This window comes from Mus musculus, chromosome 14, assembly GCF_000001635.26.
Source record: "Mus musculus strain C57BL/6J chromosome 14, GRCm38.p6 C57BL/6J".
Classification (NCBI taxonomy): domain Eukaryota; kingdom Metazoa; phylum Chordata; class Mammalia; order Rodentia; family Muridae; genus Mus; species Mus musculus.
The window spans coordinates 72,763,207-72,822,905 of NC_000080.6; the positions used below are offsets into that span (position 1 = coordinate 72,763,207).

At 41.2% G+C, this 59,699-nt stretch overlaps 1 long non-coding RNA gene across 1 annotated transcript; it reads right to left on the minus strand.

Moving 5' to 3' along the window:
• Window positions 1-521: 521 nt before the first annotated feature.
• Gm35218 lies at window positions 522-44,381 on the minus strand. Its single transcript, XR_383581.2, has 7 exons — window positions 43,916-44,381; window positions 40,372-40,478; window positions 39,565-39,922; window positions 28,904-28,980; window positions 26,332-26,504; window positions 10,581-10,690; window positions 522-1,166 (listed from the first exon to the last, which is right to left on the minus strand). It is a non-coding gene; the product is annotated as a predicted gene, 35218 (long non-coding RNA).
• Between the last annotated feature and the right edge of the window lie 15,318 nt (window positions 44,382-59,699).

Genomic DNA, 59,699 nt, shown 5'->3' on the forward strand with positions numbered 1-59,699 from the left:
GCTACAATGGAACTCATAATTACTGTGTTAAGTGAAAAGGAATGGAAAAAATTCCCTGGAAAGAGCAGCCAGATGCTCAAAACACAACGTTAAGCAAAACCACCCATCTCTGAAGACTCGTGTCAAGTATGCTCAAGAACTGGACTTTGCATTCTTGTGATATGAAGTCTGGGGGTAAGTGGGATGGGATGATTTCACTTGCAAGGAAATGCAATTGGAATCTAGATGTCATATAGTAAAATGTATTTGTCAGACTGTATTTAACCTATGGACCCTGTCTTAGTCAGGGTTTCTATTCCTACACAAACATCAGGACCAAGAAGCAAGTTGGGGAGGAAAGGGTTTATTCAGCGTATACTTCCACACTGCTGTGTGGAAATAAATAAATAAATTAATCTCAGATGAGTTTATCACAGGGTCTGATTGTAAAGATTCTCTTTACTTAAGTTGTTCTTAGTGTTGGCTTAAGTTTTAATAAACGGATGTCACTCTTTCCCATAATCATCCTTATTCAAAATATATCAGATTAAAGAAAAAACTTTATTCCGGAAACCACAATGCATTTCCAGGGTCAATACACTCAAAATACATTCAAATAATAAAGTGTAACAAATGCCACATTTAGTTTTTTGTATACTTAGTATTTTGAAAACAGTCTAACAGTCTCTGTTTTTATCATTGTCATGAATCATAACACAGATGGTGATTGAATTTCAGTCCAGTATCACAGACTGTCGGATACAGTGTTTGGTAAATGGCTTCATTTTGTCACTGATGGATTCAAAGAAGCTATGTCATTTATTTTGCTACCAAATAAGTCACGTGTAAGCATTTACCTTGACTAGCCTGATAACCTGGCAAGTGTTTTTAATCTGCATGGGGAATATCTGACATCTAAACTCAAGCCAGAAAAATAAAGACAAAAGCCTAACTTTATTCTCTTTCTTCTGAAGAAGGGCACTGTGCAAGCAAATTACAGTTGAATTATATGGTGGAGGGCGTCCCAATTTCTTCTCAGGTTGCTATGGCAGAAGCAACTTGGGAAGATAGGATTTCTTCCAGGTTCCTCTTCCACTTCTGCTTCAGTTTATCACCATGGCAGGAGTGAAGGCAGCAGGAGCTGGAGGCTGCTGGTCACATGGCAGTCACAGGTAGGAAGCAGAGCCCTGTGAACACAAGCTTGTTGTTCCTTTCTCCAGTTTTACAGTTCAGGGAAGTGGTGACAGGCATGGCAGGTGGGTCTTCCCACCTCATTAACATAATCAAGACAGGCCCCTTACAAGGGGACTAAAGCTACAACTTTTCCAAGGGTGAAAAGAATAAAAGTAACAAGCGTTAATGAGAACAGAAACCGGAATCCTCATACACTGTTGGTGGTCAAATGTTGCACTGGGCAAGCAGTTTAAAATCCCTCAAGCAGTTAAACATGATCTGATTGTATGATGCTGTACTTTAAAAAACTAAGAAGCAACCATAGGAACTTTTACAGATATGTCTATAAGAGCATTAATAATAACAGCCAAACAGTAAAAGCAACACAAGTGTTCTTAACTGAAGACTGGATAAAAAGCAGGTATAACAACACAAGGAAATAACAAACAATGAAGTACTCATATAAGACGTAACATGGATAAGACTTAGGACATTATTCTAAGTGAAAAAAAAACCTGCATGTATATTTGTATATATTTGAATCAATTTCTATAAAATATATAGGTAGCCATATTGGCATATGGTAAAGAGTGGGAGTAGATTTGTGGATATACAAGACTTTGAGGGTGTGTGGAAAGGGAACTACTGCTATGGGTGACATATATGGAGTTTCTTTGGGGACTAAAAGAAATTGGAGGAGCGGATGCATGCCTGTGATATACAGAAAGTAAAGTTCAAACTTATAAAAGGCAAACTTTCTGGCTTGTGAATTAGATGTCATTAAAGATATTTCTTAAAAATATTACTGTGTCTTCATTCTCAGGCATGAATGTACTTGGCTCTTGAACACTTTGCTTGTCCCACCCTAAGCCTTCTTTGCCTGCACTGCTTCTCTTTACAACTACAGTTCTCCAGGTTGTATCCACCAAGGGCCCCTTCCTAGAGCATGCTTATGTGCCATGTCCCCTCCTTGCTCACTCTGACTGAAGCAGGAAGGTGAGTCTCTGGGTGTCTTAATCTGCTGTAGTCATGTGGATGCCTCATCTGCAGTAGGTGCTCTAATCCTATTGAATCCAGTCTCATTTCTTAGGGAAAAAAAAAAAAGCCTCATTGATTTCCTGTTGCTTTTAAGTTGAAATCTAGCATCTTTCCTGGATGACTCGCACGGCCTTTTGTGACTGCTCTTTATCCATCGGCTCGATCTCTTCCTGTTCAGAGATCCCCATCTTTCCCTCTGGGCTTACTGAACCCTTTGCAGACCATGGGCTCCTCCTTTTACTGGAACATTCTCTCCAAATACTAGCCTGGTTCCTACTTTACCCATTCTCTCTCTCTCTCTCTCTCTCTCTCTCTCTCACACACACACACACACACACACACACACACACACACACACAGAGAGAGAGAGAGAGAGAGAGAGAGAGAGAGAGAGAGAGAGATGTCATACGACATCATCGTCTCTGGCTCTCTACTCTGTCTTCTTCACTGACATTATCCCTGACAAATCTGTTTCTAATCCCGTCTTGGTGTTTCCTGTTCGCTGGATGTATACAAACTGTCGTTCCTGTTCTCTTGGTGATTTTTGACTTCCGGAGCTGTGCAATTTTTATATAAAATTAATGCCTTTGCTTTCTTTCTAAACACCTTGAAGGCTTAATATCCAACCTGTTTTATTGGCTCTGGTCTGTATGTGACTGATTTATTGTTTTGCTATAGTTCTATGTGACGTTCACTGGAGTCCAGTCATGGGTGAATTTATACTTTCATTGTTCCTCATCCCTCCCGTTTACAGCTACTGCTCTTCAGTCTGAATCAACTCTTTTAAAATTTCCCTTAATGAGAATTCTAGTAGCAAACCTTTTGTTTTTATGAACTCGTCTTTATTTTAGCCTTACTCTTGATAGGTATTTTTTGCTGGGTATAGAATTGTTAAGATGATAGTTCTCTTCAACATGACATGAAAAGCTAGAAAATTGTCTCTGTGTAAATACTTTTCAAGTTCAGTTATTTTCCTTGTTTATTCAAGAGACATAAGCAAGCTCCAGACAAATTAAAAATGTAAAAGATAAATCTTTTTTCTTAATAAAAGAACATCTAGAAGTTTATGTTTTAATTCAAAAATGCCTAACCATGAGGCAAAGCCTGATAGATTTGACTATGTATACAAAAATAAAAATATATTTCTACTGAACATAGGGTTTAGCATCAACAAACAGATGATAAACCAAGAGAAGGCAAAATCACACATGTATTGCTCTTTAATGTAGAAGAAAATTTTAAATAAGTGATATCAGTAAGAATAGATGTGCAACCCAGAAATGAACCCACACACCTATGGTCACTTGATCTTCGACAAGGGAGCTAAAACCATCCAGTGGAAGAAAGACAGCATTTTCAACAATTGGTGCTGGCACAACTGGTTGTTATCGTGTAGAAGAATGCGAATCGATCCATACTTATCTCCTTGTACTAAGGTCAAATCTAAGTGGATCAAGGAACTTCACATAAAACCAGAGACACTGAAACTTATAGAGGAGAAAGTGGGGAAAAGCCTTGAAGATATGGGCACAGGGGAAAAATTCCTGAACAGAACAGCAATGGCTTGTGCTGTAAGATCGAGAATTGACAAATGGGACCTAATGAAACTCCAAAGTTTCTGCAAGGCAAAAGACACCGTCAATAAGACAAAAAGACCACCAACAGATTGGGAAAGGATCTTTACCTATCCTAAATCAGATAGGGGACTAATATCCAACATATATAAAGAACTCAAGAAGGTGGACTTCAGAAAATCAAATAACCCCATTAAAAATGGGGCTCAGAACTGAACAAAGAATTCTCACCTGAGGAATACCGAATGGCAGAGAAGCACTTGAAAAAATATTCAACATCCTTAATCATCAGGGAAATGCAAATCAAAACAACCCTGAGATTCCACCTCACACCAGTCAGAATGGCTAAGATAAAAAATTCAGGTGACAGCAGATGCTGGCGTGGATGTGGAGAAAGAGGAACACTCCTCCATTGTTGGTGGGAGTGCAGGCTTGTACAACCACTCTGGAAATCAGTCTGGCGGTTCCTCAGAAAACTGGACATAGTACTACCGGAGGATCCAGCAATACCTCTCCTGGGCATATATCCAGAAGATGCCCCAACAGGTAAGAAGGACACATGCTCCACTATGTTCATAGCAGCCTTATTTATAATAGCCAGAAGCTGGAAAGAACCTAGATGCCCCTCAACAGAGGAATGGATACAGAAAATGTGGTACATCTACACAATGGAGTACTACTCAGCTATTAAAAAGAATGAATTTATGAAATTCCTAGTCAAATGGATGGACCTGGAGGGCATCATCCTGAGTGAGGTAACACATTCACAAAGAAACTCACACAATATGTATTCACTGATAAGTGGATATTAGCCCCAAACCTAGGATACCCAAGATATAAGATATAATTTGCTAAACACATGAAACTCAAGAAGAATGAAGACTGAAGTGTGGACACTATGCCCCTCCTGAGATTTGGGAACAAAACACCCATGGAAGGAGTTACAGAGACAAAGTTTGGAGCTGAGATGAAAGGATGGACCATGTAGAGACTGCCATATCCAGGGATCCACCCCATAATCAGCATCCAAACGCTGACACCATTGCATACACTAGCAAGATTTTATTGAAAGGACCCAGATGTAGCTGTCTCTTGTGAGACTATGCCGGGGCCTAGCAAACACAGAAGTGGATGCTCACAGTCAGCTAATGGATGGATCATAGGGCTCCCAATGGAGGAGCTAGAGAAAGTAGCCAAGGAGCTAAAGGGATCTGCAACCCTATAGGTGGAACAACATTATGAACTAACCAGTACCCCGGAGCTCTTGACTCTAGCTGCATATATATCAAAAGATGGCCTAGTCAGCCATCACTGGAAAGAGAGGCCCATTGGACTTGCAAACTTTATATGCCCCAGTACAGGGGAACACCAGGGCCAAAAAGGGGGAGTGGGCGGGCAGGGGAGTGGGGGTCGGTGGATATGGGGGACTTTTGGTATAGCATTGGAAATGTAAATGAGTTAAATACCTAATAAAAAATGGAAAAAAAAAAAAATAGATGTGCAAAGGTCTGATAAATATACAAAGAAGGGTTCAATCTCATTAGTTATCACAGAATGCATATTAAGCAGCAATAAGGTACTTTTTGTTTAATGCTTCGGTAATAATTTAAAACATTGGTGGGTACGTGGGTTTTAGAATGAGATTCTTGTCTACTCTGAGAGTGAGGAGATGAGCTTTGATGGAGCTTCCATCTAAGACCAAACTACCGCCAGCATACACATCCCATGACCTTAGTCCTAGACAGAGAAAAAAGACAGCAATCTGTCATTTCTCTGTTATCATGCATTTACTCCTGTCCCCTGTGTCATTCTCATGACGTGGACATGAATAGTTACACATGCAAGGAACTCAAACTGTCCATTTGAAACAATCTCCTGTAACTTCCACATCCTCTCCAACTTCCATTTTAAGCTGACTCAGTTGTACCTACTTACATCTCCATTTCTCTTTTTCAAACCTCTCTCAACTCCATTCTGTCAATTTTACCCGTCACCCTACTTGAAAAGTACTTATAAAAGTCAACAGTTATTTGTAAATCCAGCTTCTTACATCATGGGTCATGACCATATTAGAGTGTTGGAACTGAATGGATTGGGGAGGGGGGGGGGGTTGCTGTGAAACATTAGCGTTAGTTAATGGTCAAAAATTCATGTAAAATTCTATGTAATGAGTTTGCGATGTTTCCGGGATCTCTTACCTGTGTTGTTTGGTTGACTTTAGTATAGCCTTGGCTCCGAACACACAATATGAGGGCTTTGCACCTCACATGCCAGCCAGTACTAACAAGGCTGCCCCGAAACACCTCTGCACAGAATCAGGACGATTGTCGTTTGTTAGGAACTGCAGTGTTGCTGCTCTTACAGAAACACAATGGTTCAGTTACAGAAAACAAAGACCTTGGACCTCTCTCTTCCTGCTGTTATTCCTCAGCATGCAAGTATCAAATTAGTTTATCTTTGGATTGTATTGTGTTAAGGGTTTGATTTGAAAAACCTCTGCTTCAGCTCCTGACTTGAGTTTCATTTAAAAAAAAAAAAAAAAAACTCGTTAAACAAAATTTGACTCCAGTTAGGACAGAATTTCCAACTGCTGAAAATGTCTATAAATATACTTCTACCTGTGTGTGTGTGTGTGTGTGTGTGTGTGTGTTTATGTGTTTGCGTGTGTGTGTGTGAGTGTGTGTGTGTGTGTGTGTGTGTGTGTGTGTGTGTGTGTGTGTGTGTATGTGTGTTTATGTGTTTGTGTGTGTGTTAGGGTGCACTCACATGTAGAAGTCGGAGGTTAACTGCTTTCCACCTTAACTTTTTTGAGCTCCATTTAACCTGGAACTCACCATGTTGGCTAGATTGACTAGCAAGCCCACAGAATCTTCCTGGCTCAGGGCCCTCTCCCTTTCACTGTTAGGCCTAAGATCTAAGAGCCCCTGATATAAATCCTGGAATCTGTAGGTGAGAGAACCAGGAGCTGGGTGTCTGGTGGCAGGAGCAGATGGATGTCTCAACAAAAGAGAATTTATCTTGCCCCAGTTCCTCTGTCTTTCTTCTGTTTAGGTTTTCAGCCAATTCAGTGCTTGTCCACGTTGGCATATATGTCTCTTCCTTATTTAGTCTATTTACTCAATAACTAATCTCTTTTGCAAATGCTTGCATAGACACTCCTAGAAATCATGCTGTACCAGACATTGGATATTTCTTAATTCAGTTTGACTCAAAGGGTAACGACGATACATTGCTCTTGGGGGTTGGGCAGGATAGGCAGTGTAATTGTACCCTTAGCTTGTTTGTTCTTCTGCATTGCAGAAGGCTGCCACCCAGGGTCTTTCCAACACTTCCTTACTAGCAAGCTTTACCAATACAAGATAAAAGGATGATACAAAGATACTCCTTTCTTTCCTCTCTTCTTCTCTTGTGACAGTGTTTCCAGAAGGAGCCACAGCCATCTGTCCAGCTTCCCTGAATTCCATGTCAGCAGCCGAGAAGGACCACAGATTCTTTGGCCTCAGGCTCTGAGAACACTGCCTGCTTTTGTCCCTCCAGCCTTAGGGTAGTGACAGCTTCCTGTTGTTGCTCATCTTTGGTTGCTTCCTTGCTCTGGGTTAGATTCCTAGCATTCTTTATCTCCTGCCAATCAACTTGATGCATTAAAGTCCCTTGAATCTACAAGTCACAGTACTATGTTGTTTTTCTGGATGTGTATTTTGTGCATGTGTGTCCGCTGGTGTGTTTGTGTGTGTGTGTGTGTGTGTGTGTGTGTGTGTGTGTGTGTGTGTGTGTGTGTGTGTGTAGACCAGACGTGGCTTCCTAATGTTTTGAGACAAGGTCTCTCATTGAACCTGGGTGGCCAATGAGCCCTTAGAGCCTTCCTGCTGCCTCCTGCAACCTCGGTGCTCAGTTCCAGGTAAACACTTCCATACTTGGGTTTACCATGGCAGACCTCCAAACTGAGGTATTCACAATTGTGCCACAGGCACACTCCCTATTCATCAATCTTGCCAGCCCCTCTTTTATTATTTTTTTCTCCTTTTACAGATAATGACTAAGTACAGAGGTAGTATCCTTTGGCTTCTTTCCTGTGTCCTGGCCTGCCCTCTGGGGAATTGTTTTGGTGATATTTTGCTCACTGCTTCCTCTGAAGTCTTTCCGGTAAGCATCTTGAAAGAGAGGTTTACCTATAGGAGTCAACCTGACAAGCAACTGCTGAGTAACTCCCGTTACCAGGCAACCTGTGTGGTGAGTACAGTGAGGTTAGAAAAGGAGGCTGCCTATCTTTAAGCACATGTTGATGGGGAGAGAGCACACCTCCTGATTTCCTGAAAAATATATTTCTGGCATATCTCCTCAGTGTACCATTTTGTAACTGCACTCTTGGAGGTTGATATCTTATCAAAAGCAGAGGAACTGTTTTTAGTGGAATGCTTTGGTTTTCTGCTCAAAGTATTGTGAACATGTATTGTTTAACAGGCCAGCTTTGATAAGTATTTATGTGACTATCCCCTTAGTTTATGGCAACATTTTCAGTTTCTTTCTGGTTTCTTCTCCCTAACTATCTTTATCACCATAAAAGCATAAAAGAAGATTTAGAGATAAGCCATTTGGTAGGATGTCAGCCCCTTTTCAAAAGCTCTTACAAAAAGTTCTAATTCCACACTGTGTAAAGGAAGATGTGTATACTTAAAATAGAGGTTGAAAGTTTTGGGAATGCAGAATTTCAGAGTACAATTTTAAATGTAATTTACTTCAATTCAATTCCAGCTTTCTAGAAGGAAAAACAAGGTTTGGGAAAGATCAAATCTTTGAGCAAAAACAAAACAAAAGCCCAAGTATTTAAAGGAAAGCAGCTGAAGTGTTACTGCGCAGAATCACATCACAGTTGATGTATCTAAGGTTGAGGATTAGGCAATTCTAATTGTCATATCCACAAAGATTGTGATGAGTTCTGTCAGTTGTGGAGGAGTGTTCTTCAGACCTCACTTTGTAAAGAGAAGCTACTTTGAGTCACACCTTTGGTACCTGCCACTGGATCCACATCATAGCCTTATTCTCTTGGGCGTCATCTGGCCAGTGACTGATTATGTCTTAGAAGTACAACCTGGCCTTACTCCTAAAAAGCTATCCTTTCTGGAGTCTCTCTTGGCCTGGCTAAAATTTCCTGAAGTTTTACTGAAGCCTGCAACTCTCTCTATCCAGCACAACACCCCCATCCCCACCCCCGTCCAGAACAGACATGCACACATCTTGGTCTAAAGGCTCTTCCTGCCTCCATCTGTTCCTTTGCCCCTAAATCTTTCATAGGTATTTCTCCCCACCTAACACTTTGGAAACATTTTTTGTTTAATCTGAAACTGATGTCCCTGCCTAATTTTTTTTCCACCACTGTGAAAAGATCTGTGGGAAAGTATCCAACCCTGTTCTAGAAATTTTAGGTCAAAAGCCCTAGTTAACTACTTAACTGCAAGTTTTTGGCTTCTGTTAAACTGCTTGCTTGCTTTATTACCCCCCACAATTGCCAACCAGGATGTAGGTATTTTATTTGTTTTGTGAGTGTGTGTGTGTGTGTGTGTGTGTGTGTGTGTGTTCTTTGCCTTTAAAATATCCCTGTAAAATGCATTTGAGGATGCTCTATGAAAAGTGTTTCTCTCAAGGCACTTGCTGGCTGGCTTCATACAGACTTACAATTCAGACGTTTGGTGTGCTAAGTGGCCTTTGGGTCTCTACACTACACTTACCTTGCAATAAAAATGATGGAACTGAACTTTTTCAGAACCTATAAACAGAGGCTCAATATCAGAATGGGCCAAGAAAACAAATTACAATCCTGAATAGGGCGTTATACTTCATTTTCTATTGTTTCTAGAATGTATTATTGATACAAACTTAGTAACATTGTTTTGTTAAGAGAAAGCCTTAAACATTCATTTCTTTTGGTGACTGAAAATGAATAAAGAGCCCACCCTCATGTTTCTGTTTTGTTTTTTTAATTTCAGTTGTTTGCTATTTTTCCTGTGAATCTATCCCCTGTTGTGTGAAATATACTTACAGCCATATGAATATACTGATTAAATTATGAAGAGACATTAAACAAGAAAATCTGCTAGGTCAGAAGCTAAAGGCCTTTGTCCTTTGCTCTGAAAGTCTTTATAGCAAGCATAAAACAGTTCTTCACGGAATCCCCCATGCCCAAACTCACGAATAGTACTTCAGAGGATTAAAAGAATCTTGCAGAGTGACTAGTATGGATCTTGAGAAAGAATTATCCTGGATCATAGACAAATCAAAAGTAATCTCAGGGCCTTCATACAATAGAGATAGAAGGGTCATTCAGAAGAGAGCAGCAGGTGTGACGTTGATGGTTTTGAAAATGGAGAGTGTGACCACAGCCAAAGTACTCAGTGTATGTAACTTTTGCAAATGGAAGATCAAACATCTCCTACTGGCTGTGGTTTCATCATCTACCACATAAGAAGAGGATCAACACACTACAATCTTTGTGTCAGCCCAACCCTTTCAGAAGAATATCAGTGTTCAGAAGAATGCCCCTACCCTAAAAATTGAGTATGGAGCAGGGTAAGGAGTCTAGTCCTCTAGATAAACTGATCTAGTGGTAGAATATACTACAAGTTGAGAATGGATATAATGAATATGGAATATTTCAGAATGCTTAACAAGAAGATAGGTTGAGGAGATATAAGTACCACTTAGTCTAGAAAACTAAACTTAATTACAACCAAAATAATTATGATTTTCAAAGTTAGTGCCCATGAAGGTTTTGGGGATAGTTCCTTTAGAAATGTAGATTGTAGAAACTATTATACCCACCTCAAGTAACACTCAGACACCCACATTGTTCACACAAATTTCTCCTCTGTGGGACAGGATGATGTGCCGGGACTCTAACTTGTCTTAATGATCATGTGATGAACCTATAACTGTGGGAAAATGAGAGAACAGCAGTCCAGAAATAAGTGTTATTTTCTGAGATGTTGAAATTTGGAGGCCCATTTTCCCCATTCCTCACTTTTCTTCCCTAGGAGTATGCACTCCTCAGGCAATTGCCCTAAGTACTGCTTACTCCTAGTAGGGTGAACCCAAACACACCACAAAACAGAGTTTTTCATCAAAAGTCTGTATTTCCCAACGTGAGCTGTGCTAGGGTTTGCTTCATCCTTGATACAAAACAGGACAGCAGAGCATGAGCTCCCTGCATCAGAAAAGAAAAGATCTGTTAGAGAGCTTGGCTAGGCTGCCCCAGAGCTCAACCTTGCAGATCAGTTTATACCACAGGACAGAAGGAGGCAAGGCACTTTGGATGTGAATAGATAATCTGAATGACCGGAAGGGAAGGGGGCATTCAAGCTTCCAGCAGAAAGTCAGTTTTAAGAATAACCATGAAGAGTAGAAGTAGAAAAGTCACTCTTTGACATGAACTACCATAATGAGTTGTTTCAGACAAGTATCTTTGTAGCTGTTAGAATTTGTCAAGAAAGGTATCTTGGAAAACAAGTGTTTGTATCGTTTAAAATACACATTCCTTCAATATATTCAAAATTAAAAGGGCAAAGCTATCCTTAAAACAGAGAAACCTGGCAGACTTCCCTTAATTAAGGGACCAAAGTAAATATCACTATAAGACAGTGAGCATTCTGAGCTTCCTGAAGTGATGTACAAATGCGGTGCTTCTATAGTGTTCCTGCTCAGAATAGCTGATCACCAGAAAGCATCATAAATGGCCTAAGCTGATGGACAGTCTACAAAACACCTGAATACAACAAAATATAACCATATCTGCTCTGCATATCAATACAACAAAATATAACCATATCTACTCTGCATATCAATACAACAAAATATAACCGTATCTGCTTTGCATCTCTCTCCTTCATCTTCCCCATATTCCTCTAATATCTCCCCTCACCAACTTCGTTTTTTTTTTTTTTGGATAACTCATCAAATCCAATTACTACTGCTCATAGGTCTATGGATGTGGGGCTATCCTCTGGAGATGGTTCCACTAAGAATCCTCCCCCTAACAAAGGCTTAGGGATTATCTCCAAAGAGGAGACTGTAAGAGCAGAAAGTAGGGAGGAAAGCAGTGAATGCTGTTGTCTGGACATCACTGTAGCTTTAAGAATACAGCTTTATGGTTTTCTTCCTTCCTTTCTCTTTCTCTCTCTCTCTTTCTTTCTTTCTTTCTTTCTTTCTTTCTTTCTTTCTTTCTTTCTTTCTTTCTTTCTCTTGGCTACTTTGTGGGTTCTTCTTGGGTTCTTTATCTGTCTCCCACCAATATCTTCTCTGGCTCCTCTCCTCTCCTCTCTTTTCCTCTTCTCTTCTTCTCTTCTCCTCTCCTCTCTTTTCCTCTTCTCTCCTTCTCCTCTCTCCTCTCCTCTCCTCTCCTCTCCTCTCCTTTCCCCACTTCTTTTTCTCTTCTCTAGTCCTATCAATCTTTCTTCTTGAATCAACTGTCTTCTCCAACCCTGCTCCTCTGTCTCTTGAAACGTACTCTTGTCTACTTCCCAGTCTCTCCCTTGCTACTCTCTCCTCTACTTCTCTCACCCTCTGCTGGCTTTTTATATCCTCTCCTTTTCCTGGAAGTCTAAGAGCTATCTGACCTTGGAAGCATAGGATTTTTTTTTAATATTTTTTATTACATATTTTCCTCAATTACATTTCCAATGCTATCCCAAAAGTCCCCCATACCCTCCCCCCCCCCACTTCCCTACCCACCCATTCCCATTTTTTTGGCCCTGGCGTTCCCCTGTACTGGGGCATATACAGTTTGCGTGTCCAATGGGCCTCTCTTTCCAGTGATGGCCAACTAGGCCATCTTTTGATACATATGCAGCTAGAGTCAAGAGCTCCGGGGTACTGGTTAGTTCATAATGTTGCTCCACCTATAGGGTTGCAGATCCCTTTAGCTCCTTGGGTACTTTCTCTAGCTCCTCCATTGGGAGCCCTGTGATCCATCCAATAGCTGACTGTGAGCATCCACGTCTGTGTTTGCTAGGCCCCGGCATAGTCTCACAAGAGACAGCTACATCTGGGTCCTTTCGATAAAATCTTGCTAGTGTATTCAATGGTGTCAGCGTTTGGAAGCTGATTATGGGGTGGATCCCTGGATATGGCAGTCTCTAGATGGTCCATCCTACTACATATGACATGGTTATCAAGCTCAGAAACTCACAGTGTGTGCAGCTATCTGCATAAAATCAAGACAGCCCAAATTCCAGATAAGCAATGAAAGTGTTCTCCAAGCCCTGCTCCTCACTGAGTAGCTACTGGACTTGATACCTGCAGAAGGAGGGAGAATTATCTTTCCTCCCAATAGCTCCATGCAATATTTTTGCAACATGTTTTTTGGTTTGCAACTTGTCATATGGTTCCAGAACAAAAAAGTAAAGAATGAGCACTTTCTTGGAAGTATCTCTTCGTCTTTAGAATAATGCAATGAAACAGGGCAGAAATCACATAGAAGATTAAATCTGATGCTAAATCAAACATGCAATAGGTATTATTAATTCATAATCTACTAAATTACTACTATGGTACTGGGGCCTAATTTAATAAAAATATGAATGAATGGATTGGGGATTTAATGACGCAGTATGACTTTAAATATATAGAAAAATAATTTTCAACTCATACAATTTTGGTTTTATGGCAATTTCTCAAAAACAACAACCCTCTGAAGTAAGAATAGCCATAATCTAAGTATATTTATCAGAGAAACTGAACAAATTCATGGAACCTGGTTTTTAGGGAGGTTCTTAACATCTTATTCTTTTCCTAATTATGAATAATCATCAATTATTGAATAAACTTAATTGTAGCTAATATATAGAAAGACTGTTGAGGGGTTTGGCATATATTATCATTCCAGAATGCCTTAATTAAAAATAATAGAAAAGAAAGACATGACCTAATTCAATTCTGGATTCTAAGAACAGCTTTCAATCCTGAAGTCTCAGAAGCAGCAGGGACATACTCTGGGAAAACTCATTACCTGAAAGGAGACTTTTGTTCACCGAAAAGCCTGCATTACAGAACCACGGAAGACATGAAAATACGCACAACTCTCCAAAAGGAAATGAAATCAGGTGCAGACTCAATGCCTATCCAATTTAGATGATGGATGTAGCCCTGCCTCCTATAATGCAGAATATTGACATACTGATTTTGGAAGTACAGGGTGCTGGGGGAATAGGAATAGAAATGGTAAGATTTTTGTATGATGGTCTGTATAGCTCCACTGCAAAGATGGGGGTGCATAGATGATTTTTCTAAAAGAAAAAAAAATACTGGTTAATTCTTTGAGACCAGACTTTTGAGATGAGTGGGGGCCAAAGCATGGGGCTTTGTGCTAAAGTCTAGGCTACATGTGTTCTACATGAACTCATAGAACCTTCAGAAGCCATCAGAGAGGTAGTTGTTAATCTTAATCTCTACTTTCTAAATGTGGAAACTGAGGTGCAGAGGTGACCTAACTTGCTCAAATGGCGAGTAAGTGCTGGGTCAGGGTCCAGACTTCAGCACCCTGGCGCCGGGGCCTGGCATTCAGCTTCTACACTTCATTCAATGCCATTTAGAGTTGATTCTTTATTGTATTAGGTTCACTTTTACCTTCTGCCCACAGAGCATCAATTTTGTATTGGCTTTGGATTTGTTGTAGCTGCAATCAATGTCTTAGAAGCGCGTTCTGTTCATCAAACACAACTCTCCTATAAGAATGTGAGTCTTAAGGGCTCTGTTTTGCAAACTGAGGTTAAGTATCAGTCTCTCAGAAGATAGCTAGTAACTCGTCACGCAGAGTCAGAGTATCAAATAATTAACAAGTAACCAGCCAGGGTAAGTTAGTGTCTAGAAGCCAATCAAGTCTCAGACACTGAGCTGTAAACTAACTCTGAAGGGCTGTTATTTTCCCCTCAGCTCCGTTTTCCTTTTCTTCCATTCCACAGAGTTTTAGTGAATATAAGACCACCCTGTTTGCATGTCATTTCCCAGATGCCCTTGAAGCCAGCTCTAGTTGGGCAATTAAGCGCCAACTGAAGGAATGTGAACAGGAGGAAATGTAGCAATTTCTACCAAGAAAATTGCTCACTGCAGACGTCTCCTCTTCCTGTTAGGTGAACAGCAGAGCTGTCACATTGACCAAGACCTGCCAGACTGCAAAGCCGCATTTCTTTGGTTCTAGAGATGAGTCATAGCTCTTAAAGAACTACTACTTTCACCCATCACATTGGACGTGTCTTGATGACAAGGCTATGTCCTGACAACAAGGGGTTTGTCCTGTTGTTTGTTTTCCTGGTAATAGCAGCTTAAGTTCCACCATGATATCAAATGACTGGATTTTCCAAGTAATACAGAGTCCGGGATCTAAGCATTCTGAGAACTGCCACCTGGCAATGTTCAAGATTTGCTAGTTAATGAACAGATCTACTGCCACTCAACAACCTGTGATTTCCCCGTGATATTAAAATGATGTGACTGCATAGTATTTAAAGAAGCAGAAGGAAATATGGTCATGATTTTTCTTTTTTTTTTTAGTACTGGGAATTGAACCCAGGGCCTGTGCCTTGTAGCTAAACACTCTATCATTATAATATACCAAGGCTCTCATGATATTTTTAAGTGGGAAAAAAACTGTACAAAATGGTCAAGAGTGATTTCTGTAGATCTAATGGTAGATCTATTTGTAGTGAGCTGGCGAAGTGGAAGGGTGTTTCTCTCCATTTTATGTTTTGTTTCTTTTCCTCTATCTGCCTTTACACTATTTTTTCCCTACGATTCATTTTTCTTAAACATTATTAAGATGAACTGAAAGTAAAACCTATGTGCAGACAAAAAGGCCACTCTTATAAATAAGGCTTCAAGCTGTAGTTCTCAGACAGCTGTAGGCTTTGTTCTCACTTGAGTAACAACAGACAAACGTAGGTTCAGGCTGGTTGGTCATGACTGTCCCCCACCAATCTTCCTGGGTGCTGGATTGTCTGAGCCTCTGCCATACGGAATGAGTAAATCCCAAGTTATCATAGTCACCTTCAGTCCCTTCACAAAGAGTGAAGAAAGAGCAGGGAGAAGTGCATGCCAGGTGGTTTAGATCCGGCAGTACACCCTGTACTCACACTGCAGTCATGAGCAGGCCTGTTGTGATGAACAGCACCACGGGATTTGCTCGTGCCGTAATGTCCCTGTTCCCAGCTCTTCATTCAGGTTAAATAAATGATTGGGGTGATTTGGTTTTATTTTTAATTCTTATAATTTTTTTTTTGTTTAATCTTAGTGCTGTTGAAAGATAATATTTCTATTCTTTTTTTTTTAATTCTTTCCTAAAGAGAAAGGAAGAAAAATTTCTTCTCTTTCCAAAAATTCTGGACAGAGCTTGTTATTTTTCAGCTTTGTAACAATCCCATCGATTCGAGTTGTGATTATGCTCATTTCTGAGCTAGTGGCACCTATTACTTATAGGTCAGGAACAGAGCTGACATTCAGTCCTGTCTCTAGGGTGAAGCTAATGAATTGTAAGATTGGTTCATGGTGAGCAAATTAGTTCTGAAACCAGGGGATTCACAAGTTTGGTATTTTCTTTCTTTGACTCACAGATTGCTGTCTGTGGATCCCTGCTGTTTGTCCTTTGGTTTTATAGACATAAGCTCTTTGCTCCCTTTTCTTTATCCTCTTCATTTGAATCCTGTTTGTCAGGTAAATGAGTAACTTCTGCAATGCGGACTATAGTCTGAAGAATCCCGTGGAGCTTATTTCTTCTTGTGATGAATTCTGGTGAAGGACATATTAAACCAACTTCCCCTCTCAACGGATGTGAAGTACACCCAGTTAGGGCTGTATTGCTTGCCTTCTGACTATCTGCTCCAGGTGGGCGCAGAGGGAGGGGTGTGGGTAAGAGCCTTGAAGTTCTGAGTCAGAAGTGAAGTCCTGATGGATGAATAAGTATGAAGCTGTGGGTCTCAGGTTAGGAAAAAAAGAAAGGGAATGAACAATGTTTGCAATGCTAATAACATCTCTGAGGACAGATTTCAAATCTGTACCTTAAACAGAAAAGTCGGTAGTCATGGGGAATTCAACACTCTAGGACCAGTCTCTATTGTTCCTATATTTTTTCTCTTCTACAACCAGTCTCCCTATTTCCTTAAAAAAAAATATTTTTTTTTGCCTTCTTTTCTTTTTCTTGATACATTCTTGGCTATTCATAGGGCTTCTTCATTCCTTAAGATGGCCACCAAATAGGCCATGCTAAAGCACACACATTTGCTGATAAGTATCCGAAGCACCAACTGCTAGTCCCCACAACAGGACGGCTGAGGCCAAACAGGATGCAGTTTCTGCTTCCTGGTACCTTCTATCTAGCCACTCAGGCTCTTGAGCATGAAGGGCAGAAAAGAAAAATCTCCCAGCAAGAGTCAGGAGACATGTCACTGACACTTAGGCTTGCATTTTCAAGATAAATAGGATCTTTCCAGGTAGAAAGGGATGGAAAAGTACCTTTTACCCAGAGAGGATACTGCAAACTCCTTTCCTTAAAAAAAAACCCAACCAAACAAACCATGGGTGTATAGACAGAATATGGCACATATATATCATGGAATTCTTACTATTCAGCAGTAAAAAGGCAAAATTTCCTGGATGGGTCTGCAGAGAATTGTACTGATGGAAAGGACTCTCAGAAGGTTGTATACTGTGTGGCTGATGTCTTAGTACCTTTTCAAAATTATAAGGTTAGACAATTATAAATTTGAGTGATTTCAAGAGACTAGGGAAGGGTTTTCAGTGGAAGAACTAGGTGTGGCTGCAAACTGGCCACTTGAAGGATTCTGCATCATGGAGATGTTCTCCAATTTGTCTCCATGGCAACTTCTGGACTGTTATGTCAGTCTATGTAGTTTAGAAAGTTGTTACTGTTAGCATTTTGTCTAGACTCTGCCCCATAGTTACCTGGCAACAGCCAGGTATGCCTGACTTAGTATAAAAGGGGCTGCTTACCCCCTTCTCTCTCTCTCTCTCTCTCTCTCTCTCTCTCTCTCTCTCTCTCTCTCGCCTTCTTGGTTCTGCTCTATCCTCTTGTCCCTTTCCCTCTCTCTCTCCATCCCCTTTCCCCCCTCTCTCCATGTGCTCACGACCAACCTCTCCTCCTCCTCCTCTTCCTCCTCCTCCCTCTCTCTCTCTCTCTCTCTCTCTCTCTCTCTCTCTCTCTCTCTCTGCCTTTCTCTGCTTCTACTATCCTACCCTCTCAACTCCCTCCTGATGCCCTAAAAAACTCTATTTTATACTAAAACAAACAAGCAAACAAACAAACTTTTCTTAATACAAAATCAATAATTAATAGTGAGGAAACATCTGTATTATGAGATAGATCACACTGACTAAATCTGGGTGGGGAGTGTTCGTTTGTTTGTTTTTAACATAAAATCTGGTTGTCTAGAATGCTCATCACTGAGACATAGCTGGGTACCAAGTAATATGCTCACAAAGGTCTGACTAACGGAACGTTATGTGGCAACATTTCTCAGTTTATAGAAAGAAGTTCCTTTATCCTCCCAGTCAGCCGATTTGGGGGCATTATGGACACCATTCTTGCAAAACATTTCAGAGAAGGCCATTGGGACAGCTGTAGGGAAGGCATTGGTTTGGGAATATTTCAGGCAGGCTTACTAAGAGTAGTACTACAAAATCATTTCTTGGATATTGGGAGTTTGGAAACCATCAAGGCCAGAAGCAGGTTTAGAAATTGCATACATAAATCTAAGACACAGAGAGAAAATACAAGGGGGCCTTAGTCAGCTCTTCACAGTAATAGCTTTTTTCATAAAGGAGGTTAAATTTCATTCAGTGGGTTCTGTCTTAGATGTCCATTTGTAATTTTAGAAAGAATCCTAACCCGAGAAGTAGAAACTACCATTTGAAGCTATTGCTATAACCCAATGTCTACAACCCAGATCTTTTTAGTCTTTTAAAAGTTTTACGGTTTTATTGAATATTACTTAGATACATTGCTTCTTTATATTTTGCCTTTCAGAATATCTTCAGAAAGGTTTTTAACTGTCTTCTATGCTAAGTTAAGCAGTGAGCTGACAGGACCTGGAAGGCATTCAGACTTTTGTCCTATCCACTGGAGCCACCCCTAGCTTGGGGCTAAGGTAGACAGAAGTGTAAGGCTAAGGTTACCCGTCCTGGAGTAGCGCAATGCTCAAGGAGGAGAGCCTGCAAAACCAGTCAGCTCCATGTTTGGTTTCAAATCGAAATATTTCCAAGGCCTCACTTACTTGGCACCCAGCTACAGTACAATGTCTACAAGAAGCATTGCTGATGTGAAGAGAAACCTGAAGAACTCTCATTAGGCAAACATCCCACCAAGGAGTGTACAGGAGAATATAAGAGAACTTGAATATATGGCCTCACCCATCCACCTGGAGTAAGAGATGCCTTAACAAAATATTGTACTATGTTTGATCATGTTTTATCATTGGTCCATGCTGGTTCATTTTACCCATCCATCCCCTGAGGTATGGATATATAGATGGTTAGATATTCCTCCTACACACTATGCTTGCTTCCACACAACTCACAGGATTCTGCTATGCCTATTTCAGGAAGAAAAAACTGAGTTCTAAGGAGTTTGCATAGCTTAGATAGAATAAGTAACGGTAAATAGCACAGTTGACCCTCTGTAATGAATTCCACGGGATTCCTACTACTGTTTCCTTGTAGACAATGGAGGCCAGAGGTGTCTTGCCTCTTTGTGGGTTCCTCTCCATTGCTCCAGGACTTCTTGGTGAACTTAGACCCATGCAATAAATACTTAGTACTCTTTGGGAGAGACATATTAGGATATTGGGGAGCAGAAACCTAAAAGGTGCTTCCTTGGCCTTCAGAAACTTTGATGAGGAGAGGACATTCACAGAAACGTCAGCATGGAGTGTAATGTGGAGCGCAATAGGGGTGGCTCAGTGCACAAAGGCACCTGGCGTTAAGCCTGAGAATTGAGTGTAATCCCCAAGACCCACAAGGTCAGAGAGACCTTGCTCCCTTAAGTTGCCCTCTGACCTTACACATGCACCACAGAATGTATGCATAGGTAGATGGTAGATGAAATTAAAGAAAGGAATCAAATAAAAACATACTAAAAACTTTTTTAAAGTTACAAATAAAAATATTATTGGGATAGTTGGTGGGGTAAGATTTTTTACTAATGATTTCCACAGAGAAAAGGGGCCAGAGAGGCTCTTCCAAGTAGAGAGGACAGTGAACATAAAAGCACGGGGCTGAGAAAGCCTGAGGCATGCTTCAAGAATCTGGGTTTGAAGTGGATAAAGCTTGGAAGGGCGTTATTGGGCAGAGCATCCGGAAAGGGGAAGGGGAAGCGGGTCTGAAGCTCCTCCCCGCCTGCTCCAGACAGCACACGTGGGTGGTGAGTGTGAGGAAAGACAGCGGGCGGGTGTGGAGCTATGTCCTGTTTTGCAGCCTGGGCAGAAATGCATCTGGCAATGCTCTCCTCCTGTGTGAAGGGAGGGAGTGTTAGAGTTTTTGCAGCCAAGTCCTTTCCATCCCTGGAGGAGCAGCCAGAGGGCCTCATGTCTGATGCTCTTGACTGGGTGATGCCACATGGCTGTGCTTCCGAGGTTCAATGCTTTTTCTCCATGACGATGGTTTCTCTTACACCATAGGTCAGGTCAACCTTATTCTTATGTCTACTGGTCACATGATCTCCCTTTGCTGCTGCTTGCTTAATAAACAAATTATTTTCAGTCCTCTGAGTGGGGCTATAACTTTCTTGAGGATATGAATAAATTCTTACACTTTTTTTATTTATTCTCCTGAGCAGGGAAAGACACACAGTAGGCTTGCAAAGCAAAAATATAAACAAAACAAACCAAAAACGAAATGATGACAACAACAAAACAGGTTATACTAGCCTGTTTCCTTCCACACAGAATGCCCAAATAGCAAGTATTTATATAGCAAATTGTTTAATCCTCTTAGTATTGTAAGAAGTCAAATATTTAGATTTTTTCTTTAAATTAGTGTAATTAATTACGTGAGTATTTGAGCTGCTAACAAGGTACAGACATGTTCAAAGTAATTGCTCCCTATGTCCACTTCCTGGCCAATATTTTACCAGGCCCTGAGTTATATAGCCTAGAAATCAAGTTTGTCCTTTACTACCGAATCATGACAGGACCAGAAGAAAAGTTTCTTGTTGTTTAATCAGCAGGAGTACTGGGGAAGCAAGAAAAAAATGCTATTGTGTGATAAGGGTCTGACTACAGACCACCAAGCAGGCACTTCGAGAATATGATCACATATACTTCTAGGGAGAGAGAGAGAGAGAGAGAGAGAGAGAGAGAGAGAGAGAGAGAGAGAGAGAGAAAGAGAGAGAGAGAGAGAGAGAGAGAGAGAAAGAAAGAGAAAGAGAGAGAGAGAGAGAGTAGACGGCAGTGTTCTGTGCTAAGCCTGGCTTAGAATGAAGTCAACGGCAGGAAAACTCTCACATGAGTCACAGAATCACCAAGTTTGTACATGTTTACTTTCTCAGTCTTTCGTTTCTCTCTCCTCCCAGTAAGGGCAATCGCAAGATGAGGCAGGAAACCAAATCGAAGAATAATAAGAAGCCATTGGATTATCATTTTGGTTCTATCTTCCTTATTTGAAAGAAGAAAAAAATAGGTTCAAGAAAAAAGAGGAAAAAATAGAGAAAAAGCAAAACTGACCACATAGTCAGAAAATGCATTAGGGGCACAACTGTTCATGTTGTTACATCATACATACCAAGGAATGTTAAGACTGTGGCATACTGAAAAAAGGGCAGTCCTGCAGCTGTAATGTAAAGAATAATGGCTTCTTTAAAAAGGAGTATATTTATAGTTAAAAATTAAATTGGTTCAGGTGTAGTAGTGAATGACTGTAATACCCGCACTCTGGAGATCTAGGCAGGAGGCTTAAGGGTTCTAGGTTAGCCTGGGCTACAGAACAGGTCCCTGGGTGTAAGACAAAAATGAAATGAAGTGGGTAAATAAGTTAACTTAAATTGTACACACTTACAAGGTAAAGGTGATGTTTGAGTATATGCATGCAGTGTAGAGTAATAAAATCAGAGTAATTAACAGATTCTTCACATTGAAGGTTTATCATTCCTTTAGAGTAAGAGCATCCCAAAATTCTCCAAAGACCCAATAACAAGGAAATAACTTGACCTAAAAGAGTAGGCAAAAAAAAAAAATCTAATTTCTTTTTTCCTAAATGAAGACACATAATGGTCAGCATGTATGTGAAAAAGCTTTGCTCAGCATCTTTAAACATCAGAGAGATGCAAGTTAATTCCTGGGTTCCTGACAGCCAGTTCTACCCCCTTACTCTTCTGTGAACTCAAGTTACAGATGCTGGTCATGCCTTTAGCTAGTCCTTCAGGGGCCTAGCGGCCAATGCTGGCCCTGTCCTGGGTTTGTCCTTGCCAATATTGAGTGCATTTGTGTTCCCCTGACAACTGTCTCTGACCAGGAGTCCCCAGTACTCCTGAGAGCCTATCATACAAAGTTCTTTCTCTAATGTCTAGAGGTATTCTAGTGGCCAGATTTCAGTTTATAGCCCTATGACACTTGCCCTGATATTCCCAAGAGTAGACATTTTCCACTAACATCCACCTGTTTCCAGCATTCCCTAGTTACTCCTTGGATGTTTTAGCACACTAGGACTATGTATCATCCTCATCTTGGAACAGTTCTTTGTTTTAAGAAGTTTTTTCTGCAAAAGAGACAGATGCATGAGCCAACGATTTTATTTCCAAATCTTAATAAGACCATTTGTCCAAATGAGATAATTGAAAAGCTATGAGAACAGAGTATCCCTAAAGCCGGAGACTGTTTAGGAAAGGGTCTGAAGGTGGCTTCTGATGTCAGGACACTGGCCTGTATTTTAAGAAGGAGTGGTTTTGCATGGGCCCACTCTAAGATGACAGCATTCGTGCTGCTGTTTGGTTCTTTACAGTGTTTGCGGTTTGGACTTGCCAGCAAGTATAAACAGGCAAAGAATGAAAGCTTTCTTCCTCCATGTTCTTTATATGGGCTGTCATCAGAGGCGCTACACAGCTAAAGAACCCAACGAGTTTTCTAATTTACTCAAGCAGAAGTCTGGGAATGTGTGGGAATGGAATTTAAGGGTGTGGGATAATGGTAGAAGGAACATTAAACCGGATCAGCCTGAGTTTATTGATATGGGTCCACTGAGTGAAGAGTCTGTGTTTAAAATGGAAGCTAGCACAGTTTTAGAAAAGAAAAAGAGAAAAAAAAGAGTGTCAAAAGTTTGTTTGAATGGTTGGATGAAGAATTTGTCAAAAGATGTTCTACTGAAAAGGAGTTAGAGATTTTTTGCTGTCCCTTAGTTTAATGTTGATGGTGGGTTTTTCTATGGCTCAGGGAAAGTGCAATGCTAAAGTGGGTGTGTTGTGTAAAACCTAATCCTCCACAATGGGAAGTCCCAGAAGACATGTTCCTCACTAACTCGAGAACACACAAAAAGGTGAGGGGGCACCAGAACACTTGTAAGGCTTTGTCTTCACCCTTTTCCTCGTGCCACACCTTAGGTCCAGAGGTGCTGCTGTACAGTGAATTAAATGTAATATGTTCCATTGGGTCCTGAAGTATCAAAATCCAGTGCTAAGGCAAGGTGATGGTAGATGTGGCAGCGGGCAGCATAGACAAAGCAGTGTCCATAATGGTCAGACCCATGATGGGCAGCACAGACAACGTGAATTTTATGGTGTCATGACTTCTATGGACCTTTGGTACTGGCTTATCAATCACAGTGTTCCCAGATATGAAATAGATAAAACATCTACTGCATTTTTGCTTGATCTGTATAAGAAAAAAAATTCTCAAGCAAGTGAAATGGAGGCTACGTGGAATTGTGGCAAAAGGGAATCTTGGCTCATGAATCAATTTCCAGAATGAGCCAGTTTGCAGACCCAGAACCCCTTGAGTGAAGGGATGGCCGGGTTCCCCCGAGAAAGGGCTTGTTAAAATAACTCAGAGTTTTACTGTAAGCCTTTCTCCGGTCCTTTCCCAGAGGGATCTATGACTTTTTTATAAGGGTAATTGTACACTGGGGGAAATGAAACAAGGCTTTTTGAGGCCTGTTGGGTACTGGTCCTGAATTAACAATCTGGAAGATTCCAGGAAACATTGTAGCTCTCCAGTTAAAGTAGGGGCTTTGTGGGGGTCATGTGATTCATGGACTTTTGGCTGGAGTCCAATTCACAGTAGGTGCAGTGGGTTCCTGAGCTCACCCTGTAGTTATTTCCCCAGTTCCAAATGCATAATTGTGATATATATGCAGAATTCTCACATTGATTTCTTGGCCTGTGACTCTGTGATTGAGGGCTATTATGTTTGGAAAAGCTGAATGGACGCCTTTAGAGCTGCCTCTGTCAAGGAAAATAGTGAATCAAAACCAGTACTGCATCCTTGGAGGAACTGCAGAAATTAGTGCCACCCATCAAGGACTTGCAAAGGTGTGGTGGTTCCCAAGACATTTTCCCTTCATCCCTTCTAGCTGGCTAGTATAGAGGATAAACAGATCATGGAGAATGACAGTTAACTATCAAAACCTAGTGATTCCAATTGCGACGGCTGTACCAGATGTAGTGTTTTTCCTTGAGGGGATTGACATATCTTCTGGTATATGGAATACAGCTGCTGATCCTACAAATGTCTTTTTTTCTCAATACCTGTCCATAAGGACCACCAGAAGAACTTTGCTTTCAGTTGGCAAGGTCAGCAGTCTTTCTATACAGTCTTACTTCAAGGATATATTAACTCTCCTGTCCCTACGTCATTGCTTAGTTGGAAGGGATCTTGTTCTTCTGTCTCTTACACAAAATATCACATTGGTACACTATGTTAATGGCATTATGCCGATTGGACCAAGTGAGCAGGAGGTGGCAACTGCTTTGTACTTGTTGGTAACACATATGTGCCCCAGAGGATGGGAAATAAATCTAACCAAAGTTCAAGGGCCTTCTACCTCATTAACTTTCTTAGGAGTCCAGTGGTATATGGCATACAGAGATATTCCTTCTGAGGCAATGGTTCTCAATCCGTGGGTCATGACTCTATTGGCAGTTGAACCACCTTTTTACAGGGGTCACATATCAGATATCCTGCATATCAGACTACATTGAGATTCTTAACATTAGTAAAATTACAGTTATGAAATAGCAATGAAGATAATTTTGTGATTAGGGGTCACCACAACATGAGGAACTGTATTTAAGAAAGGGCCCCAGCATCAGGAAGGTTGAGAACCACTAAGGTGAGAGATAAGTTATTGCACCTGGTCCTTCCCACCACCAAGGAAAAGGCACAATGTTTAGTGAGCCTATTTGGATTCTTGAAACAGAACATTCCTCACTTGGGTGTATTACTTCAGCCCATACACCATGTGACTCAGAAAGCTGCTAGCTTTGTGTAGGGCCTGCAATAGGAGAAGACTCTTCAGCAGATGTAGGTTGCTTCACAGGCTGCTCTACCTCTTGGGCCATATTCAGGAGACCCAACGGTATCTGAGATGTCAGTGACAAGTAGGGATGCTGTTCTACTACCATTATGACGCCATCTGCTGCCATGCACACGCCTGCTACCTCATAGTTGACTAAGGAAGAGAAGGCTAGGGCCTGCTTTACTGATGGATCTGCATGCTATGCAGGCACCACTGAGACATGGACAGCTGCAGCATAACAACCCTTTTCTGAGACAAGGCTGAAAACACTGGTGAAAGAAAGTCTACCCAGCAGGCAGAATTTTGGGAAGTACACATGGCCATGCATTTTGTTCAGAAGGAGAAATGGCCAGATGTGCCATTGTTCACTGATTCACAGGCTATAGCCAGTGGATTGGTTGGATGGTTGGGGACTGGGAAAGAGCACGGCAGGAAAGTGGGTGAGAAAGTGACCTAGGGAAGAAGTATGTCGATGGATTTCTCCAAATGTGTAAAGGTACTTGTGTCCCATGTAAAACGCTCATCAAAAGGTGACTTCAACAGAGAAGGAGCTCAATAAGCAAGTAGATAGGATGATCTATTCTGTGGACGGTCAGCCTCTTTTCCCAACCATCCCAGTCAGTGTCCAGTGGGCCAATGAACAAGGTGACCATGGAGGCAGAGATTGAAGTTAGGCATGGGCTTGACTACGTGGACTTGCACTCATCAAAGTTGATCTGGCTACAGCGGTTGCTGAGTGCCAAATCTGCCAACAGCAGAGACCAACGCTGAGCCTGAAATATGGCACTATTCCCTGGGGTGACCAACCAGTGAGCTCGTGACAGGTTGACTACATTGAACCACTTCCTCTGTGGGAAAGACAATGCTTTTTTCTTACTGCAGTATTTATTCTGGTTACGGATTTGCCTTTCCTGAACATAATGCTTCTGCCAAAACCACAATCCTTGGACTTACAGAATGCCTGATCCACTCTCATAGTATTCCACACAGTATTGCTTCTGACCAAGGAACTCACTCCACAGTCAGAGAAATGCAACAATGACTCCAGTATCACTGAATTCACTGGTCTTACCATGTTTCCCACCATCCTGAGTCAGCTGGCTTGATAGAAAAATGGAATGATCTTTTGAAGACGCAGTTTCATCTCCAATTCGACTGTAGGGCTGGGACAGGGTTCCCCAGAAGGCAGTATATGCTTTGAATCAATGTCCAATATACGATAGTTTCATCCATAGCCAGGATCCACTTGGAGGAAAAGGGAATAGTTTCACTCACTATCACTCTTAGTGACCCACTAGGTAAATTGTTTACTACCAGTTTCCACAACCTTAAGTTCTGCTGCCCTAGAAGTTTTGGTTGCCAGAGAGGAGGGTGCTTCTGCCAGGAAAGACAGACAACAAACATTCCACTGAACTGGAAGCTGATCCAGGAAAGACAACAAACATTCTACTGAACTGCAAGCTCAGACTTCCCTCTGGCCACTTTGGGCTTGTGACACCATTAGACCAACAGGCTAAGGAAGGGGATAACAGTGATTGATGGGTGACTGATCCACATTACCAAGGGGAAATTGGATTGCTTTTCCACAGTAGAGGTAAGAACAACTGTGTATGAGCACGGGAAAACTTTTAGGGCATCTCTTGGTGCTGCTATGTCCTGTGATTAAAGTCAATGGGAAATTATAACGCCTAATCCAGGCAGGATGACAAAAGACCTAGACCCCCCAGGAATAAAAGTATTGGTCATTCCTCCAGGAAAAGAGCCAAAATGTGCTGAAGTACTTGCTGAGAGGAGAGGAAATACAAAATGGTCAATAGATAGCAGTAGTTATAAATAACATCTAGAGCCATATGCACGGAAGCAGAAATGAAGATTAAAATTGACACGAGTGTTTCTATTATGTTTTGTTGAGAATCCATTGCATAAATATTTATGTTTTCTTTCCTCAATTTCTTAATCATGTAATATAGCATCAGTTAGGAGAATATCAGTGATTATCACATTTAAGTTTGAGATACCAAAAGATTGTCCTTCAAGTGACCTGGGCATTCATTCTAAAATTTATAATGCATTTGTAGTTGTATGAAAGATAGCTATATCATGATAATCAGAATTATGATCTAGTTATTGTTTTCATTTGAAAATTAAGCATGGCATAAGAAGGTATGATTGTATGTCAAAATGATAAGGGATGGACTTATGATGACTTTTCTTGGCTGTCAACTTTGACTACATCTAGAATTAACAAAAATCCAAATGACTGGGCATACCTGTGAAAGAGTTTTTCTTAATTAAACCTTTGACGTGGGAAGATCCATTTTGAATCCAGATATTTTGAGGTGAGAATTCCACCTTAATCTGGGCCACCCCATCTGCTGGTAGCCTATATAAAGACCATGGAAGAAGGAAGCTTGCTCTCCCTGCCTGCTTGCTCTTGCTGGCAAGTCCATTCCTTCACTAGTATTAAAGCCTATTTCTTCAGGATTCTGGGGTATACTGGAGACCAGCTGAGACATCTAGCCTCGTGCATGGATGGAATAACTACTGGATTCTTGGACCTTGCATCGGTAGACAGCTGTTGTTGAACTCATTGGACTATTGAGCATAGTCTGTAAGAAGCCATTTTAATAAATCCCATTTATATTTACATATATTTATTCTATAAATTCTATTCCTTTAGAGAACCTTGACTAATATACCTAGTATTTATTTTTATAAATATTGTGCCTCTTTCTTGATTTACCAGCCTTAGCTAGAATCTATTATTTCCTTTTCCCAAAGATAAGAAATTTAGCTTATTTACAGAACCATGTTCTCCCAACTTTTTGTTGGCTAAGTATACATTGTGTAGATTTCCCCATATACTTAAATTAGTAAATAACAGTGTTTCAATTTTAGGAAAAAAATTGTTAACTTCATTCATGGGAGATGAATATTTTTAACTCTTAGAATTTCTTCTACCAGATATTACATTTTATTCCTAACTTACATCCATCTAACCATTACTTTTAAGCTCTTTGGTGTTTTTATTTTTGTCTTCTGTGTTGTAGCTAGTATTAACTCTCACATGCTATATTTACAGTCAATTCTAAAATATTAACAATTCTACTTATGTAAGTAGTATCCCTAACCAGTAATTAGTCTAATTAGTGATTAGTCTCATAGAGAAGGAAATCAGCCTTATAATTAAGTCTACATAATTAGTAAGAGGATATATCCAGCCCCAACATCAAATGAAACACCTGTCTTATGTCTTATTCTTCAAACTTGTCTTACAGTATCTGAATATGTTCATATTTGCACAAATGGCTTTTTTTATACAGCTTTTTTTCCCCCCTGGAATTTTAAATGGCCTGCTTCCCCACCCCATTTTACCCTCATTATAATAGAAGTTGTTTCACATAAAAGCCATGTCTGAGCTGCAGTGAGTTCTGGGTATTTAAAGGATCAGCGCTAGCCCCTTGAAACATTGTCCTTTACCTACTCAAAATAGCCACTATTATGAATTTGTTGCAAGCTGACTGTCTATGAAGTCAAAGCTCCATAGAGAAGCTTGCTTCCGGGCAACCCTTTCTTTAGGGCAGTAAGCAATGCTCTTGCTTACTTTGCCTCCTGTACTTCCTGTTTGTTTCTTTTACACATACCTTTTTTGTTGTTGTTGTTGTTCCACAAAAAAGCACTTGACCCATAAATCACTTGTAAACAGTCTTTTCAGGCTTCCCTGGGAACCAAAATGAGATGCTGGTTGATAGTAACACAGGTATTGTCCTTAAATCACTAATGAGCACACACACACACACACACACAATCATGTTTGTATTAGTTTTGTCTGATTATACTGTGCATCTGAAATACCAAGATTTCCTTAATCACCTGACTCCTGGGCTAGGTCCTAATTTTTTGTATATTATATCTTCTTCTCACTAAGGTTAGCAATGGGGTTAGCAGTGAAGTTTGCAGTGAAGTTTAAAGTAGTTTTCCCACAAGAAAGTGGATTGGAGCTGTTATTTTAAATCATGACAAATCTGGAAATCTGCTTACATGAGCTTTGTGATCTGAAAACTTGGCCAAACATATAATTATAACTTTGCAGCAGCCTCTTTGTGTCTCGTCAGTGTGAGCTCTGCTTGGCAGCCTAGGTCAAATGAAGGCTGACTTTTAAAAATGCAGTGCCTATCTGATTCTTTTGGAGAGGAAATGTTGAAATTTTTTTCCACAAGACTTTTAGTGGACATTTAAAATTAGGGTCTACTATGTGGGTATATATATGTTCCTCATGTTTTTAATTTCTTTGAGGGTTTTATCATGAAGGAATGTTAAACTTCGTGACAATTTTTGTGTCCAATGCCATCAGGAAAACTGGTCTTTTTGTTGTTGTTCTTTTTACCCATCCCTGGTTTTGAAAACAAGGTAGATCTTGGTTCCGGGACTCCGCAGAACTTAGGAAATTAGTCTGAACAGGTGAGAGGGTGCGCCACAGAACCGGACAGCTTCTGGGATAGGCAGAGGCACAGAGCCGCTGAGGCAGCACCCTTTGCGGGCCTCAGACAGCCGGCCACCGTCCGGACCAGAGGACAAGTGTCCAACTGGCTCGGGAGGCGGCCTCAGCCTCAGGAGCAGCGGTCGCCATCTTGGTTCCGGGACTCCGCAGAACTTAGGAAATTAGTCTGAACAGGTGAGAGTCTGCACCACAGAAGCTGACAGCTTCTGGGATCAGCCAAAGCAACACAGCTTCTGAGAAAGGTCCTGTTTTGGGCCTTCTTCTTCGGGAGGAGGAGGTCCAAACACAAGATATCTGCGCACCTTCCCTGTAAGAGAGCTTGCCAGCAGAGAGTGCTCTGAGCACTGAAACTCAGAGGAGAGAATCTGTATCCCAGGTCTGCTGATAGACGGTAACAGAATCACCAGAAGAACAATCTCTAAACAGAGTCAATTATAACTACTAACTCCAGAGATTACCAGATGGCGAAAGGTAAACGTAGGAATCTTACTAACAGGAACCAAGACCACTCACCATCATCAGAACCCAGCACTCCCACTTCACCCAGTCCAGGGCACCCCAACACACCCGAAAACCTAGACCCAGATTTAGAAGCATATCTCATGATGATGGCAGGGGACATCAAGAAGGACTTTAATAACTCACTTAAAGAAATACAGGAGGACACTGCTAAAGAGTTACAAGTCCTTAAAGAAAAACAGGAAAACACAATCAAACAGGTAGAAGTCCTTACAGAAAAAGAGGAAAAAACATAAAAACAGGTGATGGAAATGAACAAAACCATACTAGACCTAAAAAGGGAAGTAGACACAATAAAGAAAACTCAAAGTGAGGCAACACTGGAGATAGAAACCCTAGGAAAGAAATCTGGAACCATAGATTTGAGCATCAGCAACAGAATACAAGAGATGGAAGAGAGAATCTCAGGTGCAGAAGATTCCATAGAGAACATTGGCACAACAATCAAAGAAAATGGAATGCAAAAAGATCCTAACTCAAAATATCCAGGAAATCCAGGACACAATGAGAAGACCAAACCTACGGATAATAGGAGTGGATGAGAATGAAGATTTTCAACTCAAAGGACCAGCAAACATCTTCAACAAAATTATTGAAGAAAACTTCCCAAATATAAAGAAAGAGATGCCCATGAACATACAAGAAGCCTACAGAACTCCAAATAGACTGGACCAGAAAAGAAATTCCTCCCGACACATAATAATCAGAACAAAAAATGCACTAAATAAAGATAGAATACTAAAAGCAGTAAGGGAAAAAGGTCAAGTAACATATAAAGGCAAGCCTATCAGAATTACACCAGATTTTTCACCAGAGACTATGAAAGCCAGAAGAGCCTGGACAGATGTTATACAGACACTAAGAGAACACAAATTCCAGCCCAGGCTACTATACCCAGCCAAACTCTCAATTACCATAGATGGAGAAACCAAAGTATTCCACGACAAAACCAAATTCACACATTATCTCTCCACGAATCCAGCCCTTCAAAGGGTAATAACAGCAAAGAAGCAATACAAGGACGGAAATCACGCCCTAGAAAAAACAAGAAGGTAATCCCTCAACAAACCTAAAAGAAGACAGCCACAAGAACAGAATGCCAACTTTAACAACAAAAATAACAGGAAGCAACAATTACTTTTCCTTAATATCTCTTAATATCAATGGTCTCAACTCCCCAATAAAAAGACATAGACTAACAAACTGGCTACACAAACAAGACCCAACATTTTGCTGCTTACAGGAAGCTCATCTCAGAGAAAAAGATAGACACTACCTCAGAATGAAAGGCTGGAAAACAATTTTCCAAGCAAATGGTATGAAGAAACAAGCTGGAGTAGCCATCCTAATATCTGATAAGATTGACTTCCAACCCAAAGTCATCAAAAAAGACAAGGAGGGGCACTTCATTCTCATCAAAGGTAAAATCCTCCAAGAGGAACTCTCAATTCTGAATATCTACGCACCAAATGCAAGGGCAGCCACATTCATTAAAGACACTTTAGTAAAGCTCAAAGCACACATTGCACCTCACACAATAATAGTGGGAGACTTCAACACACCACTTTCACCAATGGACAGATCATGGAAACAGAAACTAAACAGGGACACAGTGAAACTAACAGAAGTGATGAAAGAAATGGATCTGACAGATATTTACAGAACATTTTATCCTAAAACAAAAGGATATACCTTCTTCTCAGCACCTCATGGTACCTTCTCCAAAATTGACCACATAATAGGTCACAAAACAGGCCTCAACAGATTCAAAAATATTGAAATTGTCCCATGTATCCTATCAGATCACCATGCACTAAGGCTGATCTTCAATAACAAAATAAATAATAGAAAGCCAACATTCACGTGGAAACTGAACAGCACTCTTCTCAATGATATCTTGGTCAAGGAAGGAATAAAGAAAGAAATTAAGGACTTCTTAGAGTTCAATGAAAATGAAGCCACTTCATACCCAAACTTATGGGACACAATGAAAGCATTTCTAAGAGGAAAACTCATAGCTCTGAGTGCCTCCAAAAAGAAACTAGAGAGAGCATACATTAGCAGCTTGACAACACACCTAAAAGCTCTAGAACAAAAGGAAGCAAATTCACCCAAGAGGAGTAGACAGCAGGAAATAATCAAACTCAGGGGTGAAATCAACCAAGTGGAAACAAGAAGAACTATTCAGAGAATCAACCAATCGAGGAGCTGGTTCTTTGAGAAAATCAACAAGATAGACAAACCATTAGCCAGACTCACTAGAGGGCACAGGGAAATCATTCTAATTAACAAGATCAGAAATGAAAAGGGAGACATAACAACAGATCCTGAAGAAATCCAAAACACCATCGGATCCTTCTACAAAAGGCTATACTCAACAAAACTCGAGAACCTGGATGAAATGGAGAAGTTTCTGGACAGATACCAGGTACCAAAGTTGAATCAAGATCAGGTTAATGATCTAAACAGCCCGATATCCCCCAAAGAAATAGAAGCAGTCATTAATAGTTTCCCAACCAAAGAAAGCCCATGACCAGATGGGTTTAGTGCAGAGTTCTATCAGACCTTCAAAGAAGATCTAATCCCAGTTCTTCACAAACTATTCCACAAAATAGAAACAGAAGGTACTCTACCCAACTCATTCTATGAAGCCACAATTACTCTGATACCTAAACCACAAAAAGACCCCACAAAGATAGAGAACTTCAGACCAATATCCCTTATGAATATTGATGCAAAAATCCTCAATAAAGTTCTTGCTAACCGAATCCAAGAACACATCAAAACAATCATCCATTCTGACCAAGTAGGTTTCATCCCAGGGATGCAGGGATGGTTCAATATACGGAAATCCATCAACGTAATCCAGTATATAAACAAACTCAAAGACAAAAACCACATGATCATCTCGTTAGATGCTGAGAAAGCATTTGACAGAATCCAACACCCATTCATGATAAAAGTCTTGGAAAGATCAGGAATTCAAGGCCCATACCTAAACATGATAAAAGCAATCTACAGCAAACCAGTAGCCAGCATCAAAGTAAATGGTGAGAAGCTTGAAGCAATCCCACTAAAATCAGGGACTAGATAAGGCTGTCCACTCTCTCCCTACCAATTCAACATTGTACTTGAAGTCCTAGCCAGAGCAATTAGACAACAAAAGGAGATCAAGGGGATACAAATTGGAAAGGAAGAAGTCAAAATATCACTTTTTGCAGATGATATGATAGTATATATACATGACCCTAAAAATTCCACCAGAGAACTCCTAAGCCTGATAAACAGCTTCAGTGAAGTAACTGGATATAAAATTAACTCAAACAAGTCAATGGCCTTTCTCTATACAAAGGACAAACAGGCTGAGAAAGAAATTAGGGAAACAACACCCTTCTCAATAGCCACAAATAATATAAAATACCTAGGCGTGACTCTAATTAAGGAAGTGAAAGATCTCTATGACAAGAACTTCAAGTCTTTGAAGAAAGAAATTAAAGAAGATCTCAGAAGATGGAAAGATCTCCCATGCTCATGGATCGGCAGGATCAACATTGTAAAAATGGCTATCTTGCCAAAAGCAATCTACGGATTCAATGCAATCCCCATCAAAATTCCAACTCAATTCTTCAACGAATTAGAAAGGGCAATTGGCAGATTCATCTGGAATAACAAAAAACCTAGGATAGCAAAAACTCTTCTCAAGGATAAAAGAACCTCTGGTGGAATCACCATGCCTGACCTAAAGCTTTACTACAGAGCAATTGTGATAAAAACTGCATGGTACTGGTATAGTGACAGACAAGTAGACCAATGGAACAGAATTGAAGACCCAGAGATGAACCCACACACCTATGGTCACTTGATCTTTGACAAGGGAGCTAAAACCATCCAGTGGAAAAAAGACAGCATTTTCAACAAATGGTGCTGGCACAACTGGCTGTTATCATGTAGAAGTTTTCGAATTGATCCAGTCCTATCTCCTTGTACTAAGGTCAAATCTAAGTGGATTAAGGAACTCCACATAAAACCAGAGACACTGAAACTTATAGAGGAGAAAGTAGGGAAAAGCCTCGAAGATATGGGTACAGGGGAAAAATTCCTGAATAGAACAGCAATGGCTTGTGCTGTAAGAATGAGAATTGACAAATGGGACCTCATGAAACTCCAAAGCTTCTGCAAGGCAAAAGACACCGTCAATACGACAAAAAGACCACCAACAGATTGGGAAAGGATCTTTACCTATCCCAAATCGGACAGGGGACTAATATCCAATATATATAAAGAACTCAAGAAGGTAGACTCCATAAAATCAAATAACCCCATTAAAAAATGGGGCTCAGAACTGAACAAAGATTTCTCACCCGAGGAATACCGAATGGCAGAGAAGCACCTGAAAAAATGTTCAACATCTTTAATCATCAGGGAAATGCAAATCAAAACAACCCTGAGATTCCACCTCACACCAGTCAGAATGGCTAAGATGAAAAATTCAGGTGACAGCAGATGCTGGTGAGGATGTGGAGAAAGATGAACACTCCTCCATTGTTGGTGGGATTGCAAGCTTGTACAACCACTCTGGAAATCAGTCTGGCGGTTCCTCAGAAAATTGGACATAGTACTACCGGAAGATCCAGCAATACCTCTTCTGGGCATATATCCAGAAGATGCCCCAACCGATAAGAAGGACACATGCTCCACTATGTTCATAGCAGCCTTATTTATAATAGCCAGAAGCTGGAAAGAACCCAGATGCCCCTCAACAGAGGAATGGATACAGAAAATGTGGTACATTTACACAATGGAGTACTACTCAGCTATTAAAAAGAATGAATTTATGAAATTCCTAGCCAAATGGATGGACCTGGAGGGCATCATCCTGAGTGAGGTAACCCAATCACAAAAAAACTCTCACAATATGTACTCACTGATAAGTGGATATTAGCCCAGAAACTTAGGATACCCAAGATATAAGATATAATTTGCTATAAACATTAAACTTAAGAGAACGAAGACGAAAGTGTGGACACTTTGCCTTTTCTTAGAATAGGAAACAAAACACCCATGGAAGGAGTTACAGAGACAAAATTTGGAAGTGTGACGAAAGGATGGACCATCTAGTGATTGCAATATCCAGAGATCCATCCCATGATCAGCTTCCAAACGCTGACACCATTGCATACACTAGCAAGATTTTGCTGAAAGGACCCAGATATAGCTGTCTCTTGTGAGACTATGCCAGGTCCTAGCAAACACAGAAGTGGATGCTCACAGTCAGCTATTGAATGGACCACAGGGCCCCCAATGGAGGAACTAGAGAAAGCACCCAAGGAACTAAAGGGAACTGCAACCCTATAGGTGGAACAACAATATGAACTAAGCAGTACCCCGGAGCACTTGTCTCTAGCTGCATATGTATCAAAAGATGGCCTAGTCGGCCATAACTGCAAAGAGAGGCCCATTGGACTTGCAAACTTTATATGCCCCAGTACAGGGGAACGCCAGGGCCAAAAAGGGGGAGTGGGTGGGTAGGGGAGTGGGGGGGGGGTATGGGAGACTTTTGGTATAGCATTGGAAATGTAAATGAGCTAAATACCTAATAAAAAATGGAAAAAGAAAAAGAAAAAGAAAACAAGGTAATTCTGGTATCAGAGTGTGGTAATACTTTTCCCCTTTGTATTTTGTGAAACAGTTTGAGGGAAAAAACATGGAGTAGTGAACAATCCCGACTCCTTTCTCTGCTGTGGTTTTTGAATGAGTCTGCCATGTGTTTCTTTTTTCAGTGATAAGCCACTTCAGAGTCTTCCATGGAAAGTCTTCCACTTCCTCTCGTCTTTATTGTCCATTCATGGGACCATTCAAAGGTGTGATGGAAGCATTTAAGCTACTCTGCCTCCAAAAACAAATCAGTCTGTCTGTCTGAGGCCAGCTGTCACTATGTGGCACTTGCTCTATACCCATAGTAGCCTCAGATTTGTGACAGTTCTCTTGCTGCAGACCTCCAAGGTCTGGAATTATATTGAGTATACCCCACACATTTCTTGAGCCAAATTTCTATCACTGGCACACTTTATAGTTCCTGAAACAGGGGCTCAGGAAGATGGAATGCTTTGTCAAATATCTATGAAGTGATCAAGCTGAGCGCTAGAACCCTGGCTTTCTTTCTCCTTGTCTAATGGTTTTCTATGTCTTACATGTCTCCACGCACTGTCCCCTCAATCATTGCTAATGGAACTTAATCCATTAGAACAGGACTACTTACCAGGCACGGTTTTGAGCATGTGTCTTTGCTCATTAGAGCCAGATATGATGAAAGACTCTAATTTGTATTTGCGTTGTCACCACCTTGGTGACAAGGAAATATCAGAGATAAAAAGATTTTGAATGTTTTTAGTTAAAACAGAACAAACAAAACAAAAACTCACTGTGTGAGTGTGTGACTTTCATTTACACAAGAGCTTGAAAACAAATTGGAGGTGGGGTGTGGAAATTACTCTAATTTTTATCTTTATTATGACTTGTGGGCATCACATCGGTAATGTGGTTCCACTTCCCCAAACCTAGAGGTGTGTGGAATGAAGGAATGACACAGATTAATTTTGTGTATTGTGGAATCCAAACACATCCACACCTGCCTCCCTTAACCTCATCCACACCTTTCTACATTTTCCTTTTTTTTTCCACTTTTTGTGTCTGTTAATAATTTTGAAAAAGGAAGATATTAAATTATAGATTCATGGCTGTTGCTAACACATACAGGGCTCATTAAACAATGTAGATTATATTTTCTCACCTTGATTTGTATAAAAAACACAGTCACCATTCAGAGGGAAGTAGTAAACATTATAAATTCATATTCACTCTTTCTCCCCTCTCTTCTTCCCTCCCTTCCTTTCTCCCTTTCTCCTTCCTTCCCTTTATCTCTCTGAAGCTGTCTAATTACCTTGCAAGGCTAGACTCAAACTTGTAGTCTTCGTGTCCCAACCTTTTCAGTGCTGGGTTTACAGGTGGGCATCATCGTGCACTGCTGAGATTCTCATAGTCCTCCTTCCCAACCAGGCACAAAGCCCAGGGCTGTCCAGGTATATGCTCGGCAAACCCTCTACCACTGAGCTATGCCTTCCCATTTCAAACAAACAAACAAACAAACAAGCAAAAATCCCAATTATTTTGAGACAGGGTCTTGCTAAGTTACCCAGATGACCTTGAACTTGACCCCGTCTTGCTTAAACCTCCCAAGTAGCTGGATATGTGCTTCCACAAGCACTGTTGTAGTCTCTGTCAATCAGAAAAGTGAAGAATAGTTTACCCATCCAATGAACGTAAATCTTGAGCATTTCTTGTATATCTAGACAGTGTTGTACAGCTGGGATAAAGAGTGGGCAAACTCTGTGTGACCATTTCTTCATGAAGCATACGTACATAATACATAACAAATACGCAAAGAAAATTACAGAAATTTAGGATAAATTACTGAGCACAAACCATGTCTGACAACTGTGGATGGTATCAGGGAGAGCCTTTCTGAGGAGGGCAATGGAGGTGGGGTCTGGATCCCAGAGAATGGAGTAGGACAAGAAGCACACACTCAGCAGAGGGAATGGAAAGAGTGAGGGTCCCATGCTGGGAGGGGCATGGCAGAAACGGAAATAGACTCAAAGAGGTTGGAGGTGCAAGTTCAGAGAACCAAAAGTTTGTGAATGTGGGAAGGGAGGGAAGACATCCAGGGGTGTCTTCAGGGTGGTCTGACTGTGTGTGCTCTGTGCAGTGACTCTGCATATATTTGTGAAGCACAAATTGGAGGGAGGCCAAAGAGGACCCAGGAGGTCATTTAACAGGGATAAGTTGGTAACCAGATGAAATGGGGTGTTGACTCAGTCAAAGCATTATCATAGAGATAAAGGAAAATGAAGAGGTTCAAGAAGTTTGGTAGAATATCTAAGATAGGTTGTCCATTTATGGAGAATGACAAAGAGGGCATCAGAGATAATTGGTGTTGCCAAGATGGCTGCTTGCTGAAGGAAAGAACATGGTCTCTAAATGTGATCTTTGGGGTAGGGTTGAAGATGGCCTCTGGCTTAGCAGTCAAGGACAAGAAATGGAGACAAGAAACAGCCTTTTCTTGGGTATTTAGAAGGTAGTTGTTTGAACTAAAAAGACTAAAGAGTGAGCAAGCCATCCCATGAGAAAAAAAAATCCTTGGTGGATTCCCCAAGTTCCATTTATGACTTTAGACCACAATTGATTCCCATCGTGTCCCGACACTAATAAAATGATGCAGATGAAAAGATGAAAAGATGAACTCCCTTTTTTCTTTTCTTTTCTTTTCTTTTCTTTTCTTTTCTTTTCTTTTCTTTTCTTTTCTTTTCTTTCTTTCTTTCTTTCTTTCTTTTTCCCTTTCTTTCTTTCTTTCTTTCTTTCTTTCTTTCTTTCTTTCTTTCTTTCTTTCTTTTTTAAACATCAAATATATTCACCAACGGAAGCCACCACTACATAAATTCATTGCTATATAAATGGCTGTTTGGATTCCCACTCTAGGGAATGTACAACCTTGACTTTTCACGTAGTACAGATCACAGTTAGATAATTGTAAAAAGAGAGTTTATTTGAAAGGCAGATTGCAGATGAGAGGAATCAGACAGGAATGCCTGCAAGATGTTTCTGAATTTCTTTCAACGTGGAGGTTTCTTGCTAAGGAAGAGGAATGACTGACTACTTGCTGTCAGTAGGCAATTTGATGGCTACCTGACCTGAGAAACATAGCTACCCATTCACCTAAGACAGCTTCTGTTTCTCTGTTCTTAGTAGAAATCTGCAGTGGACAGTAAGAGAGCATGTTCCACAGCCACACTTTCTGCCACTCATCAGAGCTCCCAGCTACTGCACCAAGTCCCACTGGGGAAGGCACAGCCACGGGAGTCAGGAAAAGTAGATCTAAATCCCTGGGCCCTGGGAAAGCAATTTCATGTGTTTGGATCTTGTATTTATCATGAAAAAAAAAAAACCAAGAATAATTAGATCTTTTTTTAGCTATATATTGATGACTCATGAATCTATTTTTCTTTCCAGATTTCTCTCCTCAGATTCTTACTTTTATTCCATTGTTTCCTGGACACATTCTACATGTTTCAGAGGTAACTCAAATCCATTTTTCCCAAGGTAAAACTTATTTCTACCTCTAGTCCAAACATCAAAACAATGTCCCCATAAGGCTCCTATATTGCTGAATATACCCCTTGACCAGCAAAGTTTGGACAGCATCTGTGACTTCACCTTCAATCCACTTACCATATCCTGTTTTCAGCTAGCTGCTCTGTCGTATGGATGCTATCTCCCATCTCTCCACCCCCTTTTATCACACTAACAGAAGCCAGAGCTATCTTTCTGTCTAGACCTTCTGTGACCTGTCCCTTGTGCTCACGTACACTGGACATCAGACCCATTCAGCTGATTTTAAAATGTTTCTGAGCCAAGCTCGCCACTGGGCTTTTATCAACACATCAGCACTGCTCTCAACCTTGGTCAGAGAAACTTCTTAGTGCAGAAGGTGGTGGTTAATGAAGAGACTCATAACTGTTCAACATCCTCAGAAGAAGTAACTGAGCGCATCTGTGTCAAATTCTTCCTCCAAGGTTCCGAGGAAACACTGTAAAAGAGGGGGCACAAAGAATGCAAGAGGCAGGGGATAGAAAGGAGGGCTGTGAAATATTGGCCTCTGGCTATGACATGGCCAGGAGGATTGCACTCATGAAGTCACAGCAGCTGTGCTTTCTTGAACGAGACCTGCACAAGTCAAGCCAGTTCAAAGTTCTATCGTGAAGCAAGGAAAGGCTCCCAATGGCCAGTTCTGGCTGAAAAGTTAGTGGCAATTCATGGATGATAAGGGGAAGATAGGTTGGGGGTGGGGGGTCTTGTTTGTTTTTGTTTTTGTTTTGGAAATGGCCATTGGTAGGCCTCTCTGTGCCTCAGACAGAATTCATTGGATTATTAAATTCAGTGGATTATTTTTTTAAAGGAATCAAAATTGAGCAATATTGGAGGGCAAAGCAACGGAAGAGTGTGGGGGCTGAATATGATCTGTAACAGGAAGCCTACCAGAGGAGACCACTCAGAGTTTACAGCCATTGAAAGTCTCTATTCCAGCTGGCTGGGGGTTGCACTCAGGTATTCAGGATTCAAATGTAGCACCAAGTATTTAAAGTCTGTAAAGAGGAAAAAAAATCACATCTTGGTACCTCACTTGGAGGTTTTATGACAAGCAAGTTTAGCAGACATTAAGTTAGCTGGAGCATCTTGACCTGGTGTTCCTAGAATAGAGTTGGGTAAATTTCCCTGGGGTTTCCCATCAAGGAGATCAAATTCTAGTCAAACCTAAAGTGGCCTCAACATTATACCAAATGGAGGCACCTCTGCACTGTCTTGTCCTGTCACAGATTGAGATAGATTGCATATATGTAGAAAATTTCCAAAGAATAGTGTATATTATATAATATTGAATAGTATGTTATATATGTAAATGGTTTTATAACCTAAAAAAAAGAAAATAATAAGATTTGGTTCTGGTTATGTTTCGCCACATCCTATTTGTTTCTTTTTCTCATGACTTGTCTTGGGGAGCCTTCTCTCATCCCAGCCTCCCTTAAACCAAGGGAAGCCTCCCTGCTCAGCACTCCATAGTGTTCAGTGCTCTTCTGAGTATGACATTCACAAATTTCATTTCGAAGCCTTATATACTTTCCTCTTATACTTAAAATGTGTACCCTACCCAGAGTGCTTACTGGTACTATTTGAAAAAAAAAAAAAAAAAGAAAAGAAAAGAAACACACACACACATACACACACCATTGTGGAAAGAAGAAATATAGGAAGAGAGGGTATGGGGAAGTATTGGTTGAAAATAATGTAAGTCATTCATTTAAGAAATCTGTCATTATTGCTATGTAGGAACAGGAGTTTCAGAAAGAGAGTCCCCAGCAGGAATGGGGCACATATATAGAGCCCTGAGTTCACTGTGGAGAGGCCCTTATTTAACCTTTATGAATCTAACACCCTGTGGTTTGTGAGAAAGCTCTTTAACTGTTTATTGTTGCAAAGTCACTTTGCTTCTTTGTGACATGCCGCAAACAGTAGTTTGCGCGTGAAGAGCAAAACTACTTCAAGGTCTCTTCCAACACTAACCTAGTTTGGTCTTACCTTGAAACTCATTCATTTTCACCTTAAGACTTCGAGGTCCCGTATGTTTTCCTCCAGTAGCAGGTAAAAGTTGGGGTTCCAAAGTTTTGGTGGGCAAGAGTGCATATGTTGCCTGTCCTGCATTTTGTACCACAGTAGACTGACTTCTGTTTTCAAGGTTCTAGATGCAAAGTTGGTTTTTAATTTGGAAACATACCCTTAGCTGCACCATCTACTGACAATTGAGCCCGTTGTTGTTGTTGTTGTTGTTGTTGTTGTTGTTGTTGTTGTTGTTTTCTATCAAGTGTCACCCTTGGTCAGAAGCTTTAACCAATAATGCTAAACTTCTGAAAATGTGCTATCAAAGAAAAGCAATTTATTTGGAATATTCTTCGAGTCAAATTTCCAAGACTTTAGTAAAAACTGAGGCTTTACTTGGAATGAGGGTCCCTGGGATTTTTGTTGGAATAAGGTTCCCATGTTTCTCGGTTTTCCCAGGCTGCCATGTTTGTACCTATCTGTGACTCCTCTTAGTTTCTGGCTTAACCAGTTCCTTATTATTATTCCATACTGAGCTCAAAGATCAGCCTTTTATAGAGGACTCTGATGGCCACCATAGTTAATTCAGCTCTCCTCTCCAGACTGCTCCATGTCACTGTCTCAAAGTTACAGAGTGCTTTAACTCACTGTAAATACAGTGTTCACTACCCACTTTGCAAATTTCTCCTCTCTAGAAGCTTGAAGGGGCGTGGGACTCGATCAATCACTATTACACACTTGAAATTTAGACCAGGTATGAACAAACTAGACACTTGGGTCAATATCCCGTGAATAAATAGCACTTGAGGATGTGCAGTTTACTATACCCATATACTCAACAGCCTCGAATGCTGCCTCTTCCATCAAATGCTGTGAAACATGAATGCTTTAACAGTGGACTTGGTGCTTTCTCTTGGAACCGATGTTGCACCTATTCTAAGTGTATTATCTCCATGAGAAGGTAATGCTGTCTATGAAGAACACACATGTGTATCTTTCCAAAAATCCCAGTGCATGAAATGAGAAAGAGGCAGTAGTGTTTATTGCTTTTTAAACATATAAACATTGTTAAGTGGAAATCTTAGGAGGAAGCCTCATAGATGTCAGAAACAAGGAGGCCAGCAAGACTAAGAATGAGGCAGAAGCAGAGGCCTGAGGGATTTATAGCTTTTGCCTATTCTCTGTCATGCTTGCTTTCTTCCCGAAAAATTCTTAAGTAGTTTCCCTGTTACTAGGTTAATGATAATATGTGGGATTTCTGAGACTTACTAGATGCCAAATACTTTGTATCATGAATACCCTGTGAGTATGTTGTCATTCGCTGTTCAAAATATAGACTTAAGAGTTCAAGAACTCACAAAACCCCATCTTAAATTCCTCATGGTGCCTTTTGAAGACAATGACAGTGACTTTTATTTCCTGGTGCCTTCCTTGGGCCACTGGTCTCCCATTGAGTGGCGGTGGGGCTTGTCAGCTTGACAATAGACAAGGATGGAAGTGATGACCTCCAAGAGGAGAACATAGAGGCATGCCGCACCCGCTTCCTTTCCTTGTATTCTTTACTCTGGGCTAAGCCAGTCCCCACTTCACACCAGAATACTCTAGCTGCCAATGGAGAAGTCCATTTGTAAAGGGGCTGAGTTTCCCTGCCAGCAACTGGTAACAACTTGGAACATGAATGAGAGACCTTGAAAGTAAACCCTGCAGACTGCACTACCAATAGACATTTGATTGTAGTCTCATGAGAGATCTTGTGCTAGGACCATTATTCAGTTCTCCCCCCAATTTCTGACCTATAGAAACTGAAAGATTGCATATATATATATATATATATATACATATATACATATATATATGCTATTGCAAGCCAGAATGTTTTAGGTGATTTGTGACACTCAAGTTATAATCAGTTTTGTAGACAGCGAAATCGGAGTTTTTATCCCAGGTCTCTCTCCAGAGCACATGCCTGACTATGGATGTGTGGTTTTCTCACACACTCATTTGTAACATAGTTGAAAGTTACGCAGATGCGTTTCAACCTCTATGCCATAGGTGAGAAACAGAGATGAGAAATTGAGAAATGTATTTTTAGACTTAGAATTTGATGTCAGGTGATCTAATTCTGAACACGTGCTTTTCATCACTCTAGTAAAAACCAAACTATTCCTTCACGAAAGCTACTGTGGAAAGGGACTGTCAGGTATGAGATGGAAAAGAAAGCCTCTAGGTGTGCACACCCCTTCTGGGAGGCTCACATGCATTTGAAAAGAACAACTATTTAAACTCTCCTTATAGTAACTAAATAGCTTTGTCACTACTCTTGGCTATCAAGAACTTAGACGGGCAGGTCATTGTTCTGATACAGTATTACTTAGATTGAAGAAGCTTTACATATTAGATGATATTTTATCAAAGTTAGCTTAGTTACCTCACAGCTCAGTTTCCGAAGTAGCAAAAGTTGACCAGTTGACGACTGCTTTGGGCATGAACTATAATGTTCAATCTCTGTTCTCCTGCAGCCCTTCAGGAGCCATCTTTAGGTAAATCACACACCACCAGTTTTTGAGAGAGGACAGAGAACAGACCAAGATGTATACTGTCTTTGAAGTAAGTCAACAAGTCAGTGATAATTGAAATGAGAAATCCTGGCAGGAGAAGAGAGAAAGGTTTGTGCTCTGTCCTTGGTAGACTTCTCGAGTCATTTGTGGAGTGGAGAATCTGGAGAGGTCTAGTGAGTCATGCATTGCTAACAGTGGAAGGAAATGTGTTTTCTAAAGCTGTCCGCTGTGACTCATGCCTTTTGGTTGGCATCGGCAGATGCTGGTACCCTACTGACTGGTGATCTAAGAGAAAGTTTCTCAGACAGACAGTTCTGACACGGTTCCCCTACCCCCCTACCCCCACCCCCGAACTCTGATACATTTGGCTCAGTCCTTTTATTTGGCTTGCAGGATGTTCGATTTAACATTGTGACTTATTTCTGGCTCGGTGGTAAAGGGATTGTTTAGTAACAGAACGGAGCATTTGGATTTTGGTGGCAGCCAGGGAAGAATGCTCTTATTTTACAAGGTTACAACTGAACAATGTTCTTTATACTGAGTCATTCCTCATGTGGGAAAAATTTCTTTTTATACATACATACTCTCTATTGGATACATGGAGCTGCTTTACCTTCAATATTTGGGCAGAATTTTTAGTGAGTGATCTGGGAACAATATACGTTAATGAAAAAGACAGTCTTTTCTGCAGAAGGGAGTACAGAAGCTGCACGCCAGAAACCACCTAGGTTTTATTTCTAAGCCAGCCAGGTTTGCATATGACCTTGAGTCCACTTACTCATTTTTTTTAAAACTTGGGCTTCCTCTCTGAAATGGACAGAAAATTACCTACCTATTTACCCAAGGCAAAACCAATTTCCTGATAGGAAGATGACTCAGCGGTCTAGGGCAGCTGTGTAGCCTTGTCCTGCACATCTTAAGGTAGCAGAGACCCAGAAATTGCTGACCACACTATTCAAATGCAGCTTGACATTTAAGGGAGGGAAGGAGATGGGGTCATTGTGGAGCTGTTCCTTGCCACGCTCTGTGTTAGGTCCTGAGAGAACATGGAAACTAGATACACTCAAAGGTTCACTGCTTTGTCTGATTTTTGTATGTTTGGATTAGCCAGAGAGAGAGACGGGGACACACACACACACACAGAGGGGCGGGGTGGGATTCCATTAATTTATAATCTGGATCTGAGCTTCTTTAAGTAGAGGGTCATTCAGTATCACTATTCAATAAATAGGACCCTAGTGCCTATAATTCTGCCCTCAGGAAGAGGACACTGGAGGATGAGGAGTTTAAAGCTATCTTCAGCTCCATAGTAACTTTAAGGGTAGCCAGAGATACTGTGTCCCCTAGTCTCAAAACAAAAACAATAAAACGATATAACTAGCCCCAGGAGTTTTTTGGGAGAAGACTTTGATATTGGTCCAGAGATTGTTAGAGGCAGGCATGGAAAGAAGTGCTGTTGAACAGCTTGACCAATGAGACCTAATGGTAGCATAGGTTCACACTGTCATGGCCCATGACCTCAGATGGATATTTTACATATCCTCCATGACTTTTCAGACTACAGTTAGTGGGCCGTCTTCTCTGGTGCCTGCAGTGAGACGGTTTCATCCTGCCTCTGACCACCTTTGATGAGGTTTGGATGGACTGTGAATGTAAGAGCGTCTATAGATCTCAGGGGTAGGGCGGAATAGAACATCCTTAGGTTCTTAGCAAGGCTTTGTTTTCACTGGAATTCTTATCAAGTCATTGTTCCCATCAAAAGAACTTTGAATGCCCTTTCTTGTCCACAGTAGAAACACAGCCACAGGGACTGAGACAAGGGAGATTGGGAGAGAGAGAACACCAGCATTGCACAGGAGATTCCTCTGATCCGGCAGCTGCCAATCATCTGGTGCCTGTCAAGTCACCAGCGTTATTTGTTCCATTCAAACTTGTTTCTAACACTAATTAATTAATTTTTAAACTTATCTTACAATGCAAAGGGTTTTGGATGGTAGTTTTTGTTCTTAGTCACCACCTCCCTGTTCCCCTGATTTCCCCATGACAGTCCCATCTGACACCTAACAGTGCCATTTCCACTTTCAAGCCACCGGTGTTCATTTTCATACCCAAGGACCTCTTAATATCTTCCACTTTCATGGTCCCCCTTCCAGTTTCATGACCTAGTCTCTCTCCCCTCTCCCTTCTTTCCCCTCTCCTCCCTCTCCCCTCTCTCCCCTCTCTCCCCTCTCTCCCCTCTCTCCCCTCTCTCCTTTTTCCCCTCTCTCCCCTCTCTCCTCTCTGTCCCCTCTTTCCCCTCTCCCCTCTCCTCTCTCCCCCCTCTTTCCCCTCTCTCCCCTCTCTCCTCTCTGTCCCCTCTTTCCCCTCTCCCTCTCTCTCCCCCCACTTCTCTCTCTCTCTTTCTCTCTCTCTCTCATACACACACACACACACACACAGACACACACACGAACTCTAGACTTCACATATGAAGGAAACTGGCTCACAGCAATGCTTTCCACTTTCCTACAAAGGTCATCATTTGCTCTTAATTCATAGCTGAATATTCGGATGGACTGTGAATGTAGGAGCTTTGTACAAAAGGGGAATAATATCTTTGTCAGCTCTACATAATATATTTTGTTCCATTTTGTAGATTGCCTCAGAACTCTGGTGAGTGTTTCTGTTGCATTTTAATGTTATATGATTCCACTTCTCAATTCTTGGGATTATTTTCTGAGATACGGAAGTCTTTTTCAGAAATCTCTTGCCTATCTCTGTCTTGAAAGCTTTTGTTTATGTTTTCCTCTAGTGGTTTCAGAGTTACTGGTCTCACAGTATGGAAAGCGAGAGACACAGACCAGGTTTCATTCTTCTACATGTGGATATCCTGTGTCTGTAACAGTCTTGGTTTAGGAGTGTCCTACTCAGTTTTCTGTAGCTTCAATAAACACCATGAACAAAAGCCGCCTGGACAGGAAAGGCTTCCTTTCAGCTTATTCTTCCAGGTCACAGTCCATCATTGAGGGAAGAGGGCAGAACTCAAGGAAGGAATCTGAAGGCAGGGATATGGGACAGAAACTATGGGGAAATGCCACTTGCTGGCTTCCTTTCTGGTTCTCCAAGACCACTATTGTAAATATCCCCGGCCCCAGCTTCTCAGAGACAGCACCACTCATAGTGGGCTGGGCTCACCTCCATTAATCATTGGTGAGGACATTTCTGCACAGACATGACTGCAGGTCAATGTGATCTGAGAAATCCCCTAATTGAAACTCCCTCAAATGACTCTGAGCTGTGTCAAGTTGGCAGCTATAGCTAACTGGGACAGGAGGTTGTCCTTTCTCCAGTATATGGTTTTGACACCATTGCCAAGTATTAGGTGACAATAGCTATGTGGGTTTGTCCCTTGATGTTCCATTAGTGTACATATCCAGTTTTGTGTGAGTACTATGTGGTATTTTTTGTTATTATTGCTGTTGTTACTATGGCTCTGTATGATTTGAGATCAGCTACCTCCATCACTGCTCTTTCTGCCTGTGATTTCCTTGGCTATTTGGGGTACTTGCACATCTGTATACATCTTAGGATTAGCTTTGTTCAGATCTGTGAAGAAGGTCTCTGAAATTTTGATGCAGATTTCATTGAAACTGTAGATTGATTCAGTCATATAATTATTTTGAGGACACTAATACTGCCAACCCCGCAGCATGGGAGGTCTTTCTATCTTCTAGTATTTTCTATAAATTTTGGAATGCCTTAAGGTTTTTATTGTAGACATTTTTCATCTCCTTGTTTAGATTTATTCCTAGGCATTTTTATATTATTTTAGGTGATTGTTAATGAATTTTTCCCCCTGATGTCTTTCTCAGCATAGAAAGTCTAATGGGGTGTGTGTGTGTGTGTGTGTGTGTGTGTGTGTGTGTGTGTGTGTGTGTGTGTTAGATCCTGATACTTTGCTGCATGTCAAATCTAAAGGTTTTGTGGTGGGATGTTTGAGCTTTTGAAGGTCATGTTGTTTACAAACACAGGAATTTTTATTTTTCTTTATTATTTATGCATTTCTAGTTTCTTCTCTTGTCTTCTTTCTCTAGTTAAGACTTTGAAGACTGCATTAATAAAATTGGAAAGTAAGCATCTTTGTCTGTTCCAGATCTTAGCCAAGTCTTTGTGTTTTTCTCCAATATAACTTTGCCATAGTTTTTTTTTATACATAGAACTTTTGTTGAACTACTCTCTTTGCATTTTTGTTAATCCTGGCTTTTATCACACAGGGTATTAAATTTTATGAAAAGGATTTTTTTGCATTTATTGAAGTGTTCATGTAACTTCTATCCATATTCTATTTATACGTTACCCATGGCTCATTGATTTGCACATGTTGAACTACTTTGGAATCACTGGAATGAAAGTGATTTTGTCATGGTTTATGGTTTTTTAAAATGTGTTATTAAGCTCCATTTGCAAATATTTCATTGAGATTTTTTGTGCACATATGTGTCCATCAGGGAAACTTGCCTAGACTTTTTGTATTCTTGTATCTATATCTAGTTTTGGTATCCATACAATCCTGGCTTCAGGAATGGGTTTAGCAGTGTCTCTTCCCTTTGTCTTTTATGAAACAGGTTAGGAGGCATGTTAGCTTCTCCTTGAAGGTTTGGTAGAATTTGGCAATAAACCTATCTGGTCTTGGGAGTTTCCTTGTGTAGAAACTCATTTTTGTTGTTGTTGTTGTTGTTATCTGTTTTACTGATCTAATGTTGTTGTTTGTTATGCATCTATTAAAGCACTTTACTCCTTATTGATTTTAGTTGGGTCATATATATTTAGAATTGAGTAACTTTACTAGACTTCCTAGGTTTTGTGTGTGTGTGTTTATCTTACAATGTAAAGCTTTGCAGATTATAATTATTCTCTAGATTAGATCGGAGTCTGTTGTAACATCTCTTCGTATCTACTTTGAATATCCTCTTTGTTTTGGATAGTTTGGCTAGGCAGTTGTCAATCTTGCTCATTTTTTCAAGGAATCAATTCTTTGACTGGTTCCATATATGTGCTTCTAATCATCAATGCATTCCTTTCTTCCTTGGTCTTCATTATTTCTTGCCACGTGGTGTCTTAGGGTTTGGCATGCTTTTGCTCATTTGCAAGCTAAGCCCCATCACTGGATTACTTATCTAAGACAGCTCAGATTTTGTGATGTCAGCACTTATTCTTAGTTCTCTCTTAGCTGTGTCTCAAAAGTTTTAATGCCTTGCACCAACACTTTCACTTGGTTCTAGGACTTTTTCCTGAATGCAACAGAAAACACAATATCTATCAAGATTTCTTCCAACTTGGAATGATCGCGATTTCTCCCATCTCTTTATCTTTTGCTTCAGTCTCTGCCCACAGGGAGATTGTTGCTAGTCTCAAGCAGCTGAGTTTTCAGTGAGGCCAAGAACCTTGAAGAGATTTAAGGTGACCCCACTTCTTGCGGCTCTCCAGTTGGAGGCTGCTGCCTGCCATCAACATGTTGCCTCTGATGGACATCAGACTTTGCACATACTCATTCTGTGACGAAGGCTCTCAGGAGTATGCACGGAAGGCATGCTGGTGTGCATGTTCACTCTGCTGGTGGATGCTCTCTTAAAGACCTGATTTTCACTGTGTATTTCGCTGATATCCCAGCTCTTCCCCAGGAACTTGCATCTGTTGTTGAAACGATGGCAGGTTCAGCACATTTCTCATATCTTGCTGTTTTTACTTGCTAAGCACATTCCCCATATATTTCCCAAGCTAGGCACTCTAGGGCACTCATGTAGAATCTCAGCTTCAGGTTTTCAGTTTCCACTTCCGCCGCAGTCTATGCATAGAGTACATAGGACCTGGTCAAGTCTCTGATGCTTAGTCAGTCACTCTTTTTGGCACCTTAACCAGAAGAAGACAGCACCTCTCTGGCAGCTACCAATGACCCCAGCCTTATGGGAACCAGTTGGCAATCATTCCTGGCTACTTCTCTATGGAAACTTTTCTAATTTTACCTCCTTTTGTTGACTTTTGTCCATTTTTATTTTCTCATACTTACATGCCACTCTTTGTGTATTTCTGCTGCTTAGAGGGCTCTTTTTCTCATAGGAATAAAATTATTATTATTATTATTATTATTATTATTATTATTATATTCTGAGTCTTTCCCTCCATTGAGTCACTCAGAGGCAGCTTCTAATGCCATCTTCCTTGGAAGTCTTGAGGACCAACTCTAATACCCAACTGTGACCGCTTCAGGAAGAGTTCAGACAGAGATAAAATCTCACAGCCTTTTGTGTAGCAAGGAGCTCAGATTTATACCCGAGCATATCAATCTTGATAGTGACTGTAGCACTATGTGTTAAGCATATTGTTCGAGCAGTAGGAGAAAGATGGGCTGGGTGACCTTTAAAATCCTGTGTTGCTATGGTATTAGCATGGCAGGAGGGAGGCAGGAAGAGGGAGAGAAAGGGAAAGACAGGGAGATGACAACAGAGAGGAGAAACTGAATGTAATACAGCAAGAGCAGGTAAGCAGACCAGTTTCCCCTTTCTGTATAGTTTTATAAAGGTACAACTCCTGCTGGCTCAGGAGTGGAGATGAGGGGAAAGGGGCTCTACTAGAAGGGACTGCCAAGCCCGACTACCTGAGGGGTCGCTTTTCACACAAGGGGCCAGCCCCTCCAGTACCATGACTCACTAAGCAATATCATCCCGGTAGCCTCACCTCACACTACCTCTGGGGATCCTTAAAGCTTTACATGTCAAGTCATCTTTGAGTCGAAATGTATTCTTCCTCGGAGTGCTTCTTCAGCATCTTCCCATTACACCTAGGACACTGGCCCATCTCTCATCCTCAGCACCACACCATGGTAGGAACTTCCAGTTTCCCTCACCTTTACATCCAGAAACACACAGAGCCAAAGGAGTGGACCCGGGCTCAGATGACAACAATCAACTGAGAGCTTGCTCTGAGTCACCTTGATTTTAGAATCCCTTTGCAAAGCCAGGCCTGCCGAGTGCATTTGTCCCTGGTTCTTCACAGTTCTCTTGTTAATGGCCATATCAGACTCTTGTCTTGTTCCTAAGGCTTGTCTTGTCTTGCTGTATTATGTTGATAAAAATGGCTTCTTTCGTAGGTAGCCGGAAAACTCAGCTCTGGGCTTTACAGAGCTCTGGGAGAAAAAAAATGCAAAAAGCAGCATAGTGGTTTAATGATTAAGTCATGCAGTGGAGCCCATCTGTTCTGATTCCCAAAGAACCGCTGCAGACTTCCAGGATCAAGTTTGAGGTGTTTTGTTTGCCTTTCCTATGGGGGTGAGGAGAGGGAAAAAGGCGGATTTCATCTTCCCGGTGGATGACTATGCTACTTCAGAGCCCCTCCCTAAGGAGACAGAAGCTGTTTCAGAATTTCACTGTCCTAAGACCCTGCATGTTGTGAAGTAAGCAGACAAGGAAACCAAGGAAGGAACTAGCAGGATTCAGTGCTGAAACATGGCCTCCTGGAAATCGTCTGAGCAAAGACTATGGTTAAGGCAGTTATCTTAGAAGTCAGATGTGAACAGTCCTATTCCAAGATGGTGTGAATGAGATAAGGATTGCTGGGGGAAGGAAGATGGATCCAAAGCTGGGTGTGGTAACACATGCCTTGAATTCTAGATAGCACTTGGGAAGCAGAGACAAGCAGATCTCTGTAAGTTCAAGTCCAGCCTGGTCTATATAGTGGGTTCCAAGACAGCCAGGACTATGTAGAAAGGGCCTGTCTCAGAGAGAGAGGGGGGGGGAGGGAGGGAGAGAGGGAGGGAGAGAGGGAGGGAGGGAGGGAGGGAGGGAGGAAGGAAGGAAGGAAGGAAGGAAGGAAGGAAAGAAGGAAGGAAGGAAGGAAGGAAGGAAGGGGAAGAAAAGCAAGAAGAGAAGGATCCAGCCCTGAAGAGAGGACTAAAACATTTCCCCATAATGTTTTTATTATAGTCATACACATGTAAATATTTAGAGTGAAATATGTCTCATTCTCAGAAACTTTCTTATTTCTCTTCCTTGTCTGAATAGGTTTTACTTATCAAGAATGGCTGTAACAGGTAGCAAAATTCTATATACCATGATGTACTATCTGGGCTCATTCATAAACATACAACCCTATATTAAGACACAAATCTCCTCCACATCTAATCATTTTGGTAAGGGAGTATGCTGTTTTCAGAGAAACCAGATATTCTGTGCTTCTTTTCAAGTGACAAATGCAATTCTTACATTTTTTTAGTGTGTATATTTGTATGTATACAGGTACACATTTGTGTTTGTGTGTGTATAGGTACACATGTATGTTTGTGCACAGACATGTGAAGGCCAGAGTATAATCTTGGTGTTGTTCCTCAGAAACCATCTACTTTGGGTTGAGAGATGAGTTAGAGCCTGGGGGTTTCAATCAGGCTAGGCTAGCTGACAGTGACTCCCAAGGACCCTCCTGTCTCTGCCTTCCTAGACCTTAGATTACAAGTGTTGACCACCAGGCTTTTTAATTTATTTCTCATTTTTTATTTTGTTATGTTTTTGTGTGAGTTCTGGAGATTAAACTCTGGCCTTATATATACATGACAAACACTTTCCTGACTGAGCCATTATCCCGGGGCAAGAATCTTATTTTTTATATCATGTTGACTATATATTCTTTGGCAGATGGGTCATGTCCTTGCCTCTTTACTTTCTTGCAAGGGGCTCAGCAGCTTAAGCAGGCCTACCAGGACACTTCCACTTTTAATTAACCCAATCATGGGAGCATTATCACATAACATCCACTGGTCCTGCCCCTACTCAAGCTTGGGACTCGACAGGACCACCAAGCGAGAGACATCACTCATGGCACCTTCCTTTTCAGGATGATTATTGCAAATGCTGCCTGTCGTTTATCTCTGAGCACATAGTAGAATCTGATGACATATTTAAAACCACATCTCTCATTAGAGATCACTTTATCAAACTCATACTATCAGTCTTTTTCTTCCCCCTTTAATGTTCTCTGGATTCTTCTTTTAAAATCTAAAGTATTAAAGTGTTCTCTGTACTTCATACGGGATTCTCCAAAACTGAACACAGACTATACTAGCAAAAGCTAAGCGGATGCCTGTGTGGAACACATTTTAAACAACAGCTGCTAAATGGCGACCTGAAACGCCGAGGACACCTAAAGCTAAGTTAACACAAACAGCGAACTATCTCAGGATGCATCCAAGATAGTTATTTTTTTTTTTCTCTCTGTTTGCCCTATTTTGAGAACAATGATTTGTACAGGCAAATGTACTGCAATGAACTTAGAAAATGCTTGAAATCGAATTGCGAGACTGCAGGAAAACAGCCACCAAAGCAGCCTGATTTACCTCCCTAACATTGGTTGTCAGACGCTAACATCCAATTCATATCTGCTTTTTTTGTGGGTGGGGGAGTGCAGAATGTTACACAAATCACTTGCTGTCCATTGTACATGGAAATCCTAGAATCACTGATCACATTTTAATAAAAATAACAAACAGGCATTCTGTTCCTTATATTATTATTTTGTGAGTTTAACCCACACCCCCCAGCATTCAATTGTCTCTACGTACCCCACCAGAACCAACCTTCTGGCTGTAAAATTGAGGTTTCGGCTCTAAATGAGATGGCCGAGGCCGTTGCCATGCCCTGAGACCCCAGCGGCTCTTATATTGGACAGCAACACCGTCTGAACTTTCTCTTACAGCAGTGTGCTTGATTGATAGGCTGTTTTGAGAAGACAATGTCAGCGACCTTACTGTTCTGAGCCAAGCTCAGCTGGTGGCATGGTCTGACAACTTGAATATGTTTTTTAGCTGAAATGAGCAAGTGGCTGCAGTGGTCGCCACAGCAACGGAGTAGCTAGAACCCTCGGGAGCTCTTAGTGGAGGAATAAAGGCAGCTGCAAGGGAGGCTTCAGCCGGGATTAATGGTGACTTCAGGATTAGGAATCCTTTATGTTCTTTCTAGCAAGCATAGGTACAAACTGTGATTGTTCCTCACTACTAAACATTCTGACTTTTTTATGCAATATTTTCCTCTCCCGAATTTCATAAATGCTACATCAGTCTTCGTAACAGCTACCTGTTTAAGGGACGGGGAGAAAGAAGACAAAAACAAAAAGAAGGGGGAAAATTATGGGTTTTATCTAATTTCTGATCACATTTCTAATTTTTTTTTCCTTTATAATTACCCACCAGGAAACGTTTATTTCCGAAGTGAACGAAAGGAAAGTAAGACACCTGGAGGAGGAGGTGAGCAGGGGTGGAAAACACAGAACCCAAGAGAGTTGTTTCCCAGCCACGATCTGAGACTTAACCGTTTGCTTGTTGGTTGCATTGAGGGATCAGTCACATCCTCAACTCTCTTGTTGCCGAGGAGAGGCGACATCACACCTGCTACTTTAGTAAACGTGAATAACTTATACTTGATACACTAGAAATTGTGAGGTTCTTAGAACGGCATGAAAGGGGGCACGCCTGAGAAACAGACAGGAAGACCTAGATTTAGCGTTTTCTTTCTTTACTTAATTTTTTGAGAATTCCTTGCTGGGCGCTCTCATCATGGTCAGCCCCGCCACTCCTCCCACATCCACCCCTCCTTCCCTACCCACCCAACTTTGCATGCTTTCCCTTTCCTTTCCTTGTTTTTAGAAAACATTACTTCCAGGCTGTGCTGCCTACATAGTCTTGGATGTGCAGCCTTCTGCTGGAACAACTTGCCAGATGCACCACTCTTAAAGAGAACAGACTCTACATCCCCCAGCAACTACCAATTGCCAGTAGCTCCTTGGCTAGAGGTGGGACTTTGTACCCCGCTCTCCTTTCTATGCACAGTGTGACCTGGGCTGTGCATGCTGTCACGGCTGTTCTGAGGGCAGATGTAGAGCTGCCCTGTTGTGTTCAGAGGACAGTTTTATTGTACTCATCTGCCACTTCTGGCTTTTACAATATTTTGGCCCCATGAGCCTTGGGAGGTGAGAATGTGACACAAATGTCCCATTTAGGGCCAGATACTTCAGTCTCTTATCCTCTGTCGTTTGGCCCGGTGGATCTCTGTTTTAATCACTGTCTAACACACATAGAAGCTTCTCTGGGGATGAGAACTGAGAGGTGTATTTGTCTATGGGTATGACCATTAGGAGTTAATTTAATACTATATCTATTTAGCAGAATAATAGTAGTTTCTCCCCTGGAGTCTGTGAGCTATCTGGCTACAGGTTCTTAGTCCAACAACAGTGCCAAGGTATTTCATCTTGTGGGTCAGGTCTTAAGTCCAGTCAGAAAGTGTTTGGTTACTCCACTAATGTCCATGCCACTACTGTGTAAGTGTGTATGGCTTTCCTGGGACCTCTAGGTGCCTGGAGTTGTCTCTGGAGCTCTGTGCCCTGCCCAGGTCATGCGGCACCAGGTCTTCTCAGATATGGTCTATATTTCAATTTTGTATGTGATGGGTGCTTCACATGCACACACGGATGTGCACCCTACACATCCTTGGTACCCGCAGAAGCCAAAGAGAGGATCAGATGTCCTAGAACTGGAGTTATAGACAGTTGTGAGCCACTAGGTGGATGCTGAGAATCAAATCCCGGTCCTCTGGAAGAGCAGCAAGTGCTTTCAACCACTGAGGCATCTCTCTAACCCCTTACATTTCAGTGTGAGCTGCTACGAAGTCTAAGAACTCTAAAGTTGAACCCGAGTTTACAACTATGGGATGTTCTTAATTTTCTAGGGTTGGATAAAATTTTATTTACCATTTTTAAGGTTGCTTTTAGCTTTAAAAGATTTAGTCACATGGTATATAGGACTATATTTGTGTTATTTGTAACTACAAACCTTGCAAGTGAGAGGGGAGCCCAGGCTGTTATACGCATGCCAGAGAAACCTACTCTAAGGACCACTCTCGTTCTGTATATGAGCCTGTCTATTGGGCCATCCACATTTACCTACATTGCACACCATAGGCATGATGAGTGAAAGCAGGAGCCAAGCTGTGGTTCTAGTTTTGTTTCGTTTCGTTTCTTTTCTTTTCCTTTCTTTTCTTTTCTTTTCTTTTCTTTTCTTTTCTTTTCTCTTCTTCTCTTCTCTTCTTTTCTTTTCTTCTCTTGACAGTTGTAACATATCTTAGCTGAAGTTGGACCTTTCCAGTTATTAGTCCAATATTGAATATTGTAGATTTAAAAAACAAGTATGATTTGCTACTAGGCGAGAAGCAGGTTCAGTCGTGGGATGGTCCCTAGTCTTTCAGTTCCCTTGGGTTGCCATCATTCAATGTCCTAGTTACTTTCCTATTGTCGTTACCACATAACCAAGGCAATATTCGGAATTAAAAAACATTTAAATATATGTAATAAAGGATTTATTTGGGACTTAGGGCTTTAAAGGGTTAAGAATCCATCATCATCCTCCTCCTCCTCATCATCATCATCTTAGGACAGGAAGGAGCAGACATGGCAGCTGGAACAGCAGCTAAGCGTGTTCATCTCACAAGCAGGAGACAGAGTGCTGTGAGATGATAGGAGGCCTCTGACACACCTCCTCCAACAAGACTACACCTCTTCACCATTCCCAAACAGTTCTATCATATAGTCGCCAAAGATTCAAACATATAAGCCTATGGGGCCCGTTCTCATTCCAATCACTACAGTGTGGGTGGTTTGGAACAGTGATTCTTAAACTCTGGATGGGAAAGTGACACCTGGAGAATTGGTACAACAGGGTTTGCTGGGCCCTACCCAGACTCCAGAGTTTCTGATTCTCTATCGTGGGGTTGGAGCCTGAGATCACACATCTCTGACAGCTCCTCTGAGTGAAACAGATGTTGCTGCCGTGGAGTCACACTTGTAGAACACCCAATCTGAAGAACGGGTTGCTGTTTAGGAGGGCCACACATTGGTACCACAGGCCACTGAAAGCAGGAAGTGAGCTGGGACACAGCCATGTAGGGTGGTTAGCATCAGCCATGAAGAGGAATACAGCCGGTCTCCTAGCTGAGCCCAAGTGCAGCTTTCGAGTCTCCTGTCATAGCTGGTATTTCTTGATTGTGGCTTTGGGTGTACGGCAGGTGCCCATTCATTGTCTGGTGACTCTAGCGTCGCTCAGGAGTTCCAGAGATCAAGGAGTCTGTAAAGGTGCAAAATCAACAGGCATGACTCCTGAAGGTTCTCTTATCTGACACTTTTAGAGAACAAGATGACGTTTCCAACTAACTAAAGTCAGGAGCTCCCTAGGGGATGAGGCTATCCTAAGATAACCACGCTTGAAAGCATCACCCCACCACGATCTGTACGTCTTCCCTTGGGTTATCCTTATTCAAAACAGAAACTTGAAAACTGAATTTCCATGATGCTCCAAAATGCCTGCTATGGGGGTCTAGGGCCACTGTGCCCTTCACCCTACTTAAACACAAGATCTGTACGCAGTTTATCATTTAAAGCACAGGCCTCATTTTGCCTTAGTCATTTTAGACTTAATGTAATAGAGGTTTATTTTATGTTCACATAATAGCATTAGTGCAGTTGTATGTCAAATAGGGGCAGTGGTAGGAATACATGTGTATGTTGTTCAGGGATTCAGTCTAATGGTGGCACTGCCATTTTTAATATCAAGCTTGCAAGGCTGCTCCTGAATGTTGACATCCAGGAAGCAGAGGAATAAAGTGCATGGATTGTTATGGAGCCTCGGGCTGGTGAACTAAAACTTCCTTTGGCTAAGGTTTAATCATACAGGCACAACAAATTACAAAGGGTGCCTGTGAAGGTGGGTGGATAGAAATACAGACCTTGGCTCGGCACTCACTTTTCAGTGACAACTCTTTGCTAAAATGGGGGAAAGCACAAGAAACCAGGGAGATAGCTTAGTGGGTAGAAGTTGTTGAAAGCATCAGGACTTGAGTTCAAATCCCTATTGCCTACATAAAAAGGGGGGGCATGGTTGGGTATGCTGTAACACCATGCTTGGGAGGTGAGGACAGGCAGATCCTCTGGCCAGCCTCAATAAAATAATAATAAGCTTCAGGTTCAGTGAGCAACCCTGCCTCAAAAAACAAGATGGAGTACAAAAGAAGAAACCCCAGTGTCCACACAGGGCCGGCCACACAGGGGCATGCGCACTCTCACACACATATCATATGCACGTATGCTACACCCAAACACCCTATACACACACACTCCCTGTTAAAGAAAGGGGAAGCTAAACATCTATGTCCTGAGTGGAAATCTTCAAATGTATGCTTTCTCATCAAATCAAATGTAACGTTTCCTCTCCATGCTGGATTGCTGGCCTTCCCCTTTGAAGATTGCTAGCACTCCCCTCAGCCACGCATCTTCTAGCTTTCCTTTCTTCTAATCTCTCTGAGAAGAGTCATTAACCTCTCTTGAATACAGTAAGAAATAAAGGTCTGTGCAAGCATTGCAGGAGTCCAGGTGTGCTACCGAGGCAAGTGAACACGTTTCGTAAAATCTATTTTTGTTGTTCTGACGCTTCCTGATCACTTCCTGTTTCTTTTCTTTCTTTCTTTTTTTTTTCTGTTCTGAGAGATGCATCTGGAGAACTCTGTTGTTTTAACTACGAAGCCTCATTTCAGCAAACCTGAGCTGATCTCAAGGCATACAGCAAGGGCCTCGTAACAAAACCTTAACTTTTCCACAACTCCAATTTCCCGAAGGAGCATCCGTATGTACACAGCACCTTTGTGTGTGTGGCCCGTTTTATTCATCTTAGCTCACTTACAGAGATGAATTTAGAAGACAGCCACTCTCTCTCCTGCTCCCCTTCATCTTTCCTGTGTGTATCTAGAACCAGGAAATGAGAGAATGAATCTTAGTGGAGTCCTGCTTGGTTTCATATCTGGTCGAGTTTTCAGTCAAGGGAACAAAAGAAACAAACCTTCTGGGAGACAAAGATCGGTCTTTGTTTTAGTTGTTATTTAAAGGCCTTTAATAATCAGCATGATGAAATTTTCTAGCTAGTGTTATTTGTTTATACATAAAATTTCCTCAGAGTTGAGACACAATTTAATACCAGGAAAACAAACAGTAAAGCCCTGTCCTGCCGGGTCCTGTGAGTTTGAGTGTGTATGTTAGCTGCCTACACATTGCACTGCCTGTGACTTCAAAGGGTTCAGATGACAGGAAGGGAAAGACTCGTGTTCTCTATCAGGTATTCTTAGAAATGCCAACTCATTTTTCTAGAGTATATATAGCACAAGTTAACAAGAAAATGAATCACTTCCAGGACTGTGTGGGGACTGTGACATTGTAGTAACACAGCTTACTTAAGAAATTCGAAAACAACATCCTGAGTTATTAAAGCTATGAGTAGATTACTGAAGGGAGACCACAAAGCAGGCTCAGCCTCAACTGAGTTGAGAGCTGTCAACAAAATTCACTGGACTTTGTTAAGCATAGTGGTTACTGTGTCTAATGGTAATTTTAGGTTATTAAAAGTGGGGATGGGCTAGGGTGGGGATACTCATTGCCACATGTGATTCTGTTTTGTCATGGTCTGTCATGAGTTTCTAAACTTCTGGTAAGTATCAAGCCTGGCCTAATACTCTCAAAGAGAATCAGAGCTGGGTACTGGTCAATTTGGTTACAAAAATCTATTCAACAAACCCTTTGATCTACATTGCTATTGCCTGC